Source organism: Cnephaeus nilssonii (genome assembly GCF_951640355.1).
Source record: "Cnephaeus nilssonii genome assembly, chromosome: 5".
Classification (NCBI taxonomy): domain Eukaryota; kingdom Metazoa; phylum Chordata; class Mammalia; order Chiroptera; family Vespertilionidae; genus Cnephaeus; species Cnephaeus nilssonii.
The window spans coordinates 25349282-25419752 of NC_137076.1; the positions used below are offsets into that span (position 1 = coordinate 25349282).

General features: G+C 48.5%; 2 protein-coding genes across 7 annotated transcripts in view; both read right to left on the minus strand.

The window, feature by feature from the left end:
• Positions 1 to 6134: 6134 nt before the first annotated feature.
• ILF3 (interleukin enhancer binding factor 3) lies at positions 6135 to 39597 on the minus strand. 3 transcript variants are annotated; one of them, XM_079771248.1, is made up of 21 exons: positions 39410 to 39597; positions 23243 to 23362; positions 22348 to 22444; positions 21256 to 21485; positions 20922 to 21099; positions 17971 to 18118; positions 16544 to 16635; positions 16063 to 16158; positions 15308 to 15419; positions 14788 to 14885; positions 14104 to 14215; positions 13891 to 14001; positions 13361 to 13560; positions 12824 to 12991; positions 12235 to 12360; positions 11952 to 12128; positions 11698 to 11851; positions 11501 to 11554; positions 7839 to 8198; positions 7059 to 7187; positions 6135 to 6666 (listed from the first exon to the last, which is right to left on the minus strand). In XM_079771248.1, exons 3-21 carry the CDS (start codon positions 22348 to 22350, stop codon positions 6530 to 6532), a joined length of 2685 nt encoding a protein of 894 aa, XP_079627374.1. In that variant the 5' UTR covers positions 22351 to 22444; positions 23243 to 23362; positions 39410 to 39597; the 3' UTR covers positions 6135 to 6529. The 3 variants fall into 3 exon arrangements, with proteins under 3 accessions (XP_079627374.1, XP_079627373.1, XP_079627375.1); XM_079771247.1 differs by lacking the exon at positions 23243 to 23362; XM_079771249.1 differs by lacking the exons at positions 6135 to 6666; positions 7059 to 7187; positions 7839 to 8198; positions 23243 to 23362 and adding an exon at positions 8205 to 11076.
• A 14488-nt stretch (positions 39598 to 54085) lies between these two features.
• SLC44A2 (solute carrier family 44 member 2 (CTL2 blood group)) overlaps positions 54086 to 70471 on the minus strand; it is a 26686-nt gene continuing 10300 nt past the window's right edge. Inside the window, exons 1-22 of one of the 4 annotated variants that reach the window (XM_079771429.1) lie at positions 67437 to 67631; positions 66938 to 66986; positions 64024 to 64097; positions 63812 to 63896; positions 63126 to 63210; positions 62831 to 62941; positions 62699 to 62759; positions 62486 to 62609; positions 62286 to 62369; positions 62080 to 62192; positions 60473 to 60604; positions 60277 to 60376; positions 60107 to 60199; positions 59846 to 59933; positions 59024 to 59286; positions 58844 to 58938; positions 58256 to 58359; positions 58079 to 58152; positions 57920 to 57990; positions 57676 to 57764; positions 56177 to 56261; positions 54086 to 55388 (exon numbers count right to left, since the gene is read on the minus strand). In XM_079771429.1, coding sequence (XP_079627555.1) covers positions 55282 to 55388; positions 56177 to 56261; positions 57676 to 57764; positions 57920 to 57990; positions 58079 to 58152; positions 58256 to 58359; positions 58844 to 58938; positions 59024 to 59286; positions 59846 to 59933; positions 60107 to 60199; positions 60277 to 60376; positions 60473 to 60604; positions 62080 to 62192; positions 62286 to 62369; positions 62486 to 62609; positions 62699 to 62759; positions 62831 to 62941; positions 63126 to 63210; positions 63812 to 63896; positions 64024 to 64097; positions 66938 to 66986; positions 67437 to 67473 — 2124 coding nt within the window. In that variant the 5' untranslated portion in view covers positions 67474 to 67631 and the 3' untranslated portion in view covers positions 54086 to 55281. The other 3 variants (XM_079771427.1, XM_079771430.1, XM_079771428.1) reach the window with 3 other exon arrangements.

A 70471-nucleotide genomic window follows, 5' to 3' on the forward strand; every position in this document is an offset into this window, starting at 1 on the left:
TTCATTATTTTCCATAAATGAGTGAGAGCATGCGATATTTATCTTTCTCTGCCTGGCTTATTTCACTTAGCATAATGCTCTCCAGCTCCATCCATGTTGTTGCAAATGGTAATAACTTCTTTTTTACTGCAGCGTAGTATTCCATTGTGTAGATGTACCAGTTTTTTAATCCACTCATCTGCTGATGGGCACTTAGGCTGTTTCCAAATCTTAGCAATGGTGAATTGTGTTGCTATGAACATAGGGGTGTGTATATCCTTTCTGATTCGTGTTTCTAGTTTCTTGGGACATATTCCTAGAAGTGGGATCATATTTTTATATATTTACCTTAACTAGAATTGAACCCAGGATGCTTTAACCAGTAAGCAAACCAGCTATGGCAATAAAAAATAATTTAAAAATATCTTAAGATAAAAAATAGGATGGTCAGGATCAGACTCACTGAAATGGTGACATTTGAGATAAGGCCTGGACATGAGAAAGGATCCATGATGGGAACTGAGAGCATTTCATGCAGTGGAAATAATGAGAACAAAGTTCCCGAGGTGGGAACGTGCCTGGATTGCTTGTGGCGCATCGGGTAGGTCAGTGTGGCTGGAGGGAATGAGGGAAGGAGAAGATGAGGAGCTGGAGGTCAAAAGAGAGGTCCCCCAAGTCCTCTAGTTGTGTTGAGAACTTCGGCTTTCATCTGAGCTAGATGGGTGGGATATGGAGCGAGGCGATCTCTTTCTATCACCAAGAGGTAAAGTAGGGTGTGGAAGTGGGGTGTAACCGAGGTTCAGTGGCATTGAGGTTTCTGTGCCATTCAGTAGGGAGGGCTAGGGGCGCCATGAGGTCTCCCCTTGAGGAAGTGCTGGGAAGGAGACTTCAGCACGCTGGACAGCGCCTGATCCTTGCCTGGAGATCAGGGAAGCGGCCTAGATGGAGGTGGAGCGTGCGAAGGCGCCCTATTAGAAGCTACACTCATGGCCCTTTTGGAAGCTGCAGCTCGTCCATATAGCTGCTGCGGTCAAAAGGAGTCCAGAGTGAGTTTTCCTTGGTCGCTGTTCTGTTCCGTAACTGATTTGCAACATTTCAGGAAAACAGTTCAAAAAAACAGAAGCGGCGCGCTGTGAGCACCAGATGGGAACGTGGCAGGGGCGGGGCCTATGAAAGGTCCTATTAGAATTGCTTGTGATGACATAAAGCGAAGGGGCGTCACTGGGCAGGGCCTGTGAAAGGATTCGATTGGGACTGGGGCTGTTGATAGGGTATGGAAGGGGCGGGTGGCGTGTACCAGGCGGGTCTAGGGGTGGTTTTGAAAGGGCTGTTTGCAGAAGTGGGGCTATGGCCGGTTTCTGCGCCCAAGTGGAGGCCTGCGCATCATCACAGATGCATAACCAGATTCAGGGGCGCTCAGATCCCTCAATTTCTTACAAGAGCCCCTCAAATTGGGTACTAGGTGGTTGGCCTTAAGAAGCCTGTACTTTGATGTCTCAGGACTCATAAGTGCAGGAGTTGGATTTCTGGGCAAGGAATGGGGAATCCCTGAACTCTGAAGTGGTTTTTTCAGATACCTCTAACATTGAAATAGGGGTCCCAGGTTTATCCATCCGGGGCACAACTGTTATTTTTGCCCCTCCCCTTCCCCAAGCCCAGCTGCCAAGAGGCTGAATTTAGGTGTCAGCTTCTTGGGAGACAATGGGAAAACCATGGACAGGACTTGGAACCTTTGGGTAATGACCTCATGGCCACTCCCTAGCCCCGTGGTCGGCAAACTGCGGCTCGCGAGGCACATGCAGCTCTTTGGCCCCTGGAGTGTGGCTCTTCCACAAAATACTACGGCCTGGGCGAGTCTATTTTGAAGAAGTGGCGTTAGAAGTTTAAAAAATTTGGCTCTCAAAAGAAATTTCAATTGTTGTACTGTTGATATTTGGCTCTGTTGACTGAGTTTGCTGACCACTGTCCTAGCCATTCCTGCTTGTGTCCTCCCCCCCCCCCCCCTTCCACACACACAGTGAGGGGAAGAACTGTGAGCCTGGGCTCCTCCCTTCCTTATATCCTGAGGCAAGGCAATGCCCCTTGCTAGGCCAGTCTGCTGGTCTGGGACATTGTTTTAACCTATCTTGGGTCTGTGAGCTTTCTTTACCAAGTCCAGTGGACTCTGCCAACTAAATCCCCCTGAACCTCACAGCTTGGAATTTCCAGAACTCAAGCCTCATTCCTGGTCTGTTGCCCTCATTCTCACCTCTCCCACACACGTATTCTCTGCCCAAGTCAAAAGGACTGTTCTGAAGCTTGACTTAACCTGGGGTCTTCCCAGGTCAGAATCCTTCCATAGCTCCCAATTATTGTCAGGATAAAGGTTAGAATTCCTCTGGCTGGCTGTCACGGCATTGCACTGGGTGCCCCTCGCTGACCCAGCAACATTTCTCTTTGCAATCAAAAAGCTTCACCCACCCGAGTTCAGCTCCTTTAAGTCTATTCCCACCCCCAACTGAAATTTTGTTGCCTCTGCATGGCATACTTTTCTCTTTCCCTCCCCAACACCCCCCTGGTCTCAGTTCTAGCATCCCGTCTCACTTGAAACACAAAACGCCTTTCCTGACCCTTCCTGCCCATAGGGAACAGGGTCCTCTTGGTGCCTAGAAGCACCATGAGGGCTGGGACCAACTCTGCTCCCAAAGTTCCAGCATCCAGTGCAGGAGTGACACATAAACCAACATCTAATAAATACATGTTGAGTGAATCACAATGAACACAGAAGTTTCCATTTATTCCAAAATGGGTTAGAATGAGCATCTGGGCCAAAAAGGCTTGCAGTAAAGGGCACAGTCAGCATGGGGCTCACATCCGGAGACTGAATCTCAGCTGACAGCCCAGCTGCACAGGGCCAGGCCTCAGGGGCAGAGCGGATAGCTGGTAACTTTCAGGTCAGACTGGAACCTAGCCCAGACGGACATGAGGCCCAGTGACTGCCAATCTAGAGGTGGAAACCCTGGATCTGGATCCTATTACTGCTCAGAGGTCCCCTTTAGTCCTAAGTCACCAGTCCCCACCAATCCCCATGCTATCAGTCCCAATTTCTGGAAAGGCCCTGCCCCTCCCTCAGAAGACACGTTGACCCACCATGCCCGTGTCCAGCTTTCCCACCAGTGGTTTGGTCTCCTTTCCTGAGCCCTCTGGAGTGTTGTGTCCAGTCCCAGAGCACTGACAACCGCCCCCAGCCCCGGCCTATTCACCAAGCACCCTATCTGATCAACTTGCTGAGTTAGCATGTGGGCCGCTGGTCCTTCCTGCTCATGTTCCTGGTCATCTTTGCTGGTGACTGAAAGATGCATGACACTCCTCCAGCTGTACATGGATCTAAGCATCTCCACCACAGGCCAGCTCTGTTGCCCACTATGGCCCTGGCCGATGAGTTGAAGCAGCTCAGTGAGGCCCTTCTCTAGGCTGGCTTCCTGGGCAACAGGCTTGGGAAGGCCTTCATCAGCTTTGAGTGGGTGATGCAACAGCAACAGGGCCTTCATGCTCAAGGTGGGTTACATCTTCCTGAGCCCAGCCTCCTGGAGTAGCAGGTCCTGAGGGCTGGGATATTGCAGTTGGCCTCATGCATCACCAGGCCATCAGTACCAATGAGGTCCCCAAGTAGTATTAAAGTGCCAAGGGATCTGGGCTCATGAGCTGTCCCCTCAGGACAGATACACACTGTGCTGCAAAGATGCTGCTGCCTCAGTGTTGTCCAGACCTGACCATGGTGATCCTGGCTGTGGCTGAAACTCCCAGGGTTGTGCCAGCAGCCCAGTGGGTGAAACCTTCACCTCACCCTATAGTGGGCTGACCAGTGTCTCCCAAAAGGTACGTCCACGTCCTAACCGCTGATGCCTGTGAATGTGACCGTACTTATAGGGTCTCTGTAGATAGAAATAAGGATCTTGAAATGAACTCATCCTGGATTAGAGTGGGCACTAATTCCAATGATTTGTGTCTTTGTTTTTGTAAGAGGAAGATTTGAGGCAGACTCATATTCATACATTGGAATATGGTAGTGGTCTCTGCTTGGGACACTGATGTGAGGAGACCTGTGTCAACAAGAAAGGTCCAGCCCTAACCAGTCTGGCTCAGTGGATAGAGCAGGCGTCCTCAAACTACAGCCCGCGGACCACATGCGGGTGTTTTTGCCGTTTTGTTTTTTTACTTCAAAATAAGATATGTGCAGTGTGCATAGGAATTTGTTCATAGTTTTTTTTAAACTATAGCCCGACCCTCCAACGGTCTGAGGGACAGTGAACTGGCCCCCCGTTTAAAAAGTTTGAGGACCCCTGGGATAGAGCGTCGGCCTTCCAACTCAAGGGTCCCAGGTTCGACTGCAGTCAGGGGCATGTACCTTGGTTGCGGGCACATCCCCGGTAGGGGGCGTGCAGGAGGCAGCTGGTCGATGTTTCTCTCTCATCGATGTTTCTTTTTTTCAAAAAATATATTTTATTGATTTTTTTACAGAGAGGAAGGGAGAGGGATAGAGAGTTAGAAACATCAGTGAGAGAGAACCATCGATCAGCTGCCTCCTGCACACCCCCTACTGGGGATGTGCCCGCAACCAAGGTACATGCCCTTGACTGGAATCGAACCTGGGACCCTTGAGTCTGCAGGCCAACGTTCTATCCACTGAGCCAAACTAGTTAGGGCTCATCGATGTTCCTAACTCTCTATCCCTCTCCCTTCCTCTCTGTAAAAAATCAATAAAATATATTTTAAAAAAAAGAAAAAGAAAGGTCCAGAGTTTGAAGGCATTTGGCAGGTGATTTCTGAGTGATGCAGGCTCTATCCAAAGCCCGTATCCTGTCATCACAAACACAGGGTCCCAATGATGTCGCATGGGTCTTTTTCCCAGCCCCTGCACATGTCTGGGAGAGGAGTTGGGGTGAATACCCACCCTCAGGTCTGTCTCCTCTCCACTCGTACACATACTTGAGGGATCCCAAGGCACTTCAGGCTGACCACAATGTTCACACTGTTGGCCACCTCTTGACTGGACTTCACAGGGCCCCTCTCCCTGACCTGGACCACTTGGTATCTAGGACCGCCTCTGCTGCAGCAGAGAGCAAACGTTTTCCAATGTTTTCTTTTTCAGTGCAGAATATCTTTTTCACCTCTCCAAGAAAACAAGTCTTCATCCTTTGAAGGCACACTGGAGTTTCTGCCTCGGCTGAGTGAACCTGCATCAAGAATGATTCACACTTCTCCCAGTACCCATGATTAACAAGCCCGGGAGGACAAAGAGCTTAGGCCGTGAACAGTGCCTGGGTCTGAGAGGGTGAAGAGGCAGCAGGTCGACAGGAGTCCCTGCAGAGGGCAGTCCAGGCCTTGTCTGCCCACAGGGCTCTTCTTGGGGGAGGGTTCCTCCACCTCCACACTGCTGATGTGTAAGTGTAGGATGTTCTGCAGCATTGGCTTCTATCCACTATGCGACAATGTCTCCCAAGCACTACAAAATTGCCTGGGATTGAGAAACAGTGCTACAGAGAAGCCCACTGCAAAGAAGCCCACCTGTGCACTGTGAAATTCTCGGTAGAGGTGCCACAGAGTGCCACCCCAACACAGATGATCCCATCTGGGGGTGCCTCAGCCAGATTTCAACCAGGCTTTTTCAAATTAGGTTCTATGTACCAAACTTAATCCATGGTGACTTCAAATTGCACTTACACTACACCTAGAATTAATGGAGCATAAAACAAAGCATGCTGAATTGTGGGAGCATGGGCCACTAGGCTGCTATGCAGACACTAGGGGCTGTGGAGCTCGCTGGGACATAGGGGCTACAAGATTCCAGGTAACTGGCTGCTGGCCCTGACCAACTCAGTCAAGATGTCTATAAGCCTGGAGGTAGCCACTATACCCTCTGGTGACAGGGACCATCCTGCCACATGTGCCCCACTTTCCAGTGCTGGAAACAGAGTGGAGGAACCTGTCCATCGCACTCCTGGAGGGTCAGACATCCAGGCCTATGACGGCACAGTTTTTTTCTTTTTTTTATTTGTCTACATTCAGCTGAATTCAAATGTACTGCCTGAATGATCCAGACATACAAAAACCCCACTCTTTCCCACTGTTTTTTAAAATAAAATCTTCACTTATAAAACTGAAACACTAAAGCATTAAAATACAGAAAGCTCGTTTAACTCACTTCACAAAAGCATTAACAGATGAGGTATCCCTTCTGTAACTATTTCAAGACAAACTGAGTTAACACTAACACCAATTGTAAATAGACAGAGGGATACTGAACTGTAAGAACTCAGAAAACTCTACTCGGACAAAGTTGTAATGGCAACTAACAAACCACTGAAGACGTGGAGTCCCAAACACGGCTAAATATGGGTCACAGAACGGGTCACAGAGTGACCAGCTGCACCTCACAACACAGCAACGTGGACAGGGTAGGGCAAGAGGACCCAGAGGGGCCGCAGACATGTTAACTGTGATGCATAAAACTGAATCTTACAACGAGGAGGGGTAAGTGCAGAAGGTACAAATCTTCACCCTCAGGGCTTTATCTGTACTGGTAGTTCATGCTGTGGTCTGCGTTCCTGCCGTAGCCTCCCTGTGATGACTGGTAAGAGCTGGGAGGGCCGCTGTAATTCTGGCTGGACCCCGGGGAGTTGTAGTTCGATTGTGATGAGTAGCCTCCTGAGGGAAAAAGGGGGTGGGGATCAGCCCAGTCACAGAGGTGTCAGCAGTGGAAGCTCTAACTGGGGCTAAGCACCAGGCTCTTATTTGGCTCTCAGTATTGCCAGCATTTCTTCATGTAGGTGGCAAAATTTAGGGTATGGCAATTTCTGGATCTCTGGTTCTAAAAGCCAAGAAACCAAAAGCATGCCTATGTCGGTGCTTGCATAGGGCCCCATATACCCCGTCTCCCGCTTTCTGTTCCTGCCATTCAGAGAAGCCAAGAGGCAGCTGTCACTGTGGCTATCTGCCCAAACCAGGCCACACCCATCCTCACAGCCTCTGCCTGTGTGGCTCTGGGGACCCCCGGGACCACCCCCCCCATGCTGTACCATCTGCTGCTCCAGGCCCACCTTGTTTGCCTTGGTACGAGGAGCCGCCCCCAGAACCTCCTCCGTAGCCCCCATGTGACCCTGGGTTGTAGGACGACCCGCCCGAACCGTAGCTGTTCCCGCCGCTTCGGCCTCCGCTACCACTGTAGTCTGGGGGAAGAGAAGACAGTGTGGTTAAAGGGCGTTGTGCTGCAGCCCTGGATGCGGCAGACTTTTGGCCAAGACCCTGGACCCTTACAAATTTCCCTGTCTTGACTGCTTAAATTTGGAACAGGTCAGTCTCACCACAAACTGCTTGGGGCTATCTGGAATCCATGCCCTGAATTGTCCTGATCACTACATTCTGAAGCCAAGTTCCATCCTACTTTCCCACCTGCTCCTCCAACCTAAGCTTCCCAGCAGTCCAGGAATTGCAGAGCTAGGCCAAGTCCCGGCCCTGCTACTGGGTGTCCCATCATAAACCACAGTATTCCTACCCTTCCCCCGTGGGGCCATTGACACAGTGCAGCCCACCAGTTCTGTGCATGAGGTGGAGGGAGAGATGGAGCACAGAATAACTCACGCTCTTATAGGGGCTGGATGCAACTTTTCTCCACAGGTCACCTCGAAGTGGCTAGCCCAGACCCAGACTCCACCCTTGTGCCCCAGTCTCAACCCACAGCCGCAGGGGCTTTAGCCTGGGGGCCTCTGCCTCCAAGTTTGCCCCAATGCCCACCCTGAGGCCAATGCCTCCAACTTCTTTCAGTCCCCAGCCAGAGGTGGGACAGTATTGAGTTTCTGGGGGACTGGATGCCAACTCACTGAATTTGCTCTCGTAGCTGTAGTCGGAGCCGCCCCCGCCCCCGGGGGAGCTGTAGGAGTTGGAGTAGTAGTTGCCTTGGCCGTGACTATAGCCTTTCTGCTTGCCCTGCGGGGGGCCATAGTTGCTGTACTGGCTCTGGTTGTAGGACTGCTGCTGGCCTGGGTGGGGCTGGTAGCCTGAGCCGTAGGAGGGTTTCTGCTGGCCCCCATGTGGCTGTTTCTTCCCAGCATGTTTCGGGGGCACTGGGGAGCTGTAGTTGTCACCTTGGTAGTAGGAGCCGTAGCCGGAGGAGCCACCACCGCCCCCGCCGCCGCCACTGCCAGCATTCCCAGAATGCCCTCCATTGCTGTAGAACTGACCTAAACAGGAAGGCATCCAGTCAGGTGGAGGCTCAGGTAAATAGAGTGGGAACAGAGGAGTAGGGAGGGAAGGTCGAAGCTGTGGGTCCTGAAGGCTGACCCAGAAGCCTGCTGCTCAGGTGGGGGCAGAGTGAGAGGCAGGAGAGCAAGGAGCAGCAGCTCCAGTCCCTAAAGCAGCCTGGTCTGGGCTGGCCCAGCCTTCAGCTCCACTCACCCATTAGCTGATGACAATGGATCTTTGCCAAGCAGCGGCACGGCAGCACGCTGAGAGCAGCTTTTGCAGCGGATGTCAACGTTACAATGAGATGGGCTCCGAGTGCAGGATGACATTCACAACTAGCTGACTGCTACCCAGATGTCCCCAACGATGACAGGAAAAGCAAAGCCCAGAGAAGCAACCAGCCCTCCCCTGCTGTGCTGGGAAGAGGCTTGGCAGTCACAGGCTTGGGTGACCCTAAGAAATGCTCTTTAACGAGGTCCCTGACATTGGTGTCATTCTTAGAAGACCAACTGGTCTTGACCTGGTTCGAGAACCAGGAATGGACACTTAAGCCAAATGTCTGGGACTCCTCCCTGATGGGATTTATGCAAACACATGCCTTAAGGAGCAATTCCACAGCCTCCTGGGGAAAGAAGACTAAGGCTGGAATCAGAAGATCCAAATGGTCCCCCAGAGGGCACCTCATTGTTCCCAGCACAGCTGCTGGGCTCAGGCAGGACTGAGCAGCAGGACTGACAAGCGTGCAGCAAGCCGCCACATTCTCAGGCTCAAGGGCGGAGAATGTCATAGAGCTCCCCCACTTCTGGTCATTAGGTAAGGACCCCTCAGAACACTGTTTGTCAAGATATTGCTCCCAAAAGACACTCAAATGGACGGTGGGAGATGGGTCAGCTAAGGCGTGGGGAACGGAGAAGATGGGTCCTATGGACTGCTGTCCATCCGGGCTGGGCAGTGTCCAGTGCTCCCGCAGGGACAGTGGAGCTCCTGGGTTCCTAGAGCAGGTAGGCCTGGGCATGCCTTTGCTGGTTAGCTGTGCCTCTGTCCACAGATGGTTGAGGCTGGTGCTTGGTCAGCCTGGCTATGCCCAGTGTAGGTAGGAGAGGGAGGGGACACTGCCACGCAACCTGTCCTGTTCCATGTGAGGGTCCCTCGTCTTTTGGGTGTATTTGGGAGTCCTCACCAGCCTTCCACCCACTGAAGATGTGCACCCCACAGTGGTGTGCCTTGGGTTGTTTGAACAATAATTTGGATAGAACTGATCTCTGCCATGGGTTTCTTTTCGTCAGGCAAGCAGTCTCCATCCTATACCAACATCCCCATCACAAAGCCAAGGACAAGGATGTGTCCCACAATGAAAGAGAGAAAACACAAGGAGGACAGGACAGGAGGGCCTCTTCAAGTCCCCTCTTAGAACTCTGCCACATAGGCCTACACTGAGTGCCTGCCTCCTCACCCCTCCACAAGCACGGGAATGAATGAAGACGCCAAGTAGTTAGGACTTGTTACTTTAACATGTATTGATTAAAAAAAAAATAAAGGAGAGGGGAAGTTTTCAACGTCATTCAGGATAACTATTTCCTGGTATAAAAAGACATTATTCTCAAACAATAACTTTCTAAAAAAAAATACATCATGCAAAGTTTTAAAAAGTTTCACTGAATGTTTCAAACCTCTGGGAACAAATTATGCAGTAACCGTTTTGACCAGTTTTTGCCTGAATAAACGCAAAATCTTGCAAGTCAACACAGAGGCAGGCTTTGCTGCAAAAAGAACTGCTGACCAGAGATAAAACCAGATTTGTTTCCAGGGACTCCCACCAGGAAAGGGGGGCCTCTGTGTGCCTCTCCACAGGGAGAAGCCACAACCTCAAGCCTGTACCTTAAGGTAAGAAGGGCGGAAGCTTCCAGGGCTTCTGTCGCAGCTGTGCGCCCAGCAGCACAGGCCCTACTGAGGTAAGATTTTCACCGGAGAATTGAGCTACATATTAGGCTCTTTCCGCTTGATTATTTTTTTAAAACTCAATTTAAGAAAATTCTAGAATTCCATTCATTTGCAACTGTAATCAGGACTTGCAAAATTCTGCATTATTGACCCCTTAAGCCTGTCTATTTCTTGCACTAAATGATGGAAGCACAGTTTTGATACCTTTGAGAGTTCACCTCTAGCTAAACCAGCCACAGAATGTCGCATCCCCAATCACCCACCAGAGCATTTACAAGAGGCAGGAAAGGTTAACTTTGCACAATATACAATTCCCCAATGTTCCCGTTCCCATTGTTTTACATGCTTATAAAAAAAAAAAAAAAAAAGAAAGAAAAAGAAAAAAAAAAGTCGGTTGCTCTGGATTCAGATGTGGTGAAATAGTTTTCAGCACTATCAAAGGCATCAACCAGATTTGGGAATTTGTTAAAAGGTTAAAAATTCATACAAAACCTGCTGTAAATTAAGACAAAGGTAGATTAATATGCATCATTATCTGTCTCTTAAATAAAGTAATGCTTTCCATAAAAAGCAAAGGTGGGCTTTTGCCTTGATGCTGACCAACGCTGGCTCTAGAATTCTGTGCAATTCTGCACAAAAAATGCATTCTCTGAAAATTGTTTTCCACTTATTGTGAACTTCAATATGACCAAGTTCAAAGGCAAATCACGATAAAAACTGCCATTGTCTTAAATTCTGCAGGCTAAGAGTTTCAGACAAGCTGCGGTGACAAGCCACGGTTGAGAAACCCAGTGAAGCACAGGGGCACAGCACGGACACTTTAGGTTTTGGAGTTCGAGAAAATTGGAGTAAAAAGTTGATTTTGTGTGCAATACTTTTAGATGCTCTAGGAAGACCCAAAATCATGATAGCCGTAGCAGTCTGTGAAAAAGTCACCTACAAAAGGGGGAGACAGAGCAGAGAAAAAAAATTAGAATTCTTTTGAAAAATGGCACAGAGCGCCACATTTGAAATTCATGTTTTAGATTTCTCTGCTCCTGTAACCCCCCAATGAAGGCTCCTTCTCAAGACAAGAGCTGTGCATTGTCAGGAAAAGTATATTCACAGGACTGGTGCTTCGTTCACATGGCTTAAAGCAGAGAAATTTAAAATTTTTTACTTTTAAGGTACTTTCAAGTCACACAGTGTGTTAACATTTACAGAGTAAATCACACTTTTGCAGGATGGGGAGGGTGGGGGCCTTGAGGACCACCTGATCTAATCACTGAGGATGGGTGTGGGCCACCCTGACCTAACTCAGGCATGGGAGCTACACTGCAGCTTCTTCCCAAACTCAGACCAAGAGAAATAACACACTTACTGTAGCCAGCTGTTGCTGAGTTGCCTCCATACCCATAGCTGCCATACCCAGCGCCTAGAAAGGAACCGACAGGGTTATCAGGGCTGGAGGCAGGTCTCCTCTACATCTGCCTCTCCTAGCATCGCAGCTCAACCCTAGGGGCCCCACACACCCCAGAGAGCAAGACAGACCCATGGGTCTAGGACAAGGTTCCTCACCAGCATTCATGTAGTTTCCATGGTTGGCGCCACCAAATCCTCTTCCTCTACCTCGACCACGGATGCTCCCTCCTCTTCCCCGCCCTCGAAGGTTTGGGGGCGGGGGCACTTCGTTGTGCATGGGGCCTCCCATGCCAAAACCAGGGTTATGTGGCTGGACAGGAAAGAACAGACAAGTTAAATTTGCCTCCCTTTCAGATAACAGAAGAAAGAATTCATGCCTAGCTTAAGCGATTGCAGGGGCAGCCAGTTACCTTAGCAGCAAATTTCAGTCCACCTCTGACAGGCACAGGTGCTCTCTTCTTCTTATTGGCTTCCAGGGAGAGAGGGGCATCAGGAAATAGCTTTTCTAACGCAGCAAGGGCAGCATGTGCTTTTGCCACCTTTTTGTTTGAGCCAGCACCTTGAAACTTCTGTCCATCTACCTCGACCTGGAAGAACAGACACGTGTCAGGGGTGAACCAAAGGCTCCCACTGGGTCAAAGGGACTCTCCAAAGACTCCAGGCCTCCACAGGAACCACTGCAGGATCACTCACCTCCATGACAAAGCGCTTGTCATGGCTGCCACCAGTCTCTGAGATGAGCTCATATTTGAGGCCACGCCTCTTCTCATTAAGTTCCATGACGGGGTTCTTGCCATGCTTGGTCAGGATCGGCCCCTGCTGTTTAATGTTCTCAGGGAAAACAGAAAAAGGGGGAAAACAAAAAACAAAAAAACAAACCCAACACACTCAGCCAAGGGCTGTCCAACACGTGGTGGACAGCCACTACCGCATCACAGCCCCCCACTCCATGTACCCTGCTGTCCCACACCACCCTCGCCTCTGAAAACCATCTGCCAGCCTCCCAGCAATAGGATGACCTCCACCTGCACCCTCTTCTTCTGGGAAATGGCCTATCATTGACTGAGGGTAACCCCTGTACATCCCTGAGTGCTAGGTCAACATCAGCAAAGCCTTCTGGGTAGTAGCTCAAAGGCTCATATCCAGTTCCCACTATAGGTTCCTAGACTGGAAGGTGACTCCTTTGGGAGGAAATGATGAGGACCAGCAACCGTCCAGGTTCACAGGACACAAGGCTGCCTGCACTACCCTGTTGGGCTATCCAGTGCCCACCATGGCTCACCTCGGTAGTGGGATCCGCAGTAAAGGCAGCAGTGGGGGTCGAAGCGGCTTCTACCACGGGTGGAGGTGCCATGACAGCTGGCTTGGCCTCAGTTTCCTCAGCCGAATCCTCCCCCTTACTGGAGTCTCTGCCTTCAGCACCAGTAGGCAAGCCCATGTCCTGTAACACCTGGGAGGGAGATCCGCAAGACCCCTGTGAGGGATGGGGCTCAGCATTGGGGCACTCTGAATCAGAAGTTCCTAGGGTGGCACCCAGCAATTTTCAGAGTGTTGTTTCCTTTTGCTCCCCACATGCCCAACTATGTGTGGACACGTTCTGCCTGTCAGCCATGCTGACAAAGGCATTCTTGCCACATGTGACTTGACAAACATTAGAAAAATCTAACCATTTCATTGTTTGTATACCCTCCCTAAGCCTCATAGTGTTTGCGCTAGGACTTAAATGGGAGACGACAACTCTGAAAAACCCTAGATGAATAAAGTGCTTTTGCTGTCTGAAGGAAAAGCATGGGTTGGATAATGCCACCAGCTACCGTACCTTAACAGCCACATGCAGCTTGGCAGTCTTTTTGGATGGTCCGGAGGCCTCAAATGAGCTGCCATCTACTTCCACAGACATGGTGAAGATGGGGGCATGGACCGGCCCCGCCTGGGAAACCAGTTTATACTGCAGCCCGGGCTTCAGCTGGTTCAGCCTCATCAGGGCATTCATAGCCTGGGGAGGCTCTGCCTTCTCCTCTAGAGAAAGACCACCAACATCACTCTGAAACATCAGTAAGTTCTGAACCGGGGAGGGAATCACTTCTGATATGGCCTTTCGTTAACGGGATATGATGGATTGGGCAGCTGCAAGGCCTTGTCTATGCTGCTCCCAGATACATGCCACCGCTGGGGTCACCAGTAGGGGCACATCCCCCCCACTTGCGTTCTGTACCCATATGATATACTTAACCATTTTAAAGATGACTTAAATATGTCTGAAAAATTTCAGGTGTCTCCCTACATTGTGGTTAACCTTAAATGGAGACAGATGGAAGATAAAAAAGGCCGAGGAACAGATGCCTGTACCTTTCTTCTGAATCTTCTTCTTCTTTTTGCTGGGAGACTTTTCCTCTCCATCCTCCTCCATTGGGCGTTTCATTGGCGTAATGGCGTAGGTGGTACTGGGGGGGATTTGAACTGAAAGAAGAGATCAGGACAGAAGCAGCTAAGAGTCTAGTCTGGTGCTCTGTGAGGGGCTCACAAGGTCGCTGCCCAACCTGGAACCCTTGGCAGACTTACCCGTGTAGTCCACTGGGTTTTCATTCTTTGGTTTCTTGGGCATCTTAGAAGGCAGAGGGTCCATACCCAGGACTTTATGCAGCTGGCCAAATGCAGCAAGTCGCAGAGCATGCTGGAAAAGGGGAAGTGGAACAGGAACCTGACTCAGCCGTCCTGTGTGCCTGGCCAAGGTGTGTATGCTTGCTAATGCCTTCTGGAAGGGGCAGGAGCTGAGGGGTTGCTAATGGTCTCCCCTACAATAGCAAGGGGTCCCCCAACAGCCAGGAGAGGGCCTGACTGCCAGGACCCAGCCTTGCTGTGGGGGAAGGCCAGCCTGTGACCACCCGCCTCAAGAGGAATACAGGAGACCCCAATCTGGGGACTGGTTGCCACACGGAGCCACGTGATGGGCCTGCAAGGGAAGGAACCCTGGAAAAGTCTAAATAGCAAATACATCTCCCCACTGAACTCAGTGTCTGAAAACAACACTTGAGCAGGCTGAGGAGCAGGCTACAACCACGCGTGGCGCCAGGGGAAAGAAGCAGCCCAGATTGGGGCGTCCTGTATCAGGCACAATCCCTTCGCCTTCAGTCCCAACCTGAGCCTACTGTCCAGTGGCGACCCTGAGAATACCCAGTAATGGAACTAGAAGCCAGTGATTACAGACTGGGTAAGGGCTCACGGTGGCAATGGCGATGACTATACCTGCGCACTCTGTGTGATATCTTCCCGTTGCTGTCTGTCTAGATGCCCAATAGCATCAGTGGCTTCTTTTTCACAAGGGTCATAAATGCCAGAACCATCTGAAGGCAGGAAACAAGGAAGATATGCAGAGGATTATCGTTTAGTGTCTCGGAAGAGTTGTACTGGCTGAGGGAACCAGATGCGTTACCCCCCGCGCCCCATCCACACCCAGCTCTGGAAAACACGCTGAGCTCGGTGACCCACTCAGCATCCAGCCCATGAGAGAAATAATCCACATGTGTCTCAGAGCAAGGAGCTCACATGGGAGTGGGTCACCAGTGCCCCGGATCCGCCCTGAGTCACAGCTGCGGAGCCGGCACAGGGCTGGATATGATGGTGCAAGAGGGTAGTCACATGCGTTAGCCCTATGGGGACATGGAGCTGCTGCTGCCCTAACCCGGTCAGGGGACCCGCCAGGAAGTGGCCTCAGGGCCTTGATCCCTGTCCTTTTCCTGTAACTTGCAAAGCACAAGGCCCCAACCTGGCATCACGATGCCTGACGCCAGGCACTCCAGCACTCTCCGCAGGGCTTCGCCAGCACCCATGGGTCTGTTGGCTGTGCCGATGGACTTTTCACAGAGAAGCTCAAGGGGCTGAAAGGCAAGAGGGATAGTTAGCCCATGTCTGGGTGGGGTTGGGGGGAGGGGGTTGGCCAATGCTGAGGAGCTGTCACTGTGGATGTGTGAGGAGGGGTTGGCATGGAAAGTCATAGCCATTCAAGTTCACGTCAGGGCTAAGCCAATATAGGACACGTAGAGCAGGGCTCAGCAACTTTTCCTTAAAGGGCCAGACATTCAATCTTTTCAGCCACATTGGCCAGGAGGCCAAGTTAAAGCTATTTTGTAGGTACTTATATTCAAAATTACAAAACATCCTTAAGGATGTGCTGTAAAACAGGCAGCTGGCCAGAATTGGCCTGTAGGCCTATTTGCTAACTGCTGGCCAAGAGTAGCCACAAAGGCTTCATCATGGAGCTGAGCATGTCACAGTATGTGATAGCCCCCTCTCTAGGCTGAGCTGTGTACCTGGTCAACAGCGATGGGGGTCCTGGTCTTACTTTCACCTTCCACCCAGGATGTGGCATACAGTAGTTGCTCAATAAGCAGCTAGGATGGGGACACATCAGCCACACCCCAAAGGGCCACTCTAGCCCAGATACCAGAAGATATTCCTGGGCTATGGAAGAAGGTCCCTGGTACACAATCCCCAGGTGGCCATAGCTAGAAGGTGCCTTACCCATCCTCTTAGAGGACCCCAGGTGGGCACTCGGGTGCACAGGTCCCTCAGGACCCGGATGACAATAACACAAGACTTCAGCCCATTGGCTCTGGCCTAGAGGAACAAAGCACAGGATCTTTACACCAAGGCACCTCCAGAACACAAGGCAAACATGAACAACACAAGTCTCAGGGTGCTACTTTGTCCAGGGTAAAGGATAAACATCCACAACCATCAAGTGTGTGGTTGGCAGTAATGCCACTGTATGGACAATAATGTTACTCTTGGCACAAAGCAGCAGCAACCCACCTACTCAGTCACAAGCCTCCTTGGGGGATGGTCAATTGGTTTATGCGTGCTGCATTAGCAACTGCATGCCTGCAGGTGCTAAACTCTGCACGGCATTGGTCAACATTACTGAAACTTTACAGTGCAAGTTAGCCACGTTAAAACTTGGGAATTCTCTACCAAAAGACAAATAGAAGAACAAAATGCAAACCTGGAACCACTTGGCGTGTCGGAGGGACGCCAAGGCAGCAAGGCATTTCTGCCTATCCAGGACGTCCGGGGGGTCGTTGACTGATAGCGTTTCTATTCATGGATGGAATAAGAAGACAAGGCACAGTTTGACCAAGGGGTTTCTGTCAGGTGGAAAGGGGATGTGGCAGCTTCCTAAAGAGTAGTGGAGGTTCCCAGAATCTCAAGTCATCTCTACCCTGGACCAGGGAAGGAGAAGCCAGAGTATGTCAACTCTGCCTAGAGAGGAACTTGCAAAAATTGGAGGCCCCTCCAAAAACAAAAACAAAAAATGAAAATACAAGTGGGAAGTTACTCTACAAGGAATAATCCCCTAGGGGAGGGAATAGATAGGTGGATCCTATCTTCCAATAGACTGTTACCATGCTTCCTCCCCATTATCTCCCAATAAATTAGCTGTATTATAATTTTCAATAGAAAAAAAAACCCTACAAAAAACAAAAACAAAACAGTGATAGAGGGAGTCAAAATGAACTCCCTCACTGCTTCCCACAACAGCCATCCCAAGGCATCTGCAGCAAAGGGGACCACCTCCACCCACCAGGCAGGACTGCCCTAGCCCCAGCCCTTGACAGAGAGAGTCCTGTTGGTCAAAGGTCCAGCTTCCCTAAACTGATAAACTAAAAGGGCTTTGGTCGTTGGATTCAGGTTATCAGAACCAAAGGAATCAAAGAACAGCAACAAGGGTGCTAAATGTGAGCCCATGCTGCAGCAAAACTGGTGTGTTTGTAGTTTCTGCCCTGTGTGTATCAGGGATTTGGATAAGGCCTGTTCCCTTTATTTGTGGTGTGATGTTTGTGATAAAAAACATTCACACAAGAGGAAAGCCCTGGGAGGACTCTGAGTTGTGAAAGCATTATTAGTGTCTGAGCTTTTATTTTTTGAAAAACCACACAACTGTTTAACTTTGTATCGGCTCTTTGCATTTCAATTACTGAGCTGATCAAAGCAGCCAATGGAAGGAAGACAAATGAAGAAGCCCTCAGTTCTGCTGCACCACAAGCTGCTAGTACAACTCCATCGTGATGTTTATGCAGAAGCCATCTGGTTGTCTTCCATAATAAAAAACTGTAACATCACCCTGGACATACTTTTTCAAGGCCATAGAAGAGAATGGCTCAACAGAAAAACCAACTGTAACACTGATGACAGCATTCAAGGATTAAGACAAACCAAAATGGTGCAATCCTCTGAAAAGTGCTACTCACTTTTAGTGCAACTGTTTGATCAAACTCCCCAGTACCAAACAGGAGATGTGATCTCAGAGTAAAAGTGGGCAAAGCTACACCAGTATCCTTTTATCAACGCAGTCTAAAACTGAATAGCACATTTGAGTAGTGAGGGAACACCAAGTTTCCAAAGTCCTGCTGGCCTTCTCAGCCTCCCTACCTCCAGCTAATACTTTCTCCATTTCTTCTCTGACAACGGGGGATGTCAGGTGGATAGTCAGGGACAATGGAGGCTCTTTTGTGTTTTTTATCACTATCGCAGCATCATCGACAGATTGGAGTATTTCGTACTTATCTTCTGTAACAGCCTAAAAAAAGAAAATGCAATTTTCAAAATACTTTCTCCTCAAGGGAATCAACACTTCTAGTTAGCCCCACTGGTTATTGCAGAAGACAGGCCAACATCTTGGGGTATGATGAACAGCAGACCCTTCATCTAGGGGGTCAGGACCTCCCTCTAATTGGCAAGGTCTATGGCTATTTTCTGGTACTTCATAGACAAAGAAGTGATTTTCACAGGAAGCTTAATAATGCAAGAGTTTAGGGTCTGGGAGGAGACGAGAGCGTGAATCCTCATTTGTCATTTGCTAGATGCATGACTTTGGACAAATCACTTAATCTAATTATGACTTATTTCTAGCCCTGGCAGGTGTGGTTCTGTTGACTGGGCATTGTCCTGTGCACTGAAAGGTTGATGAGTCGATTCTTGGGTCAGGGCACATTGATGTTTTTCTTTCTCTAAAAAATCAATTAAAAAGTCTTTAAAAAACTCCCAAAACACTGTGGTTTCTAATTTGTAAAATGGGCTTAATGACATGACCTACACCACAAGGCTGCAGGAGGCTTAAACTGGACTCTGCATGGAAAGCTCAGCACACAGCACAAAGTGAGCATCTAGGCGCCACTATTCACACACCAGGATGAGCAGCCACCAGTGTGTGGAGTGAAAACAATGTGCAGTGTAATAGTTTTTCATGTGGTGCATATTAAAGCACGTCCTCACTGCAAATGCATGTGTCTATAAGGATGGTCACAACGGTCTGACTTCTGTTTTTTTTAATACCAGTTTACATGCCTTGATGAAGGAAAGTCAAGCTTTTATAATTTTTTACAAGTATCAAATGTAGGGAAGACAACTGTACTTCCAAAAATCTAAACTGGGGTTTTTGCTCCTCTGCAAGTACTGGCCTTCAGGCCAGATCATTCTGAGAGTGGGGCTGTCCTGTGCACTATAAGGTGATGAGCAGCATACCTCCACCCTCTACCCAATAGATGTCAGTAGCACTCTACTCTTCACACTGTGACAACCAAAACTGTCCCCAGAAGCTGCCAGATATCTCCTGGGTGCGTGCGTGCGTGCAAATTTGCCCCAGTCAAAAACAAACAACAACAAAAACCCATTCATCTAGAGATGAGACAGAAGGAGGAGCACATATGTGAAGTATGAAAGTGATTCCACCCAAGGTTTCTGGCTTTGAAGATGAAGGAAGCCTCAGTCATAGAATACAGCAGTGGCCTCTATGTGCTGGGAATGACCCTCAGCTGACACAGCCAGCAAGAAGGCAGGAAACTTAGTCCTGCCACCACAGGAACCGAATTATGTCAACAACCTGAATGAGCAGGATACAGTTTCTCCTCTACAGCCTGATTTTGGCCCACAGAGACCTATACAGGACTTATGACCTCCAGAACTGATAGTAAATCTGTGTTGTTTTAAACAAAAAAACAAAACAAAAAAGCCACAACCTACCAATCTAAATAGATAAAAATGTAGTTTATTTGCATCTTTCTCTAAAGACCCACTCTTTATATATTAAAAAAAAATAAAATTATTCTTCTGCTCAGTTGGTTGAGCATTGTCCCATGCACTGAAGGTAATGCTGGTTCACATGCCTGGGTTCACATCAATGTTTCCCTTTCACATTGATATCTGTCTCTGTCTCTCTCTCCCTTTCTCTAAAAAAAAATCAGTAAGAAGTTTTTAAAAAAGTCCTTCCTTTAGAAACATTTTCATCAGCTTAATTTTCTTCAATTAATATGCTTTTAATAGACAAGGATAAAGTTAACTTAAAATTACTACTAAAACAGAAAAGCTAGGGTTTCATCTTAAATAGCACCCCAGAATTACCTACTGCACTGCATTCGCTCCACATTTCAATTCTGCCCTTTGTCCTGAATTCCAAATTGTCAGTCACATGAGAAAGAATGCAACCAACTGATGTTCCCTCTCACATCAATGCGCACCCCCACCCCTAAAATCAATAAGCATATCCTAGAGTAAGGACTTAAAAAAACAAAAAACAAAAACTGAATGGTATTTCTAAGGAATGAGTTTTACTTTTGTTTTTGCTAATCCTGTCATTAAATCCAGGAGGCAGCCGGTTGCAGTGATGTGTGGAAGTTCTGAAGCCCCAGAAATCAGCAGCTAGGGGTGCCGGTGTCCGTTATTCTTCCCAAATACCTTGTTGATAAAGCCCTATCTACAAGGAGCATTGTGAAGATGAATGACACATGTAAAATGTATGTCTGGCCCTGGCGGAGTGGCTTGGTTGGTTGGTGTGTTACCTTCTATACCAAATGATTGTGGGTTTGTTTCCTAATCATTCGTAAGTTGTGGGTTCCATCCCCTGTAGGGACAAATTTGGGAAGCAACCAATTGATGTCTCTATCCCTTCTCCTCTCTAAAATTCAAAAACATACCTTGGGGTGAGGATTAAGAAAAAAATAGGATCTGGTTTTTAAAAGGGTTTTGATGATGTCCAGGTTTAGATCAGAGGGAAAGAGTTAATTATACTATCTATTCATCCATCCCCTCAACCACCCATCCAATGGAGTCTGGATGTGAAATTCAAGCCTACTGAAGCCCTAGAACAGCGCAGCCTAGTATATGGTAGGTACTGGGTCCTTCCTCGAAGCCAGTGTCTGGGCACCACTGCAGTCACCCAGCCATTGTCCTCAGATCCTAAGTGGCTCTGCAGCACCCTGTCCATTACCTACTGAGAAGGTGTGAGTACAGCAGGTATAAGGGTGGGTTTAGAGTATGTCTTTTGGCACATGTCACAGTTGGGTATCTCTTCCTCTGCCCCACCCAGTGGAGGTGGTCAAACTCACAGCGAGCTGGATGGCCAGGTTGTCAGCCACTTTGTCCAGGAGGGCAGTTGTGGGTTTCTCCTTACACAGCAGCACCAGCTCCAAGTCCAAGTCCCCCTTGAGCAGGAGGCCCTTTGCCACAAGGCCAACGCGCATTACACCCCGCAGGGTTCTGGTCATATGCTCCGTCTTTTGCTCCCTGAAGGACAGATCAACACATGCTATGTGAGGGATTCAGTCTGGCCAGAACCCAGAAAAGCTGGAGTTTCTTCAGAAAGGAAATGCTCAGCTCTAGACTAGTCAGTCTCCCTAGAAAGAAGAAAAACAAAAAACCACAACAAAACCTCAAACTTACCCGGCCCCTTCTTTGTTCTCATCCTCCGGGGGCGCGTCCAAGTTCTCGGACTCAGCATGTTCACTGCTGCCTTTCTCCTGCTCATCAATCCAATCAGACACAGCTTTGAGAGCCCGCTCTGTGTGGGACACCATGTTCTGGACTGCCTCCAGTTCCTCTTGAGTTGGATAAACAGAAGAATGCTTTGCCATCACATGGCGATCATCATTCACAAAAATTCGCAACGGACGCTGGAAATGTGAAAATTCAGTTAAAAACAACGTGAAGAGACCAAGCAACCCACTGCTTATCTTTCAGACTACATAACTCAAAATGATGCTTTATCATTTGTGTGAAAATAAGAGTATAGTAGTCCCCCCTTATCCGCGGAGGATACATTCCAAGACCCCCAGTGATGTATGAAACTATGGATAGTACTAAACCCTCTATATACTGTTTTTTCCCTATGCATACATACCTATGATAAAGTGTAATTTATAAATTTGGCACAATAAGAGATTAACAACGAATAAAATAATATATTACAATAAAGGTTATGTAAATGTGGTATTTCTCTCTTTCTGAAAATATCTCATTGTACTGTACTCACCCTTCCTCGTTTTCTTGTGAGGTGATGATGACACAATGCCTACGTGATGAGATGAAGTGAGGTGAATTTGAATCATTTCTGGAATTTTCCATATAATATATTTGGACTGCGGTTGACAAGGGGTAACTCAAACCGCGGAAAGCAAAGCCGTGGATGGGGGGGGACTACTGTATAGGGGTGGACAAAAGTAGGTTTATAGTTGTAATACAATAATTATTAAATAATAATACAAGGATAAACTGTGTTTCACATAAAACTGTAAACCCATTTTTGCCCAGCCCTGCATATGAACACTCGGAAAAGGACAACTAAACTTAACAGTTGTTCTTTCTCTAGACAGTGGGGGAAGGGGTCACTTACATTTCTATATTATTTGAATTGTTACACTATGTAGAAGAATTCAAGTTAAATGAAAAATAGAATCAAATATATTGAGGCAATACTACAAACATCTGTACATGTATGAAGAAATAGTACCTATGATTAAAGAAAAAGTTTCTTACCATTTTTACTTCTTTTTCTGTAGTGTCTGGAAATCAAATTTTGCTTATATTTTCAAACTGTGACAGATTTCCTTGGTGTTATCAATACTTCAGCTATCTATAAAATCAGAAAATCTTTTTAGTTTCAAATTTCATAGATGAATGAATTTTAGAGCAGGACAGCAGCGCTGACTCATTTAGAAGCCCCATTAACACAGCAGGACACATTTATTTCCAAGTAACCACCATTAAGCTAAGGTACAAACAACTAATTAATTACAAAGTTCCCTAAAAATTAAAAGAGCTGATTTCTAGAAGCAAAATCTCACTTCAGGCCCACACTCAGATGATTTTTACTTCTTCTATCTTCTTTCATCCTTTCTTATATAAAGTATGCCAATTTTTACAAATATAAAGGAAAAGAGGGATTCTGGTCCTTAAGGGTAATGGAGATGGAAGAAGCAAGAGTCAGGGAGGGCTCTAAAAGGATCCTATAAACTGGAAAGGCAAGAACCTTCTGAAACATCAGGTAGATGTGACCACTGCACCACAAAGACACACCTATGGGTTCATCCTTGGAGAGGCTGAGACAACTGAAACGCACAACAGAAGTCTTCAGGACAAACAGCTATAATTATAATTTTGACTACAAACTACTCAACCCCCACTCTGTGTAAACACTCTGGTCCACACAGAAATCTCCCAAATGAGTAAACAACAAAAAACCCGTCAGCACAACATGGAACAGATAAGTATACCCATTGCATACAACCACCCTAACATCTAGCTCTGTCAATCTAAGCCAGTCACTAGCCAGGGCAGCAGGCTCATCCTCATTCTGGAAAGGCACTCACTTTTAGGATAAATGTCGACATGATTGGCCAAAACAAGAATTTCCACAATGTTTTAGGAGTACCTGGTAACAGAGTTGAAAATGTAAAGGTTCCACGCCTTGGCTATTGTGGCTCAGTTGGAGCGTTGTCCAGTACACCAAAGGATTTGGGTTTCAGGTTCAATTCCTGGTCAGGACACACACCTAGATTGCAGGGTATGGAAGGCAACCTACTGATGTTTCTCCCTCTCCCTTTCTAAAATCAATTTTTTAAAAAGGGAGGATACAAACCAAACTTTATACTATTTAAAGAAAAAAAATATTTTAAATCATTTTAAATTCAATTTATTTATTTGTAGGTTTTTTTAGTTTTGTTTTGTTAATCCTCACCTGAGGATATTTTTTCATTGATTATTAGAGAGAGCAGAAGGGAGAGGGAGACACACAGAGAGAGAAACATTGATGTGAGAGAGACACACTGATTGGTTGCCTCCTGCACATGGCCCAACCAGGGCCAGGGATCGAGCCTGCAACCAAGGTGTACATGCCCTTGCCTGGAACTGAACCCAGGACCCTTCAGTCCCAGGGCCGACACTCTATCCACTGAGCCAAACCAGCTAGGGCTAGAGAAGAAAAATGTAAGGTTCCAAATAACTTGAAAATCTAAGGATGAAATGGGAGGCCAAATGCCCCTGCAGCAAATGCCAGGCAAGGTAACAGGTGGGGTTCACAGGCTTCATGATAAGGCACAAGTAGGAAAGGGAGGAGTGAATGACCATTCCCTGGACTCAGCTTCTGGCTCTGGTGGGCCCTTGATGAGCCACTCGGTCATTACCAAGTGGGAGCTTCTGCACAGACTTGGGCCTGAAACCCTGCTTGCCCAGCTACTACCAGTGTGGTCTTGAAATTTCTTTGGAGCTTCCTTCTATACCTGCAAACAGGAAGCAGCCCCTCTCCCTCTGCAGGAGAATTGTGAAGTGAGTATGTCAACCTAAGGAAAGCGTGAAGCTAGATCTATACCAGCAGGCTGCTGTGGAAGTCTAGTGCTGAGTGATATGCATGCAAAATTGCATCCTGTAGTAATAATGAATTATCATTATTCAGTTAGGGACAAATGATATTGTGGTTGTGTTTGAAAAGAATGTCTTTACCTATTAGATACACATTTAAGAAAATTTTATGGTTGAAAGTACATGCCTGATATTTGCTCTTAAATACTCCAGTGAGTCAGAGAAGGATAAAAGAAGATTGCAAAATGTTGACAACTGTTGATGCTAGGGGATGCGTATATTGGAATTCATTTGTGCATGTTTAAAATTTTCCATGTTTTTTTTTTTAAATGCCTAAGCAGTCTTACAAAAGTGCAGCCATGGAAGGTAATCTAAAAATCAAACCAAAGCTCAGAAAACCAATTCTAAACTACCAAGAAGCAGACCATGAGAAATCACAGCTTACCTAACGGTGAGGACCCGTGGTAAAAAACCACCACTCCTAGCCATTACTATGCTGTAACTTCATCAATCTGATAAAGAAGGCTGGTGTTTAAAAGCATATTTGTTCAGCCCTAACCGGGTTGGCTCAGTGGATAGAGCGTTGGCCTGCAGACTGAAAGGTCCCAGGTTTGATTCCGGTCAAGGGCATGTTCCTCGGTTGCGGGCACGTTCCTCGGTTGCGGGCACATCCCCAGTAGGGGATGTGAAGGAGGTAGCTGATCTAGGTTTCTAACTCTCTATCCCTCTCCCTTCCTCTCTGTAAAAAAAAATCAATAAAAATATATTTAAAAAATATAAAAGCATATTTGTTCAACATGTATTCAGTGTGCACCTTCTCCATGCCAGGCCCACAGGCTAGCTGCTGGGACAGTGTTGGACACGGCCTGCAAGTCCCATTCCCTTCGACTTGGCCAGCTAGCAAAAATAAGTTTTCAAAAAATAAAGAAGTTGTCTAACCAAGGTTCCAGATGGCTGAACTTTTTAACCAAGGCTTTTGTAGGATTGATATTGTCTAAAACCTACTAACTCCTGGGATAAGTGGCTGATTCAGCACCTGATACAGGAACTGTACCTGGGTGGGCCTGGGTCAAGCTGCAATGTCAGAAAATGTTCAAGAGACTGATGCAGTCTTGTCCAAAGAACAAGGAGCTGACTTGTGAGGGCTCTGACTGGCTACATTTGGGGCAACTGAGTATCAATAAATAAACAGTTTCCTATATGAAGTTCTAGAACAGGTAATACTAATAAATGAGAAAAAATTCCGAACAGCTATTGCTTCTGGGGAATGGTGGCAAGGAACACCTGGAAAGGGGCCCAAGGGCACTTTCTGGGTGTTGGTCATGGTCTACATCTTGGTAGGGGTTGAGTGTATGCAGCGGTCAGAACTCACTGAATAGTATATTCAAGACCTGTGGCCCGGCCGGCGTGGCTCAGTTGTTGAGCATCAACCTATGAACCAGGAGGTCAGGGTTTGATTCCCGGTCAGGGCACATGCCTGGGTTGTGGGCTCAATCCCCAGTGTGGGGCATGCAGGAGGTAGCTGATCAATGATTCTCTCTCATCACTGATGTTTCTCTCTCTCTCCCCCTCTCCCTTCCTCTCTGATATCAATACACACACACACACACACACACACACACACACTATAGGCCCAGTGCACGAATTCGTGCACATTGGGATCCAGCTGGCTCAGCCCCAATTGGCGGATTGGGTCTGGGCCTGTCAGGAGGAGATGCAGGAGGCTGGCAGGTCAATCAGGGCTGGGCCAGCTGGGGGGAGGGGCTTCAGGCAATTGGCCAGTGGGCCTGCCCCCCAAATGGGATGGGGCGGCCGATTGGTGGTCAGTGGCTGAGGGAGGTTGGCTATCCAGCCCCATCCGATTGGTGTGGGGGAGGCCGATCAGGGGCGGAGCTGGCTGGGGGGAGGGGGTGCGGGCCTATGGGGTGGTGGGGGCTGATCGGAGTTGGGGCTGGCCGTGGGGAGGGACTGTAGGTAGTGGGCAGCTGGTCCTGCTCCCGGATGGGGTGGTGAGGGCTGATGGGGGCGGAGCTGGCTGGGGGGGAGGGGCCGTGGGCTGATGGGGGGGGGGTGTCCTTTGGGGGCAGGGCCTGTTGGAGCAAGGGGCCGCAGATGGTTGGCCAGCCACCTCACCCTTGATCGGGGTGGGAGAAGCCCATAAGGGGCAAGGCTGGCTGAGGGAAGGGGCCGAGGGAGGTTGGCTGGCCAGCCCCACCCCCCAACATATATATATATGTATATGTATATATATGTATATATATATGTATATGTGTATATATATGTATATATATACGTATATATATACATACATACATACATACATACATATATATATATATATATATATATAGTGCATTACTTCAAAAGAAAAAAAGAACTGTACATAAATACTGGACTCTGGTTATTACAAGGGAAGCCCTGGCTGGTTTGGTTCAGTGGACAGAGTGTCAGCTTGCAGACTGAAGGGTCCCAGGTTCAATTCCAGTCAAGGGCAAATGCGTGGGTTGAGGGCTCGATCCCCAGGGTGGGGTGTGCACGAGGTAGCAGATCAGTGATTCTCTCTCATCATTGATGTTTCCACCTCTCTCTCTCTCTTCCTCTCTAAAATCAATAAAAATATATTTTAAAAAATAATAATAAAAAAATAAAAACTGGAGTCAACACTTCTTTGCGGGGGGGGGGGGGGGGGGGAGGGAACTGGACTGGCCTTGCTTGTCTTAGTGTGAGCCCAAATCTGTCACCCAATCTAGCCGCTCAGAAGCCAGTTGTTCTGGTCTTGAATTCCAGGTAATCCATCTCATTAATGGACACAGGAACAGGAGTCTTCTGGATGAGCAGAAACCTTTAAAAAAATCGTAGACCCCTACCAATCTAACTTTAAACAAAAGCTGTTAAAGGCTGCACAAAGCTGTTCCTGCAACCTCATTTATGATTCAAACCTGGGCAAAAGTGACGCCTAATTGTTACCAGCCCAGACTCTCTGAAAAAGAAACCAAAGGAAGGAAAGAGTGGAGTGAAGAATCAGGATCTTTTTTTTTTTTTTCTTTTTAGAGAGAAACAGGGAGGGCAGGAGGGAGAGAGAGAGAAACATTGGGTTGCTTCTGCAGGCATCCCAACTGGGGATCAAACATGAAACTTGGGTATGTGCCCTGATCAGGAACTGAACCCACCACCTTTTGGTGTATGGGACGATGCTCCAACCAACTGAGCCAGACCAGCTAGAGCAAGAATCAGGATTTTAAGCCTGACCTCTGTGTAGTTTGGGATGTTTTAACACAATAAAACCAGGTTTCTTTCTTTTGTTCTTGAAACCAGACCACCTATGGCATGCAGTTACACAAGTTTACACCACAAATCATTATGCTTACAATGTGATGATCATCTTTCTGACCTCTCACTAATTAGAATATTATGTTCATGGCACTTGCTGTTGGAAAAGAAACATGCCCAAGTTAGCATGTGTGAATCAATGAATGTTTTTTTTGTTGTTAATCCTTACCTGAGGATATCTTTTCCATCTATATCTAGAAAGAATGGAAGGTGGGGGGAAGGGAAGACATGTATTTGAGAGACACACATCAGTTGGTTGCCTCCAGCACAAGCCCAGAGCAGGGCTGGGGATGGAACCTGCAACCCAGGCAAACCCACCCCCAACCAGGAATCAAACCTACCATCCTTACGTGCGTGAGATGATGCTCTAACCACTGAACACACTGGCCAGGGAAGATAAACAAATCCAATATAATAACAAAGTAACATGCAAATTGACCCTCACTCCATCACAAGATGGCTGCGCCCACAGCTGAGGCAGGGTTCCTGTAACACAAAATGGCTGCAGCCATAGGGGAGGCGGGTTTCCCATAACAAGCTGTAACGAGTGGGGCCAGGGTGGGGGACCTCAGGCTGCGCCCCCTATCTGGCGGGGCTTGATGGGGATGGGGCTGGCCGGGTCTGGGTCTCGTGCGATTTCAAGGTGCATTCAGGTGGGCAGGGACTTGACTCTGGGTCCTGTGGCATGCCCCAGACTCTGACAGGAGGAAGATTTTCATATACATTTTACTAATTTTGTTTCATCTTTGACACTTCTATTATAGAGAAAGGGCAAATAGCAATATTAAAATATTTCCTCTAATTAATTCCCTTTTAATGTGCACGAATTTCATGCACTGGGCCACCAGTGTTTGTATAATAAGCAGGTGTGGTGGCAACAGCCTAACAGGTATGGCCCCATCATTCTTCCAAGGTGGACCCAGAACCCCACCTCCACAGTTATTTCACAAAACCTAGCAGGTATCCTAAGGACTCTGGGAAATTGTCCTGAATTAGATGCTGGTCCTAGAGACTGAATTAGATTCTGAAATGTACAAGGACCCAAGCAAGCTCCTGGTTGCCTGACCTCTGGAGCTATCCTATCCTGGAGTGTCAAGTTAAATAATACAGAAGTGCTGTCCTTTAGTAACTCCTTAAAACGTTTAGTATCACATCAAGGACACAGAAAATCATTTTACTTGGGGTGGTGAACACACAATATAATATATAGATGATGTATTATATAACTGTTACATCTGAAACCTATGATTTTATTAACCAATGTCACCCCAATAAATAAATAATTTAAACAAAACAAACCAAAAGATGCCAATCTAAAATGTGGCCATGCCTGACCACTGTGGCTCAGCGGTTGAGCATCAACCTATGAACCAGGAGGTTATGGTTCAATTCCTGGTCAGGGCACATGCCTGGGTTTCAGACACAATCCCCAGTAGGAAGCATGCAAGAGGCAGTCTATCAATGATTCTCTCAGTATTGATGTTTTTACCTCCCTCTCCCTCTCCCTTCCTTTCTCTGAGAAATCAATAAACACATATTTAAAATAAATAAGTAAACAAACAAACACAAAAAAATGTGGCATGGCCCTAACCGGTTTGGCTCGGTGGCTAGAGCATTGGCCTGCGGACTGAAGGGTCCTGGGTTCGATTCCGGTCAAGGGCATGTACCTTGGTTGCGGGCACATCCCCAGTAGGGAGAGTGCAGGAGGCAGCTGATCGATGTTTCTCTCTCATCGATGTTTCTAACTCTCTATCTCTCTCCCTTCCTCTCTGTAAAAAAATCAATAAAATATACTAAAAAAAAAAATAATGTGGCATGGACACCACTCTGAGAAATTAAATCCAACAAAAGTGTGAAGTCTAGTGCAATCAGTAGAGTTCTGTCTGCAACAGTGTTTTTATTGGTCCATAGAAAGGTATAAAGTTAGGAATAAAGATTTTCAATGTAAAGGGCCATCCTTTAAGCTTAACTTTCTTCCTATATTTTCAGTGCTAAAATATCTTTTTTCTTATGAAAAGATGGAGATGATGTTAAAAGGCTTTTTTCTAGGAAAAACAAAAAGTTGGCCTGCCCTAGTCAATTTGGGTCAGTGATAAAAGCATTGGCCCGTGGAATAAAGGGTCTTTCTTGGGTTGGATTCGTTAAGGGCACGTACCTCAGTTGCAGGCTGGATCCCCAGCTCTGGTCAGGGCACATGCAGGAGGCAGCCCACTGATGTGTTTCTCTCACATGTATGTTTCTTTACTCTCTGTCTCTCCCCCTCCCTTCCAGTCTTAAAAAAAAATCAATGGAAAAGTATTCTCAGGTGAGGATTAACAACAAAAAAGTGGGCAAATACAAGTTGTTTTTTCCTCAAAATATTTCTAGAAATCCCAACTGGTCTGTGAGAAGCAGGACCCCAGGCCCTCTGACACTGGAGAGCCCACAGGTCTTAGAAACAGAAACCCTAGGTTTGTATCCACCTCAGTTCTCCAACCTGGCAGTTGTGGGACCTCCAGAAAATCACTTGTCTCAGAGTTGCAAAGAGTAGGAATTAAAGGTGACAATATGGGAAAATTCCTTTGCAACCATAAAGCCACAAATACAATGTATTATGAGAGTAAGTTTAACTATTCTTGGATGACCCAAGGGAAATGTAAAATCACAGCATAAAGCTTAACATGACACCAAGTGAGAATTATCAAACCCTCTTTCCAACACATTCAAAGAGTGGGGGGGGGACCGATGCAACTTGCCCACCTATCCCACGGGGAAGCCATAAGAGGATTTTTTAAAAATGTAGCATACATTTTATTTATTTTTTTTAAATATACTTTATTGATTTTTAACAGAGAGGAAGGGAGAAGGGATAGAGAGCTAGAAACATCAATGAGAGAGAAACATCGACCAGCCGCCTCCCGCACACCCCCCACCGGGGATGTGCCCGCAACCAACGCACATGCCCTTGACCAGAATTGAACCCGGGACCCCTCAGTCCGCAGACCGACGCTCTATCCACTGAGCCAAACCGGTTTCGGCAAAATGTAGCATACATTTTTTTTTTAAATATATCTTATTGATTTTCTACAGAGAGGAAGGGAGAGGGATAGAAAGCTAGAAACATCGATGAGAGAGAAACATCGACCAGCTGCCTCCTGCACACCCCCTACCGGGGATGTGCCCGCAACAAAGGTATATGCCCTTGACCGGAATCGAACCTGGGACCTTTCAGTCCGCAGGCCGACGCTCTATCCACTGAGCCAAACCTGTTTTGGCTAGCATACATTTTAATTTCTTCTCCCAAAAGTTTTTTTCCCACTAGTAAAGGAAAAAAAAAAAAAAAAAAAAAGTGCCTGTCTGATGGTGTGGCTCAGTGGTTGAGCGTCCACACGTGAAGCAAGAGGTCACTGGTTCGATTCTCATGGTCAAGGCACATGCCCAGACTGCAGCTCGATTTGGGAGTGGGGGTGAAGGGGTGGCGGTGACACGTGCAGGAGGAGGCAGCCAATCAATGATTCTCTCCCATCACTGATGTTTCTCTCTTTCCCTTCCTCTCTCTGAAATCAGTAAAAACACATTTAAATAAAATAAGAAAAAATTTAAAGACTGCTTCACAAAGGACATTAACACTCAAATGTCAATTATTTTAGTAGGTACGGGGGTCCATTCATTTTTAATGAAAACTGTTTTCAGAAAACTGTAACTTCACCTGAAATTGTAAAAAGTAACAGAGATTAAGTGTACTCTGTACCCACTTTCCTCCAATTGTAACGTTTTGCAAACTATATAGTACAAGATCATAACCACAATACCCATACTGAAATAGTCAGATACAGACCATTGCTGTCACAAGGATCCCTCCCGTTGCCCTGTACAGTCACATTCACCTTCCAATTGCCCCCATGCCTAACCCCTAACAACTAATTCATTTACCATTTCTGTAATTTTATCATTCCAAGAATGTTTTATATAAACAAAATTATAGAGCTGTAAACTTTCAGGATTGGCTTGTTTCATGCAGCACAACTGCCTCAAGATTCATGCAAGTTGTGTATGTATCAACAGTTGGCTCTTTTTTATTGCTAAGTAGTATTCCTTGGTATGGATATACCTTGGTTTGTTTAACCATTTAGCAGCTGAAGGACATCTGTGGGGTTTCCAGTTCTTGGCTATCACAAATAAAGCTAAGAACATTTGTGTATTCATTTTTGTGTGAACATGTATATTCATTTCTTTGGGGATAAATGCACAAGAGTCAAATTGCTGGGTCATGTGGTAGTTGCCTGCCAATTTTATGAAAAACTACCCAAGTGTTTTTCAGAGCTGAAGCCTCACACTTTAAAAAACAAACTTGAGCCCAGCCAGTGTGGCTCAATGGTTGAGCGTTGACCCAGAAATCAGGAGGTCAGGGCACATGCCTGGTTTGCAGGCTCCATTCCCAGTAGGGGGAGTGCAGGAGGCAGCCCATTGATGATTCTCTCTCATCATTGATGTTTCTATATCTTTTCTCCCTTCTTCTCTCTGAAATCAATAAATATACTTAAAACAAAAAACAAACTCAAGTAACTTCACCAAAATTGACTCAATTCACCTTTTCTACACTCCTGTCACATCTGCTCTGTGAAGCTGTAGTCACTGGTGAGCTCTCACTAGGCAGCCCATATTTACCGGGCAACTATTTTCCCCTTCTCTGCAAGCATTCTGCACACATCACCCATAGGACAAATATTTATTAGGTACTACTATGAGCCACGTGGCTGGGCCAATTATTTTCATACGAGTATCCTCGTTGCACATTGAAATTAAATTAGAAGGTGGCCAGCGGGGCAGGACTGAGCGAGACGGGCCAGACACGCCCTGGAGCCAACCTCCCGTTGTCCCTCCCTGGCCTGCTACACCTGGGGTGGCGCTGTGGCTCAAAAGGTGTCTTTGGAGTGAGCGGGGTCCCTCAGGCAGATGGGGTCCCTTGGCCTGGCCTGCAGGGACAGGGCTGAAACTGGCAGTCCGACATCCCTCAAGGGGCCCCAGAGTGTGAGAGGGCACTCTGCAAAGATGCTGTGGAACAGGTTGTGGAACGCAAACGTTAAGTGTGCAGTAAACCAGATTTGGGCCAACAGTGCCCCAGCAACAACATAACCCACGCCTGAAGGTGCAATTGTGTGGCCCAGTTAGGAATTGGGCTCCCTCCTCTCTGGTTTTGGGGTGTGTCACCTGAGAACCGCTGCCAAGTCACCGCAGCTCCTGCATTGAGCATCTGCCCCCTGGTGGTCAGTGCATGTCATAGCAACCAGTAGGGCAGAGGGAGGGAGGGACACTTAGCCTATTAGCCTTATATATATTACTAGTGGCCCGGTGTACGAAATTCGTGCATGGGGGTGGGGGTAGGGAGTGTCCCTCAGCCTGGCCTGCACCCTCTCCAATCTGGGACCCCTTGGGGGATGTCCGACTGCCGGTTTAGGCCCAATACCTGTGGGATCGGGCCTAAACCAGCAATCTGGGGCTGCTGGCTCCTAACTGCTCACCTGCCGGCCTGCTCGCCCCCAACTGTCCCCTCCTGCCAGCCTGCTCACCCCCAACTACCCCCCACACACACACACACACCAGCCTGATTGCCCCTAACTGCCTCTGCCCTGCCACCATGGTTTTGTCCGGAAGGTCTCCCGGTCTAATTAGCATATTACCTTTTTTTAGTATAGATAGACTGTTGGTGTTTTAATTTTTTTTTTTTACATTTTACTGGTAATTTATGAATGCAAGGGACTGTCAACCTACAAATCACTACATGTACTATTGAGAAGCTAACTTACAAAGTTCCATTTTTTAAACACACACATATTCTTCTCAGGTTAGTTAAAAGGCAAGCAGTAGGAAAACAAGTGGCCTGGAAGGTTATCCCAATATGACCTCATCCTTGGACTGAACCACAGTCCTACTGAAAAGAAGGCTGGCCCTGATGGTGTGGCTCAGCTGGTTCAATGTCATCCCATGCATCGAAAGGTTGCCGGTTTCATTCTGGCTTGATCCCTGGTAGGAGCGTGCAGGAGACAGCTGATCTATGTTTCACACTCACATCAGTGTTTCTCTCCTCCCCCCACCTCTAAAAATCAATTTTAACCTTTTGCACTCGAATGTCGAGTGTGACTCGACACGGTTAGCATCGGTAGCAGCTCTTTTTATACTCTTTGAATGTATCAATAATTTGAAATATTAAAAAATCCAAATAAATAAGTTTGTATGAAAAGAAACTCGTTTTTTATTCTACTGCCGCGCTTTGTAAAATCTGGGGTATTTAAAAAATTAAATCCCAAGTAGAATAAAGGAATCGCGAAAAAAGCAAGCGAGTGCAAAGGGTTAAAAGTCTTTTAAAAAGCCCTGGTTTGGCTTAGTGGATAGAGCATCAGCCTATGGACTGAAGGGTCACAGGTTCGATTCCAGTCAAGGATATGTACCTTGGTTGCAGGCACATCCCCAGTAGGAGGTGTGCAGGAGGCAGCTAATTGATGTGTCTCTCTCATCGATGTGTCCAACTCTCTATAAAAAATCAATAAAATATATATACTTTTAAAAATCATCATGGACCACCCTGGCCAGTGTGGCTAAGTTGGCTGAGTGTCATCCTGTGCACCAAAAGATCGCTGGCTCCGTGCCCAGTTGGGGTGCATAGAGGAGTCAACCGATTAATGTTTCTCTCTCTCTTCTTCCTCTCTCTAAAGTCAATAAAAACATAGTTAAATTAAAAAAAAAACTACCATGGAGCCCTGACTGGTTTGGCTCAGTGGATAGAGCGTTGGCCTGCAGACTGAAGGGTCCCAGGTTCGATTCCAGTCGAGGGCATCTACCTTGGTTGCGGGCACATCCCCAGTAGGAGGTGTGCAGGAGGCAGCTGATCGATATTTCTCTCATCGATGTTTCTAACTCTCTATCCCTCTCCCTTCCTCTCTGTAAAAAATCAATAAAATATATATATTAAAAAAAAACTATCAGGGATCTCAAACTGCCAATAGCACCACTTTTCACTAATCACCTAAGAGTATAAAAATAATATGGAGCCAATTTACATATTCTAATAAAATGATGCACGTTAAACTTTTTTTTTTAATTCTCACACGAGGACATATTTATGATGTTTTTTAAAAATATATTTTTCATTGGTTTCAGAAAGGAAGAGAGAGAGGGATAGAAACATCAATGATGAGAGAGAATCTGGAACCGAACCCTGACCTCCTGGATCATGGATTGACACTCAATCACTGAGCCACACGGGCTGGGTGAGAATATATTTTTACTGATTTTAGAGGGAGAGGATGGGGGTGGAGGGAGAGAGTGAAGGAAAGAGATGAACGGAGAAACATGGATCAGTTGCCTCCAGTAGGCACCCCAACTGGTGATCGAACCTGAAACTTCGGTATATGCACTGAGCAAGAATTGAACTGATGATGACTCTTCAGTGCACCAGAAGCTCCAACCAACTGAGCCAGACCGGCCAGGGAATACATTCAACTTTTGACTAAATAATCCTTGGTGATAGTATATGGCTCCCACAAAAAAAGGCCCGTAATAAACTCATTTTCCTGTTAAAACTGGTGGCTACATTTTCAATTTCTTCATTATATGGACATTCAATGAGAAAAGGAAAAAATTTCAACTGGACACTGCTTTCTTACCCTTTGCACTCGGATGTCGAGTGTGACTCGACACGGTTAGCAGTAGAATAAAGGAATCGAAAAAAGCAAGCGAGTGCAAAGGGTTAAAACACCTGAAAAAAAGCAAGCATTGAAAATGTCTGGCAGTGGTCAAGTGACTCAGTAGATTGGAGTGAGGTCCTATACATCAAAAGGTTGGGTTTGATTCCCAATCAGAGCACATACCTAGGTTTCAGGTTCTATGGGGTGAGTTTGGGAAGCAACCAATAAAAAATGTCTGAACTTCCAATTGCTATCACCTAAAAAGTGCTGTCTTGGGAAAACTTCACAGGGGTATAACAGAGCATAAACATGGTGAGAAGCAAGTTATAAAAATCAGCACACTGACAAGGCTCCCTAACAAATGCCTGCCCACACAGCTAACACTTCAAAGAGGCAGCACCAACCTACCCTAACAAAGCAGAGAGGAAAGCTAGTTGTTTCAGGTGAAACTGTCAAATGCTGCAGCAGAAAACTGAAGTCAACTTCATCCCTTCAGGACCCGGACACACTTCACTGACAACCTTTGTGTAGACTCTTGTCAATCCACCATTTGCCTCTAATTCCAAACCCTTCCCCTGGAAACAAAAGTAAGATCTTCCTTTCCCAGGACTCTGCTAAAATAAAAAGCACCCAATTCAGAAAGCCTAGAAAAATCTTCATTCCTGAGAAAGTTTAAAGCATTTATCTATATAAAAAAGCCTAAGCTGCCGTTACAGCGCAATGACCGGTCACTATGATGCGTACTGACCACCAGGGGAAGCGGCTGCTCAGCCAGAAGCCAGGCTCACCGCTGGCTGACGAGCGCCTCTCCTGCCTCTGCGGCAGGGCTAAGGAGCAGTGAGTAGCCTGCTGCTAAGGAGCAGCAAGCTGAGCATAAGGAGCGAGGGATCCCAGATTGCGAGGGCGCAGGCCAGGCTGAGGGACCTCCCCCACCCAAGTGCATGAATTTCGTACACCGGGCCTCTAGTGATTTGGATAACATGTCCACTTGCCTGGCCAGTGCTGCTCAGTGGTTGAGTGTCAACCTATGAACCAAGAGGTCATAGGTTTTATTCTCGGTCAGGGCACACGCCCAGGTTGTGGGCTCAATCCCCAATGTGGGGCATGCAGGAGGCAGCCAATCAATGATTCTCTCTCAACATTGATGTTCTTCTCCCTTTATCTCTGAAATCAATAAAAAATATAAATAAGTAAAATGTCACCACTTTTTGGGCCATATATGCTAATACCAGATGGTGACATTTATACATCTTTCAAAACTGTACCAGGTTGCCCTGGCTGGAGTGGCTCAGTTGGTTGGGCATCCTACCATTCACCGAAAGGTTTCGGGTTCAGTTCCTAGTTGTGGTTGTGCAGGAGGCAGCCAATGGATGTTTTACTCACACATTGATGTTTCTCTCTTTCTCTCTCTCTCAAAAACAATTAAAAAATCTTTTTTAAAAAACTGCACAGCCCTTGCTGGTTGCTCAGTGGTTAGAGCATCAGCTTGAGGACTGAAAGGTTGCAGATTCCATTCTGGTCAAGGGCAGGTACCTCATTCCAGGCTTGATCTTGATTGGTTAGGGCAGTGGTCAGCAAACTCATTAGTCAACAGAGCCAAATATCAACAGTACAACGATTGAAATTTCTTTTGAGAGCCAAATTTTTTAAACTTCTTCTAACGCCACTTCTTCAAAATAGACTCGCCCAGGCCGTGGTCTTTTGTGGAAGAGCCACACTCAAGGGGCCAAAGAGCCGCATGGGGCTCGCGAGCCGCAGTTTGCCGACCACGTGGTTAGGGCATGTGCAGTCTCTCTCACACTGATGCTATTCTCTCTGTCTCCCCCCCATCCTTCCATTCTAACCTCTGACCTGTAAAAGGTGAAATCAGAAAGAATAGGGAAGGTGGTGAGAGAGGTTAAGGGGCAGATGTCCAGCCTAAAGAAAACATCTAAAGCCTTTTTCAGAAGTGACAACATTTCTAATCCCTACATCTTGCTGAATGAAGCCTAAAGACAAACAAGAGCTGGCTGGTGTGGCTCAGTGGTTGAGCATCAACCTATGAACCAGGAGGTCATGGGTTCGATTCCTAGTCAGGGCACATGCCTGGGTTGTGGGCTCAATCCCCAGTGTGGGGCATGCAGGAGGTAGCCGATCAATGATTCGCTCATCACTGATGTTCCTATCTCTCTCTCCCTCTCCTTCCTCACTCTGAAATCAATAAAAACATTTTAAAAATAATAAAGACAGACAAGATACTGTTTACCCAAAGAGAAGTGGCTTATAGACTCATAGAAAAAGACTCTTTCCTCATCATGGACTCCACCTGTGCCTACCTGAAGAACTTAACCAGGGGAGCACAAAAACAAGCACCATCCATGTGTCATCAGAATATTAGCAGCTGCTCTTGCCAATGTGGACTTTTTTATAGCAAGCATTTTTTAATTTAGATATTAGAGATTCCTCACTCCAAGGAATAAAATTACCAAGTATACTAGAAGTAACTAAACAAATTTTTGCCTATAGGCACTAAACGAGTTCAAATAAAGAAAAACAAACAAAACTGCCAACCATTAGGCACCATTCCACTTCAGAAAGACAATTCGAAGGCTTGCCCAAGTTCCTAGAGGGTAGGGAAGACTGATAAATCAAATGTCCAGTGCTGGCAAGGCCAAACCTGGCAGTAACTGCCCGCCTCCATTTGCAACAGATTCCATTTGCAAACCACAGGGACAAGAATTACAGCTCAGGGGCAAAGACCCCAGGACTACATAACAGCACCTGTCAGTGCCCTACATGCTTCCCCCCCCCAACCCCCCCGCCACTTTCCAGCTGTGAATAAGCCTTCATTCACACACTTCATTCACAGCATGAGCGGCTGCTGTCACTACATCCCACAGGACCACACACAAAGCATCACATACAGAGTGGCAGCACTGTGAGTAACCCGTGGAAACTCCCAATCACAGACACCTGGGGAGAGCCTAAAGTCCTCAACAATTTGAGCTCTACCTTCGGATGGCACCTGTATTTCCCCGTGGACCACTCACTGTAAAGACGGAAGAATCCCAAGCACCAGAAACACAGGTTCACAATCTGAAATACCTGAATCCAGAAAAGGGAGGCTTATCACAGAAACTCTTGGTTCCTTGCTGATCCATCACGTTCCCTAAACAGAAGCCCAAGCAACTTTCAATCAAATTTGAAATTACTTAGAAGAGATGGCTTACTCTTCCAAGTTTAGGCACTGAGCTCGTGAAAACTATGCTGATCACAATCCACTCCAAATAATTCATCCAGGCAAAGCATTAACCCGGGCAGAACATCAAGAACAACCCTAAGAATCTCAAGTCATTTTACTACTTGAGGAAATAATATAGAAAAGAGTTTTTATTAGCACTCATGCTTGGGTCCCAAGCTTGCAGATTACAGTGCACCCAAACATCGCACCAGATCACTATTTTGGGGGAGGATGCAAGCCCTAAACAATCTGAAAGAAAAAAAAAATTCAACATCAATGAAACACCTGGACTAAAGAAATGGAAATCTTAAAGCCTTCCCCAAGGTTTGTATGCTGATCTGTGGGAGGCCTGGCTGACCAGGGATTTGGGAACCCCATGATCCCACAAAGACCTCCTCTGTAATCCGCGCATGGAAGAGGTTCCGGGGAGGGGGTCCACCTCTCCGCGCCATTTAAGGACAAAGAAGACCACGTTTCCCGCCTCTGGAGCCTAGGACCCTCCTGGAATCCGAGGCGGGAGTGGGACAAAGAGGAGGAGAGGAGGAGATGAGGATGGGGGTGAGAAGAGGCGCTCCTTCCCCGCAGACCCGGATGCTCTAGGCCGGAGGGGGGGTGTGTGTTTCCAGCACGTGCGCGCACGCGGAGCGCCGCAACAGACAAAAGCCCGGGCCGGGGGAGGCTGAGGCCAGGAGCCCGGTGCGCGCGCACCCCCCACGCGAGGCGCTGCCGCCAAACGAGGGGCCGCGAGGGGGGAGGACGGGTGCGCGCGCACGGAGCCCTCGCCGCCGACGTCGCCATTTTGTTTCCTCGGCACAATGGGGGAGAGTAACGGCCAAACGCGGGAGCACGGCTGGCACAGAAGAATGAGCTAGGCGCCGGGACAGGGGACCGGGCGGAAGCGGGAAGCAAGGGGCGCCTCTGGCCTTGTCACCGCGACTCTCCAGCCCGGCCCGCGCTAAGTGGGAGGACGGGCGGGGGGAGGGGCAGAGGCGGGAGCGGGCCTGACCGCCGCCACATTGGAGCTTACCTTGTCAGCGTCCCTTCCCCGACCGCAACCGCCGCCGACCGCCTGCCACAACCCGCCGGGATCTCCCCCGCAAAAGCCACGCGGTGCGCACCGGGCTGCTGAGTCCAACTGCAATGGCGAGAAGAGGAGGAGGAGCCGGGGGCGAGCGGGCGGGCGGGCGCGCGCCAGGGAGGTGCGGAGCCACGTGACCACCCGGAGCCCCGCCCCCTCGTCGCCGCGTTGCGTTCGACGCAGGCCCAGCTTAAGAGAATGGGAGGGACGAAAAGAGAAGGAGGTGGGTTCTGGTCACGTGATGAGGGCGTAGACGTTGCGAGCTGGTCACGTGGCGTCGGAACGTTCCCCTCCCCTTTCCACGCCTTTGCTTGGTCATGTGACAGTGGCAAAATCGGAGTCCTCCTTGGCCACGTGATGAGGACTTTTCGCTTTCCCTTTGTTGTATTGGTCGGCCTACATCATGTGACGACGTCAGCGCTCTTTTATTGACGGTTTTGAGCCGCTTTTTCACGTAATTCTGGGCGAGAAGCAGGTGGGGCTTCGAGTTTACGCTCATGCGCGGCCACCATCTTAAACCCGTCGCCATGTGTACGTTGGCGGAAACGCCTCTGGGAATTTGGCCCGTTAACGTCCTCATAATAACTGGGTCTCTGTGGAGGAGGTGTTTCCTCGAAAGGAGGCCTGCCCGCCGAGCTTCCAACCTACTCCCCGCTTCTCTGCAAGAAGCGGAGAAGACCCGAGGTGCGTGTGTGAGACGGCAGTGTCCCGAGCTGCCGAAGTGCCGAGCTGAGCTGGTCGGATCTTTCCGCCTCTCTTGCACAGATGGAGACACTGAGGCAATGCAAAAAAAAGACCTGACTTGAGGATTCACGGCCCGTTCACGGGAGAACCGGTGCTGCGACTCAGACGCTGGGCCACCAGTTTAGGTCTCATAAATAAAGTTCCTGGGGACCGAGCACCTTTTCTTTACAAGCCTGTCGGGGAAGCCTCCCGAGCGCCGTGTAAGATCCCTGATGTACAATCTGTATCTAAACTAAGCTCTCCTCCCCTCCAGTGTAAGGGTCAGCCTGGCGCTCGACAGGCACCGTTGTTAGGTGAGGCTGGGTCCAGAATAATGAGTTGTTGAAAAGGTTTTCTTCCTGAAAGAGATGAGAAGTTAAAAGACTTATAGCCTAGTAGCGGGTCTTCCTTGCAAAAAAACGTAGGGACGGCACAGCTAGTTTGTAAATTATGCAATGTCCAGTGCCTGCCCTAGGTTTGAGGCCCCCGGTGAAACCAAGGACTGATCGATCCCTCGTTTCCTTTTCTACAAAATAGTAATAATAAAAAAGCACTTGGCGAATTTTAGTGCAGGGCAAATGCCCCAAAATTATAGCTATTATTAAAAAGGTCAGGTGGCCCTGACCTGGTTACTCAGTTGCTTGAAACTTCCTCCCATACACCAAAAGGTAGCAGGTTAGGTTCTCGTCAAGGCACATACCTAGGTTTATAGTTTAATCCATGATTGGGGTGCCTTTGGGAGGCAAGTCATCTAAGTTTCTCATATCCATGCTTCTGCCCACCACCCCACTCCCACCTCCCTCTCTTTGAAAGCAAAAAAATATATATATATTCTCAGGCGCTCTCCCTCTGGGAGCATGCCTTGCCGTTCCCCTTCCTTTTCCCTTCCCTCTCCTCCCTGCCCCAGGCATGTTACCATTAGCTTCCAAGCTCCAAGGGCTCTTCCTTTAACCTCTATAACTTGTTTCCTAAGCCCATTTCTTCTAGGAATTACTTATTCTACCTATGTGATTTACCAAATAAATGTTCCCTTATAGTTTGAGTCTTGGCTCCGAATTCTTTCCTAGCCAGAACCCAAGTATTATTTTAGAAAATAAAAATTAAAAAACATATCCTTGGCTGAGGTGTGTGTTTTTTTAATGGTGTAAAGATATGATTACAGAAATGGGTGCATGCTGTACCTACTTTTTAAAAAATAGGTTTTTTATTGATTTTAGAGGGAGAAGGATAGAGAGATAGAAACATCAATGATGAGAATCATCAATCTGCTACCTCCTGCACACCCCCCACTGGGAATTGAACCCTGCAACCTGGGCATGTGCCCTGACCAGGAATCGAACTGGTGACCTCTTGGTTCATGAGTTGAAGCTCAATCACTGGGCTATACTGGCAGGGCCTTACTGCTTTTTTAAACAGAATTTTGAACTGATAATCTATTCACATGATATAAAATGTCAAATGTGCAAGAGGATGTGAGAGGAAAGAGTCTATCTTCCTCCCCCAGATACCCTCCTCCTTAGCAGCTGTTGTAAAGTTTTTTGTGTCTCTCTACACAGATATTTTACTCCCAACAATGCTTAATTGTATTTCTGTTGCTGTTTTTCACATAAATAATAGACATTCCGCATCTTCCTCCCCCCAACTTGAAAACCTTTCTTTCTTAAAAAAAAAAAAGATAATTTATTTTAGAGAGAGAGAAACATCAATTTATTGTTCTACTTATTTATAAATTTATTGGTTTATTCTTGTATGTGCTTGAACTGCAAACTAACCAACTGAGCTACCCAGCCAGGGCTGAAGATCTTTCATAAACAAATAGAGTTTGAGATTAACGAAAAGTTTGGTAAAATTGATGGCACCTGTATTCAAATGATTAAGTTTAGAATTTTCCAGGTCATGATGAAGGTGATAACTGGCTTTTAACACTAACTGGCTTTAACTCTAAAGTTTAGAGATCAGATCAGCAATGTCTCTTGACACAAACTGGCTCAGAAGCAGGGCAATTTGGCTAAGCTAACAGCGCTACCAAGTGGTAGAACAAGGAAGGTTTCTAGTTTTCTGACTCCCAAGTCTGCAGACCAATGATTTTTCATCTGGTGTGCCACAAGAATTTTTTTTTATTCAGAGAGGAATGGAGAGGGAGAGAGATAGGAACATCAATGATGAGAGAGAATCCTCGATCGGCTGCCTCCTGCACACACACACCCCCCCCCCCCCCCCACTGGGGATCGAGCCCACAACCTGGGCATGTGCCCTTGACCAGAACCAAACCTGGGACCCTTCAGTCCGCAGGCTGACACTCCATCCACTGAGCCAAACCAGCTAGGGCATGCCACAAGAATTTTTAAAACATGCAATACCTGACTGTTCAGTCAGGGGCACCTGCCTTTTCCCCTTAGAATTAGATTGACAAATTAAAAAAAATGACAACAGCCCTGAGTGGTGTGGCTCAGTTGGAGAATCTTCCCATAGTACACAGAAGGGTGGAGGGTTCAATTCCTGGTCAGGGCATGTACCCAGGCTTTGAATTCAATCCTGGTCGGGGTTCATGCAGGAGGCAACCAATCAATGTTTCTCTCTCAAATCATAAAAAAATAAAAGGACAATAGCCATCCAGTGTGAATGAATCAAAATTATACCTATGTTTTTGTTCGATGGGCAGAAAATGTATTTTTTGGTATGCTGCAGAATTTCGGTAATTAATTTATGTGTGCCATGAGATAAAAAAGGTTGAAAATCGCTGCTGTAGACCTTTCTTGGGAGGCGCCCAAGGTTACATTTTTTAAAGAACTTGCTTTTGAGGATCTTATTCCTCTAAGGCAGCCCCTATCAAAGGGGCCCCACGCAAAGGGGCAGGTAGGATCCTGATTTCCAACAGCCACCTCTATGGAGGATTCCTGGACAGCTTTGGCGAGTTTTTCAACCTCAAAGGGTTGCTGGAGCAGCCAGTCTGGAGTGGATGCTGAAGAAACAGTTAATGATTGTGTTTATTACCTACTAGATTTGTGCCCATTCAACCTGGTGTCATGTCGTGTTTTGTTTTACTAGAGCCTTTAATTTTTAAATGTTTTTATTGATTTTCAGGGAGAGGGATAGACAGAAACATTGGTGAGAGAGAAACATCATGGATTAGCTGCCTCCTGCATAACTCCTCCTGGGGATCGATCCCACAACCTGGGGATGTGCCCTGACTGGGAATGGAACCATGATCTCTCGGTTCCTGGGTTGATGCTCAACCACTGAGCCACAGCAGCCAGGCCAACCTGGTGTTTTTAATTGAGAAGATCCACTGGGCTGCAGTGAAAGTGTAGAGGAAACTAAAACGCCCTTAAAAGTGTAGTTTATCTGGGCCCACACCTTCCCCGCCCACCAGGAGCTGCTGCATGAGAGGTGTTCAGCCCAACCTCTGACATGCTACATCTGTCATGCTCCTTGTCCGTGGTCTCTGCTTGGTTACCATACAAGATGGAGACCCCAGAAGCCATCTTCCTTCTCTCACCCCTGTATTTCCACCCCAACCCAGCCTCCTACCTTTGCCTTTCCATTACAACATAGTTAACAATTTCTGTATGCACAACCATTCTCTTACTTCCTTGCCTTAACTGATACCCCCTGTCATCTGGCTACACCCCATTCTCCCCATTGCACCCTCCCCTCATTGGCTGAAGATTAAGGTCTGTCCCCATCCTCTTGTGCATCCTCTTGCACTTCCTCTAAACAGGTTCTGCCATCCTCAGGGCTTTTTAAAAAAAACACACTGAGCCCGGCTGGTGTTGCTCAGTGGTTGAGCATCCACCCTGGTACCAAGAGGTCTCCGGTTCAATTCCCGGTCAGGGCACATGCCCAGGTTTCGGGCTCAATCCCCAGTGTGGGGTGTGCAGGAGGCAGCTGATGGATGGGTCTCTCTCCTCATGGATGTTTCTATCTCCCTCTCCTTCTCCCTTCCCTTCTGTAATCAATAAAAATACGTGTTTTTTTTAAAAATAAAAAAATACACTGAGTGGCCAGATTATTATGATCTCTGAACGCATAATAATCTGGCCACTCAGTGTAGACTGACCACAGAGTTGTGATTTTAAAATAAGGTTTTTCCATGTATAAGAACTGCATTGTGGGTAGTTAGAAGCAGAGGACTTACTAGCCAGAGGTTGGGGGCCACTATCTCCTGGTCCCTTGACATATCAAGATTTGCAAGCTTTCCCTTATACATAAGTACACAGAGTGGCCAGATTATTACGCGTTCAGAGATCATAGTAATCTGGCCACTCCGTATATATTTTTATTGATTTCAGAGAGGGAGACAGAGAAACATCAATGGTGAAGGAGAATCATTGATTGGCTGTCTCCTGCATGCCCCCTACAAGGGATTAAGCCCACAACCTGGGCATGTGCCCTGATTGGGAATCGAATCATGACCTCCTGGTTCATAGGTCGAAGCTCAACCATTGAGCCACATTGGTCAGGCCATCCTCAGGACTTTAATATCATCATGAACATCATCCACCTGTCTTCCTCATCTTGTGAGAATAAACAAGTCATCTTCTCTGTCAAAGAACAGTTTAGACAGCCGCCATTTTGGACTGTGTGACTTGGCAGCCACCATGTTGGCCGCATGGCTTGCAGCTCCCCTGGGGACTGCCATCTTGAAACGGCAAAGGACAGCCTCTCCCTTTGAATTAGTAAATCGGGAGAGACGGTGCGCCTGAGCTCCAATCAAGAGTGATGGACAGGTCATGGGCAACAGGGATTATAGAGCCGAGCAGACCCCCTGCTCGGTGTGCGCGTGCTTCCAGGCCATGTGCGTGCGCACCCTTCTCCACAGAAGTAAAGATGTTTGCCTTGCTGCCTGGCTCCCGAGTATGTTTTGTGTCCTACCAGGACCCCTGCATTTGGGGGCTCGCCTTTTTAAAAAATATTTATTTTTATTGATTTCAGTGAGGAAGGGAGAGGGAGAGAGAGATAGAAACATCAATGAGAGAGAATCACTGATAGGCTGCCTCCTGCACGCGCTCCCCCCGCCACTGGGAATCAAGCCTGCAACCCAAGCATGTGCCCTTGGCTGAATCGAACCTGGAACCTTTCAGTCTGCAGTCTGATGCTCTAGCCACTGAGCCAAACCAGCTAGGGCTCGCCTTATTTCTTACAATCTTCATAGATTTCTCCTGCCAACTCCCCTGATTATACCCAAGAACTCTCCTTGAAAGCTTTTTGAACCATGCCAGCTGCCTTCCCACTGTCTCAGAGTGGACATGCGTTAACCACAGTGCTATGGGGAATCATCCCTCTGCCTAGCTCAATCTGTAGTTCACTGTCAGATTCCTATTGCTTGACTCCAAAATTAGGCCCGTGAGCCCAGCTGGTGTGGCTCAGTGGTTGAGCATTGACCCAGGAACCAAGAGGTCACTGGTTTGATGCCCAAGTTGCGGGCTCAATCCCCAGTAGGGAGTGTGCAGGAGGCTGCCAATTGATGTTTCTCTCTCATCAATATTTCTATCTCTCCCTCTCCCTTTCCCTCTCTCTCTCTCTCTCTCTCTCTCTCTCTCTCTCTCTCAAAAGTAATAAAAAAAAACCAAAACACATTTTAAAAAAACACACAAAAAACTAGGCCTATGACCTAGCCACAGTAATTAGTTTAGTAGTAAGTGACAAAATTGGCCAGCCGGAGCCAGTGGTCACCAGGTCTTGAGACTTTGGAGCAATAGAAGCCTTCATTTCTCTGATGTTGAAGCCAAGGAAATATAAGTGTGGTTAAGGGATTGGGAGTGTCCCTTCATGAAAGAACTTGGCAGAGAATGAAACCAATCCAGAAGAAAGCTGAGCCAAAAGATGGAGCTGGAAAACAGTATTGTGTTTCCTCAAAAAATTAAACCTAGAATTTCCACACGGTCTAGCAATTGAGAGCAGGGGCTGGAAGAGATATTTGCACACCCATGTTCAAAGTAGTATTCACCATAGCCCAAAATGGAAGCGATCCAAGTGTCCACCAGTGGATGAATGAATACAGTAGAGTATTATTTAGCCTTAAAGAGGAAGGAAATAGGACGGGTTTACAGGGCACCGGAAGGCGGAGCCGGCCCCGAGCTGCCTCTCCGGCCCCAGCCCGCCCGGCCCCGGCCTGGCGTGACGCCCGCAGCTCCCGCCCGCACTCGGCACCCGCCTCGCACTCGGTAGTCACCGGCCCGCCGGCTAAGGCCGCGGCGGGGGGCGCCCGGCTTCTGCGCGCCTCCTTCACGGCCCTGGGCGGCGCGGCCCGGCGGGGGCGGCCTCCGGGGAGCCGGGCCCGGGCGGCGGCGCGGGGAGGCGGCCGCTGAGCCTGCGGGCCCCAGCGCGTGGCAGCTCCGAAGATAAAATAACAGCCCACGTTTTTGAAACCGCGACGGTGAAATAGCAACAACCAAAGGAAAAACCGGTGACTCTCCGCTAGATGTTGTGATTGAAAATAATCTACTAGCAGCTACCGATGGTTTTGGTGCGTGTGCGGAGCCTGGCCGGCTCTGCCTGCCGCCTCGGCTCCGAAAAGCACATCCAGGGAAACGAAGCCATCACCGAGGGGAATGACACGCAGATCCCCACTGGGCTGCCAAACCCGCTTGACAAAGTCTATGGACAAAGGACTGTTCAAGCACCGGACGCCATGTCCGATGCCAGACAATCCATCGATATGGGCGAGAACTCCTAAGATAGAATAAATGGGAATATTTTCACAAGATGTTACCTATTTTTATAATTATTATTTCTTAATTAAACGAGAGCATGGATGAATGGGTTTACTATGATGACCCGCTTTACTACTTGAACTCACCTTGCATAACTACTGAATTTTGTAGTCTGAAAGGATGCAATCTTTATTTTGTTTAAACTATAAAAAGCAAATCAAATGTTAGAAAACATATAAAATGCTACATATTTTACCTTGTTTGTTTAGCAACTTTAGCATAATATTTTCATATAAATTCTATGCCTATTTGCTTATAAAGTCGGTTTAAAAAGGTACTATCTCTGTGAGATGTGGGTGAAGGCAGAGATCCAAGATCGCTTGTCTAGGGCCAGACGGTGAATTAGAAAATCTGTACCAGAACCCGCATCTTGTCACTACAAATGTAATGTTTAGATCGAAACTGGAGAAATTATGAATATCTTATTTATAGTAGTAATTAGTGTGAATGTGAATGAAAAAAAAACTTGCTTCGTGCACTGATTAATTTCAAAGACAGTTATAACCTTATAAATAAATACTTCAAAAATTTTTTTAAAAAGGAAGGAAATTCTGATACATGCTCCAACATGGATGAACCTTGAAGGCAGTATGCTAAGTGAAATAAGCCAGTCACAAAAGGACAACTACTGTATGATTACACTTATAGGAGGTCCCTAGCAGAGTCAAATTCACAGAGACAGAAAGAATGATGGAGAATGATGGGTGCCAGGGGGAGGGGGAATGAGGAGTTGTTTAATGGGACATAGTTTTATTCGGGGGAGATTAAAAGAGTCCTGGAACTGGATGGTGGTGATGATTGCACAGCAATGTGAATGTACTTAATGCCACTGAACTGTACACTCAAAAAGCAGTTAAGGTGAGCCCAGCCAGTGAGGCTCAGTGGTTGAGCCTCAACTCATGAACCAGGAGGTCATGGTCCGATTCCCGGTCAGAGCACATGCCCTGTTTTCAGGCTTGATCCCCAGTAGGGGGTGGGCAGGAGGCAGCCCATCAATGATTCTCATTGATGTTTCTATCTCTCCCTTCTCCCTCTAAAAAATCAATAAAAACATTTTTTTTAAAAAAATGGTTAAGATGAAAAAGAAAAAAGAAAGAAAGAAAAAATCATTACGGTGCATTTATGTGTATTTTATAACAATTTTTCAAATTAAAATAAAAAATGCAGTGAAAGTGTAACTAAGTTGTGGCCACAACGTTGGAGCTATAGGATGTTGAGAGTTGTGGGGGAAAATTCACATATAGTCAGACATAGTGATGCTATCATTGTGCCTGTGTGGGGCCTAAACCACCTTATGGTCATCATCTTCACCTGCCAGGGTTCTCACTGTTGCCCTAGTTCTTGCTCTCTCATCCCACAGAGCAGCTCTGTGTGCCTTTGCCTGCTGGTCCTCCTCATTCTGAGACCTGAGACTTGCCTTTGGGGAGCAACCTCGCCTCCACTTTGTCCTGCCTCCCTGCCTTCGCCCTGGGTCTGGCCCATCGGAAGCCCATGGCTCCCCTGGTCCAATGACTGGTTTGGAGATGACATTTTGCTGAAACGGGCCAAAGGAGAGGCCGCTCTAGAATTTGCCTCCGATCAACTTGAAAGTTCTCTCTGCTGGTGCCACTGGCCTGGGAGGATGTAAGCCCATGATACACAGCTTGATGTGTCCTTTAACACCTTACTCCAATTGTTCACTCAAGCACCCTCTCACCTCAGGGCCTTTGTCCTGGCTGTTTCCTCCTTCGGAAGCACTCTTCCCTCCATACACAGAGCTCCCTCCTGCTCTCAGCGCTCAGCTCTCCTGCCCTGATCATCTTTTCTTAAAGGGCACTATCCAATTACCGTGCTGTATTTTTCTTCAAAGTGTTTATCATCACCTATTGCATATTTAGTTACTGTCTCCCTTGTTAGATGGTAAACTCTGAGACCAGGCAACAAGGTCCTTGTTCACTCCTGTATATCTACTATGTGAAGTGTCTGGCTTAGAGCGCTCGAAACAGCAGGGGAGGGAATGCCTGGGTCTCCCCCCACACCTGTGCCCCACTATGCCCAAGTCAGTCCAGCCTCACAGACAGATGAGCCAAAGGGAACTCCCCACATCCCTTAATCTACTTTTTTCTTTTATTATACATTTGTGTGTTTTTAAAATATATTTTTATTGATTTTAGAGAGGAAGAGAGAGAGATAGAAACATCAATGATGAGAGAGAATCATTGATCGGCTGCCTCCTGCAAGCCCCCCACTGGGGATCAAGCCCACAACCTGGGCACATACCCTTGATCGGAATCGAACCTGGGACCTTTCATTTCGCAGGTCGACGCTCTATCCACTGAGCCAAACCGGCTAGGGCCCTTAATCCATTTTTTAAAAAATTAAGGTATAATATCCACAATCATAAGTGTACAGCTTGGCATATATTTTTAGAGTATACATCTGTGTAAGCACCACCCCAATCAAAATAAGGAACATTGTCACCACCCCAGGAAGTTCCTTCCTAGCCAATCCCCAGCCCTTTTCTTACATGACCAGGATTAGCTTTACCTGTTCTAGAATGTTACAGAATTGGAAACATACAGCATGGCCTTTTTTGTCTGTTAGTTTTCTGGGCCACTTTGAGTATTTGGCCAGCCTGTAACTGGTTAGCACACCTCTGCCTGCACGCCTCCTTTTGACTCCCCTCCCTCTGGCCTCATCCTGGATCACTCTGGATCTGTACCTCTCAGAGTTGCAAACCACAGAAATGAATGCTGGCCAATCCAAGAGGAAAAGATCTCGAGTAAAGTCTGTTGGTAACTCACAGACCATCCAGGAGGGCAGCTGTTGGGTGACACAGTGAAGAAACCATCACGTGGCCTTGCCCTCATGGAGCTGACCTGGGGGCGGGAGAGGGGGGTGGGGGGGCGCAGGCAATACACAAGTAGTAAAGTACATTGGCAATACACAAGTAGTAAAGTACATTGTATGTCCCCTGGTGGCAAGAGCCATGGACAAAAATAAGGGGGGGGGGGGGTGCTGGGCTGGGGTTGGTGCAATTTTAAGTCGGACAGCGCACAGGAAAATCCTTATGGGGAGCTGAGGGATAGAGGGCAAGCAGATTACTGGGAAAAGAGCCTCCCAGGCAGAGAAAACAGTGCAAAGTCCCAGCGGCTGACTGTGCTTATAGAAGCAGCAGCAAGGAGGATCAAGGGGCTGGAGTGGGGCAAGTGAGGAAGGAGGGGAGGAAAGGACATTCGGATGGTCCTTGTGGAGTCCTGTGACCCACATGCGGACAGTGGCTTTCACTGAGTGCACTGAAAGCTGTGGGAGGGTTTGGGGCCGTGAAGGGATAGGATCCGCCCTGCGTCCCTCCCTTGCACACACCTGCAAGTGTCTGCACGTCTCTGTCAACCCCAGCTAAATCCAACTCTCTGCCTGCACCTCTCACCTTGAAAGTTGAGGGGGGGAAAGAAAGACCCCCCCCCCCCCACACACACACACACAACCTCCCTAACATTCCTCGTTTATGTGGTGCTTTCCCATGCAACTGGATGATTTCTCATACTTTCTTCTCACAGCTTCCAACATCTCCCTACACTCCACACTCAGCTGATGGCCTTCCTTCCTATTTCCCAACAAAAACAGTCCCTGTGTCCATATTATTCTGCCACCGTAGCCAGGAGCACTAGTGCCCATATTCCCTACCTTCCACTTAGCCCCAGATGCCCCTCTCTGGTTCTCCCCTGCATCCACTTTTTCTTCTTCTTCTCTCCCCAGGGCGCAGACTTCACCTCTGTCTACACCAAGCATGTCAAACTCCAGGCCCACGGGCTGCATGTGGCCCACAACAAATATTTTTTCGGCCCAGCCAATATAACAGTATATAAGAAACATTTTAATAAAAAATTTGTAACTTAATTTTTACTATATCCTGTTATACATAATCCTATATAATAAGAGAGGAATATGCTAATTATGTGAGGTGTAACGACTGACCACGTAATGATGGATCACGGATCTGCAGGAGAGTGGGGCAGTGAACTACAAGCGGGCAGCTGGGGAGAGCTACAGGACGGGGCAGGGCAGCAAGCTCTGAGGAGGGGGCGGGGGAGCTACAGGAGGGCGGCAGTGACCTAAGGCGCAGGGATTCATGTGCAGGGCTACTAGTTATTAATAACGAACTACAACGTTTGCTAATGACTGATTACTATAATCATGTTGCATTCATTTCCCTTATGCACCTTACATGCAGATGCACTATTTCTCTCCACTAATACTAGCGGGGAATATTTTAGCAGCCAATTGCCACGTCATTAGTCTTGTACTGACTTGTTTGGTGTGTGCAACAGGAAATATTTCGCTTTCGGAGAACAAGAAAAATAGGTTTATTTTGTGTTATGTTTATTAACTTGTGCAGTTATTCAGTGTCTGGTAAGTTAATGTTCAAGCAAAAATATTAATTTTTATTAAAATGTTCTATTATTTTATGTTAACGATTACTCATTCACTTCAGCCCTTTGTATTCAGCATGTCTCTACCGAAATAAACCTACGTTTCTATGAAAATTGAAGCTTTTGTTTTTTTGCCACCCACAGAAACTTAAACCTTGTTTAGTTGGCCCGTGTTAGCCTTTGCGTTTGACATGCTTGGCCTACACTCACTTCCCAGGTGACCCTAGGAAGCCAGATGACCTGAAAGACCATTCCTGGTTGCATGCCTCCGGCCTTGGAACTCTCCCCTGAAGGTCGGGCACACACATCCAACCATCTGTCTGACAACTTCTCTTGGAAATGTTACGTTCAGCGGGTCCAAAATCAACCTCCCTGTACAGAACACAGAACACTGTGCTGCCCAGATCCCTTTGGATCTGTTTTATTGTTTCTTTGCATCATTGCCAGGGTTTTGTGTGCTTTTGTCTGATGGCCTGCACCTGCAACTCTCGGAGCACTACCCTGGGCTCTGGGCCGTTTGCTACACATTCAGAGAATCAGAAGTGCCCGGGAGCTTAAATGTTCCCCTTGGGTGACCCTCGGTCAAGGACTTACCAATGTAGGACAACGCGAAAATATAACATCCTCCAGAGCTCCCTGCAGGACCAGGCAGCGGGTGCCCTCTGCAGGATCTGCCTGAGCTTGCTCCCCAACAGCTCTGCTTACTCTTGTTCCTTTGACTCCTCTTTTTCTTTCACATTTCACACAGGATCAATCAGGTCAGCTCCATCTTCAAATGACATCCCAAACTGGCATGCTTTTCATCACCCTCATCAAGACTACCCGAGTCCAGCCCTCTATCAGTGTGTGACTGAACTAGTGCAATAGCCTCCTAATTGGTCTCAGTGCTTCTGTTTTCTATCAGACGGTCTTTGCACACAGCAGCCAGAGGGCTTTGAGCATGCATGAAAGACAGGGAACTTCGATGCTAATAGCAGTCACTAATACTGTGCACCTTCCCCTGGGGCAGGCACTATGCTAAGTAAGCTCTTTACCTTCATTCAGTTGTTCCATTGCCTGCATACCAAGTGCCTGCTGTGTACCAGGCACTCTCTCCTGCCCTGGGATGAGGTGGGAAAGAAGAGGCGCGACCTGGGTCCCCTTTGAGCTGACATTCTGGGTGGGAAGGCTGATACTTAGTAAGTAAAATCACAAATAAATAATTGCAGATTGTGACCAGTGCCAGGAAGAAAATAAAAAGTGCCGCGACCTGCATGGCTAGGGTTGAGGATCTGAAGGAGGGGCCGGCACACAAATGAAAATACTACACAAGAAATATGAATTTAGAAGGCATGGGGGGGGGGGGGCAGGTGGAGACCTCTCTCTTGGAGAGGCACACTGAAACCTGGCCTTGTCCGCTTTTTATTCAACTTTAGATACACATCTTGTCCTCAGTAAAGCACAGCAAACAGGTAGCTGACAGACTGTCTCTAAGGTCAATAAAGATCAGTAAGGTTCAGTAAACATTTACTTTGAGGCTATTAGGTCAGGAAATTGCTTCGAGCCACCACTATCTCAATAGAACAGCATTCCTCATTCCTTGGTGCACTCTCATGATAGTATCTGCAGTGGATGGCTTCCCGCAAAACAGGTTGATGTGGTTGTCACCAAGAAAGGCCAACTTTAGATGAGCAGGGAAGGCTTCCTGGAGGAGGTGATCCCTAAGCTGAAAATGGAAGGATGAGGAGCTAGCCATGCAAAAAACCAGGTGGAGAGCGTTTCAGGCATGAAGCCCTGAAGCCAGAGTAGCTGAATGAACCAGCAAGGGGAAGGTGATGGGGCAGATGGGGCAGGGCCTATGGGCTGCAGTGAGAACTTTGGCTTGTACTCTGAACTCATTCAGTTGTTCACAGGTCCCCTTTTGCACCTGTCGGGGGAACATGATGGCAGGAGCTAGGGACCAGGGTGAGGGACTGTATGGTCCAGGTGAGTGATAATGAGGGCTGAGGGCTGAAGATATGGGGAGAAGTGGGCAAGTTTAGGAAATATTTTGGAGGTGAGGCTAACAGGAGCTGTATGGTAAAGTAAAAAAAAACATACTTGAAGCTAGAGGTGAACAAGGAACCCAGAGAACATTAGTACAAGTTAGGGTCAAGGAGACCTGGCTGCTTTCCTGCTGGCTAGGCAACCTCTTTGCTTTCATAAACTTATTAATGGGAGAGCAATAGAAGCAAGGTATGGTATGCGGATAGGAAGTACTAAAAAAAATAGGTGGCTATTTAAGAAAAAATTTCAGGCAAGGGCATATGGGAGTAAGAAAGGCAGTTAACATGGTGGGGCACTTGGCTTAGAGGTGATTGTGACAGCTGGCAGCAGGGGGCAGCAGCGAGCTTCCAGGCAGCCTTGCAGGGTGCAGCTTTCCAGATCCAAATGAGCTAATCTGTGGCACCTGAGGTGCCTGGGCCAGGGGACAAAGCAGGCCTCAGGACATGTCCAGGCCATGTGACCGAAGCGGGGGAGGCGGGAAGTGGATATCAGGGCGGGGGCGGGAGGTGAATAGCCCGTGGCCGCCTTCTGGAGTCTGGGCACCAGAACCTAATAAGGGACATTTGTTCGGGAGAAACCTGAGCTGCTTGCTCGGTGGAATTCAGGCGGAGACGGGGGCCAGCAGACAGGGCTTCCTGGCTCCCTTTCCCTGGATATAGTCACCCCAGCTCAGAGAATTCCAGGGCTATAAAAGCTGGGGTTCTTCTTACCAGCCTCCCGCTGCCCCCACAAACACGCCAGGCTTGGGCTCTGTTACAATAGGCACTTTATTAGTGGTTGGAATGCAGTTACACGCAGGGATGTGTGGACAGAACAGGGAGGGAGGAGGGAGGACTGGCAACAGGCGCAGGCCCTGGAGACCCCAGGCGGGAATCTCTCCCTCTCGGGGACCCTGGGACTGTGCTGATGAACAAAGACATGAAGTCGGGGGCCTTAGGATATGGCGGAGAGAAAACCAGGAGACCAGGTCCTGAGTTCAACCAATTTGGCAAAAGGATCCTCAAGATGAGGTGACTGGGCAGGGAGGTCGGGTGTGCACGCAGCATTTGCCCTGCACCCCTCCCCCTGAAATTGTCCCTTGGGTGGATTCCGTTTCTTTTCTCTCTTACAAAGAGAGCTGTGTCAATCACTGGCAGAGGGAGGGAAGAAACTCAGCCCAGCTTCGCCAGCCAGCCAGCCAGCCAGCAGGTTTCCATCAGGCAGCTATTAGGGGTCTCCTCCTTCCTGCTCAAAGCAGCCTCCCAGAATAGTCTCACTCCCTCATCTCCCATCAACAACCAGGGTGCCCTGCTGCCCCCATGCCAGGAGACACACCCCTGGGCACGAGTACCACACCCCACTGCAGCCATACCAGATAACAGAAGGCACTCCTCAGTGGCCCCATTTCAGCTGTTGAGACAGAAAAAAACTAATAGACCCTTTAATGCACAGCCAGGTTAAAAAAAATAGTAAAGAAACACATGTGGCAGCCTGTGTGCCGATTGTTCAGCTCTGGAGAAGGGGCTCAGTCCCGGCTTGAGCAGATCCGTGTGAACGAGGGCCTTCAGGAGCTGGAGCTTACTGCGGCCGTGGCTCCCGCGGACACACACACCATCCCACCATAAGAGGGAACAGGAAGCTGGACGCAGCCCACAGAGGTTGGGCCCCATCGCAGGCCAGACAGACACATCAAGAGCCCTCACAGGACTCCTTCCCATTCCAGCCAGTGAGGGCTGGAGTGACTCGTTGCGCAGTCTTGGGGGGGCCGTCATGAAAAGCCCGACTGCCCCTTGGCATAGGGAGGAGATGCCACAAATCTTCCGGGTCCCTGGAAACTGGTGGTAACTGGATGATGGCGGGGTGGCAGTGACAGGACTTCCGGTCAGCCCAAGGGGCTGGGGGTTCTGACCCAGCTGCCTAGCACCCAGCGTGAGACCTTGCAGGGAGGTGGGGGAAGGTGGGGCCTTTAAGAATCTGCCAGCTTCTTGTTGGTCTTGTTCAAAAGCTTCTTGAGATTGGAAGACATGAAGTAAGGCCTCTCGGCCGAGCCATCATTCCTCTCGAGGTCCTCCACTGCAGAGAGAGACCCCAGAGCAGGTGGCATGAGGGGAGCTCACAGGCAGGGGCCTCTGGGGACAGGGCGGCGGGCAGGGGCCACAGATGCCTCAGAGGGTTAGGAAGCAAGACACACGGGGACCGGAGAGGGGCAGCTACGGTGGGCTCAGGAATGGGACACACACGTTCCCCACGCCCAGGCAAGGAAGCCCCGCATGCACCCCCGGTCTACAAGGCGGAAGCAAGGAGGCTGGCCTCCCTCCTTCTCTACTCCTCCTACTCCTCGACTTCTGCCTGCTTCCCCTCCTCCGCACTCCCCTTCAACAGGATGTCTCTCAGCTCAGGCGACATGAAGTAGGGTCGCTCCTGAGAGCCGTCATTCCTTTCCAGGTCCTCACCTGGGCTCCCCCCAGGAACCGGCAGGGGAAAATGGGGTGGTCAGGAAGGGGAGGGGAAAAGGGAGGCAGGGAAGAACAGGGAAGCCAGCAGGCATGGAAGAGAGGAAGAGAAAAGAGAAAACAAAAACAGACAGATTGAGAGACCAGAGTTAGTGGCAGCCACAGATTCCCCCCAAACAAAGCTGAAAACTCGGAAGCCAAGGGCCCAGGGCAGGGCGTTCCAGCTGCAGCAGCTCTGTGTGCAGGGAGGAAGCTGAGAGGGCATGCCAGGGCCCCAGTGAGGGACAGCCAGTCCCTGGGAAGCTGGGGGCATGTGGCAGGTGAATGTGTAGCCCCACGGGAAGAGGTTCTGCCCAGAGGGAGAAGGGAGTCAGGGCCCAGCAGGAGTCGGGCTGAGGGGTCACTCACAGAAGCAGAGGAACAATGTGTCCACACACATGCCGTAGACGCTGAAGAAGCCGTGGGCGATCAGGTAGGAGCCAATGATCACAGTCTGGGTGAGGGGACAGGAGCTGTTTCCATCCCAACTCCTGACCAGGGCAACTCCCACCCACCCTGTCCCTCCCAGGCAGGGATCGCGTCATTCCTATGCTGTAAGCCCGCCTTAGAATAAAAATAACCTAACCCCGCAACCCTGTGGGCAGAGCCCTGTCATCCACAGGACATTATTTCCTCTCTCTGACCACAGGGCCTTTGCACATGCTATTGCCCTGACTTAGTCTAGTTTATTATGCTTCCTCATTATTCTGCTTTAAGCTCAAACATCAAGTCCTCAGGTAACACCTCCTCCAAGGAGTTGCCTCTGACATCTAGACCCTGTTTTATGCTCTCCTAGTACTGAGCATCCCTCCTCTGAGATCTTCATCTAGCTGCAATTTTATGCATGTTTAGGGCAGTACAGGTTTAATGCCAACATCTCCACTAGACTGTGCCTGACCTGATTACTGTCACATCCCCAGCAATTTGGTGACTCACAAGGCCTTGGTAGGTACCTGATAAACATTTACTGACTGACATGAGTGGACCATAGAGAGATGAAATAACTTGCCCAAAGTTACACATCTTAGAACTAGCAAAGAGGACTAAAATAAAAACCTAGGTCATCGGGCTCCAAGGCCTGCACTTAGATTTTCTGATGACCTAACCCCTCCAGCACCTGTTACCTCCCTGCCCTTATCTCCTTCCACCTCCTCCCCTCTTCACTTCCTCCACACCAGTTACACTGGTTTCCTCACTGCTCTGGTATGGTCCCACCTTAGAGGCTCTGTCCTTGTTCCCTATGCCTGGTTGTTACCTGCGTGTCCTTCAGATTTTATTTACTTATTTATTTTAAATATATTTTTATTGATTTCTGAGAGGAAGGGAGAGATAGAAACATCAATGATGAGAATCACTGATTGGCCGACTCCTGCACGCCCCCTATTGGGGACTGAGCTTGCAACCCAGGCATGTGCCCTTGAAGACAATCGAACCTGGGACCCTTCAGTCCGAAAGCCAATGCTCTATCCACTGAGCCAAACCAGCTAGGCCTGTCCTTCAGATTTTAGATCTGACATCACTTCCACAGTGAAACTGCCTGGACTCCCAGACCTGAAAAAAGCTTCCACCACAGGCTCCAAAAGTTCCCTAGAATTATGCCCTGGGGCATGTACCAGTCTGCAATCTCATATCCACCCATATCATGATTGATTTACTGATTAATGTCTATTTGCCTCTAATCTGCAGTTCTCTAGAGAGACGCCCTTCCTCCCTCTGTGGCTGGTCCAAGGCAGGTGCTTAAAGTTTGTGGGAATAAATAACCAATCCCCTACGTCTGACCCCCACCCTATCTGTCCAGTCAAAGGCGGCCAGGTGAGCCCCAACTCCTCCTTCTCCCCCGACACCCACCCATCCCCAAAGTTCCATACCAGTATGGGGACCCAGTAATAATTGAGGGGCGGTGCTGTGTCTTGTATGATCCTAATACGGTGGGTGAAGAAGAAGAAAGCCAGGATCCCTGGACAGAGGGAGAAAACCAAGATAGTTGAGGGTTTTGGCTAAGGGAAGTAGCCCCCTGCCCAGAGAAGACCCAACCCACCACAGAAGAAGACATGGGGACCCCACAGCTCAAGAGGCTCCCACAGCCAGACAGGCTGGGTGAGCAGCACTCACCCACACTACCCACAATCAGAAGTTTGCCCAACAGGAAGAGGAAGTCAGTAACTTTGTCCAGGACAGCCACTCTGCAAGGGAGAGTGAGGAGCAGGCGTGAATGTGGGCTCAGGGACCAGGGGTGGAGGGAGGTAGTGAGAAGATGGTGTTTTCTCTGACCTGATGATGTTTCTCATCAGCAGGAAGAAGGCGTTCTTGGCTGAGGTGCAGAAGTTGGTACCATAGATGGCGATCTGGAGGGAGGAAGAAGGGAAGGATCAGGGCCCCTGGTGGGAATGAGGGCCCCTCCCTTCCAGGAGAAGCTGGTGGGTTGGTTATGGGGCCCAGGCCACTGACCATGATGTAGGCATTCCTATTGAGGAATCTGATGAACTTCTCCAGGCACCAGAAGCAGCATTTGAGACAGGTCATGAGGAACTTGGCAAACTTGTTGTCGGCAGCTGGGAGGAAATGGAGGGATGTGAAGGTGAGGGAACACCACCACCATCACCCCCCTGCATCCCCCCGCCCCCGACACACACCTCCTCATCACACACCCCTGCACAGTGCAGGACTCCCCGAGCCCACCTTCTCAAAGAGACAAGGAGAGAAGACGCCCCCCCGCCCCCCATCCAGGACCCTTGGAGGGCATGCCCCCAATGAGGGACCCAATCTTGAAGCTTTCAGCCCAGCCTCCAAGACAGGAGCCAATCACAACCCATACCACTGCTCTGGCCCCGCCTCCCACAGACGGGGAGGCTTCCATGGTACCACCCATCCCCTCCATGGCAGGAACCAATCACCCAAGTCTTTCAGCTCTACCTGCCCATAGTCAGAAACCAATCACTATCCCAACAAGCCTTGCCCTCAAGCAAGAACCAATTCGATCTCCCCCAGTTCTGCCTCCTCAGTGTAAGGCCAGAGCCCACAGCATTTGGGCCTCACCCTTCAGGCGCTGATCCAAGTACTCCAGCATCACTCGGATGATCTGCACGATGGCCAGAATGAGGGCACCAAAGGCCAGGGAGCCCGTGTGGTACCTGCAGGCCAAGGGCATGGTCAGCGGCTGGGCCAGGCCTCCTCTGCCCCATCTCACCCCCACCCCCAGCCCATCGGGGTTCCCACCTGAGTGCCCGGCTGAAGGAGGAGAAGAGCGGGAAGGCAGGCAGGTCATCTGGCTTGTGCAGGGCCCAGTAGTAGGAGGCAAAGGCCCCAGCTAGCGTGACCTGGCCCAGAGCCAGCACGAAGTTGGCCAGCCAGAAGAACATGAAGGCATTAAAGATCTGTAGGCCCAGCAGGGCCTGGTGGTAAGCTGACTCACCACCATAGAAGGCGAACTGGCAGTGGGCTCCAGGGCATAGGCGGGACTCGTTGGAGGAGGGGAAGGTCTGTGGGAGAGACGCAGAGCCCAGTCACAACATAGGGACCCAGGGTTCAGAGTGGGCTCTGGGCATCAGGTCTGGGTCAGCTATACCATAGGGTGGGGACAGGAGTCATGGGGATCAGAGTTAAGGGGTTGGGGGTTCAGGACTGGGACTTGTAAAAGGGGTTCTAGAAGCAAGACTAGGGATCATGTAACAAACTCAATGGGGTTCAGTGAGGTAGCAGAGGCTATCTAGGGGATCAGGGTGGGGTCATGTGTCAGTGGAGTGGCCACACGGACAGGACAGGAGTGGCAGAGGTCAGCATAAGGATCGCTAGGGTCAGGATAGGGGCTTGTGGAAGGCAAGGAAGGAGCTCTAGAAGCAAGAACTGGCCATCATTGGGTTAAGAGAGGGGTACGGGAGCCGCCAAGTTGGATCTCTTCCCCTCCATACCCCCATATCCAGCACAGGGCAGACGGCAGGCACCAATTGTTTGTTGAATGGTCCCAAAGTTGGGATGAGAGGTTTCAGATCCTCCGTGGGCTGCTGGGGAAATAGCCGCCCCCCACCTCTGGATACCCACCTCAGGGTTGCAGGTTTTCCCATTAACTGGGCAGGTGGCGATATCGCTGAAGATTTTATAAATAGCTTCGTTGGAAGTGGACAGGAAGCTGGGAGCTCATTAAGGAACCTAAGGTCTGAGATTAGGAACCCCAGGGGCTTGTGAGAAAAGGTCCCTTCCCCCACCAAGCTTTGGGCCTGCCCCCAAGCTGCAGGTCACTTCCAGGTAAGTTTGGTCTCTAGCCATCCCCGGGATCAGGAATCGGGGTCTGACAGCGGATACACGGCAGTGCTGGCCCAGTAGGCGATGCAAAGGCACAGCAGGAAGAAGGTGACCAGTGGGTACAGCAGGGAGCACATCACATATCCCACAGCCCTGGAGGGGAGCAGAGATAGGGGCATGAGGGACCGAGCAGCCCTGGGACCACCCAAGCCTGACACCGTCACACGCACCTGCTGGCTTCTTTGATGAGCGCAATGGCGATGAGAATTCTCTTCCGCAGAAAGATGAGCAGCAAGATGATAATAACCTCAAGTATGCTCAGAATGATCACTGTAGGGGGCAGAGGGTGGCCAAGTCTGCCAGCTGCCTAGGCTCCCACTCCCTCCCGTGCCTAACTGGGGGCAGGAATGGGGGGTTGGGACTCACTGAAAGCCATCCAGGTCTGCCTCAAGTGCAGGTACACGCGGAGATCTGTCTGAAAGCCGAGATCCACCAGGGAGATGTCGGAGCCGGCTTCACCACGCAGTCGGGCGTACTCCATGTAGCAGTGAAATATACCTGCACAGAGGAATCGCCATGCTACAGCACACCAACCGCTCCACCAACGGAGCAAAGCAGGTACCACCACCCCAGTTTAACAGAAGCAACAATGGAGGCTGAGAGGGGCTGCCAGTGCTTGCTCCTGTCTGAGCTCTTGCACTAGCTCTTCCCGCTTCTGATAGCTTCTCTCCCCAACAGGTCCTTCATATCCGCCTGTGCTGAAATGTCACCTTCTCATGAGACCTTCCAGAAACCTTTTCCCTTTTTAGAATCTTACCCTCTCACACTCCAACTTCGTATCCCCCTTCTCTGCTTTGATATCCTAGACTCGTCTAGAGGGTTTTCTGTGTTGTTTTTTTCTTGTCCATCTGCTCCATACCTCCAGGAATATAAGCTCCCCAGGAGCAAAGATTTGTCCTGTTTTATTCAATGCTATAATCCCAGCACCTAGAAAACTGCCTAGGCTACGATAGACACTCAGGACATGTTTAATGAATGAATGAATGAATGAATGAGTGAATAGGTGTCAGGATGCTGTATGCCTGAGGCTTTCCTGATTCCCTTGCAACTCTGTAACAATGATTCATGGGTAGTAAGGGAGGACATGGGTGTTAACGTCCAATGGGGTAGCATTAGGAATTTTCAGCATTCCTCTTAGCTCTTTGTAGAAGAAAATTGTAAAATACAGATAAAGTAAAAAAAAAAAAAAGTCTAGTTGCCTAAAATTCCAGCATCCAGATAGAAACTACTATTAACATGAATATTTTAATATCTGTGTCCTCAGATTGGGTTGTATATAAGGCCATCTTTCCAAATGGAAAGTTTAAATTAATAATCAGGCCCTGCCCAGTGTGGCTCAGTTGGTTGAGCGTCGTCCCATACGCCAAAGAGTTACCAGTTGATTCCTGGTCAGGGCACATGCCGTTTGTGGGTTCAGTCCCAGAACGTAAGGGAGGCAACCAATCCATGTTTCTCTCTCACATCAATGTTTCTCTCTCTAAAGTCAATAAAAACTTTTTTTTTAAAGCCTCTATAAAAAAAGAATAATCAGAATATAAAGCACTGTGTTTTGAGCTTGGCCTGCTGGTTCCTTAGGTCTCAGCTCCTTCCATCTCCTCCACATACTACCTTTTTCTCATTAAGCCTCCTAAGTAGTAAATATTAATTATCCCCATTTTATAGAAGAAGAAATTGAGGCACAGGGAGGTTGAGTCACTTGCCCGAGGTCACAGAGTGAGGAGTTGGCAAAACCGGCATTTGAACCCCCAGCTTTCTGGTGCCAGAGCATGTATCATTAGCCACTGTCCTAAGTAGTCTACTTGTAGCCTTATGGTGTCATAAGATACAGATCCCGGCCCCAGTTTGGAAGACTATGATTTAGCCCATGGGTGTAGGACAAGGTAGAGGACATCTGATGGCTTAGAAGATGCTTAATGGGCCAGTGCCAGGTCAAAGGGCATGAGCATTTTGCGGACTATGAGGGGGAGACGCACCGTAGCCCAGTACTAGAATCACCATGACGATCATCACCCAGACCATAATGCCAGCCAGGAAGCGGAGCAGCACGATGAACAGGAGGCTCATCACCATGGCGATGACCAGGCCTCTGAGGGATGAAATGGGGGCATGAGTGGTCCCCACCCTCTCATCAGCTTCAGGCTGCCCAGCCCAGGAAAGGCCACCGTTCCTCCCATCTTACATGACAATCCAGTACCAGGAGACAGTGTAATCTTCAAATATCCGCATGGCCAGCTGCCGAGCCTCCAGCACCGCATTGGCCTTCCTGGGGTAAGGCATACGCGGGTGGCGTCAGACCCCTCCCTGATTGGCCCAGCCCCATGGGATGCTCTGGCCCACCCAGGAAAGCGCAACGCCAGTGTGGTGGGCTGCAGTCCTCACTTGGCGCCGTCAATCAGCTCAGTGATGTTTTTCCGAACGCCGTCCCCATCCTCATAGGTCGTCGCGTTGCCCACCATGAGGACCCCCTTATGGGCGTGGATGGCTGGGAAGCATCGTTGGGCCACTACATGGAGCAGGGGACGGGACAGCAGTCAAGCTGAGCCCCTGACACCTCCCCACACCCCACCAGAGCTCACAGGACCCCGGACTCACACGGTGTGCTAGGAGTGAGGACAGGGGGGCAGTCACCATCCCGAAGCACCTCAGCCACACCCTGTGGAGAGAGGGGACAGTTAATCCCCCAGACCAGCACCCTCCACCTGGCCCTGCCCGGGCTCCCCTTACCTTGTTGTTCTGGAAGCCAGGCACGCAGAACTGCTTGTAGTACTCAAAGTCCGGGGAACTGCGAGCATTCAGATAGGTGAGGTATCGGTTGGGGCACTTCTCCACGCAGATCTTGGGGGAGCAGGAGGCAGGGTTGGGTGGGGTCAGACACCTGATCCCCACTCAGAATAGAAGTTCCACCTCCCATTCACCAGGGAAAAAGAAAAAGCTGGGTGAGAAGTCACCACTACAGGAGAAAAAGGACCTGGTGTTGGAAACGGGGGACAGAGAAGGGGATGGGGAGGGGACAAGTTACCTGGGGGGTGGGACACTGGAATTCCAGCAGGACGAGGGGGCTGGCACACTTCACAATGTTGAAATAAAACAGGTAGGGTTTGTTCCTGGGGTTGGGAAAGGGAGATGGAAACTGTCAAGACTTCTCAACCACCCTATATACTGGTAAAATGTCTTAATGAAAGCAACAACCATAACAATAACTGCAGCAGCAGCAACTTCATGTCAAGTACTTTCTAAGCCCTGAACACATATAGGCTCATCTAATCATCACAACAGCCTTATTAGAGTGGGACTGTTAGAATCCCCAGTTTGGAGATGAGGAAAATAAGGTTCAGAGAGGTTGAGACACGTGCCCTAGGTCACACAGCCAGGGAGTGACAGAACGCTCACTTTTACAGGTGAAGTAAAAGAACTCCCTCTTTTACCTCAGCTGTCATGACCGACCTCAGATCCCATAACGTCTCCTCTCTGTCTCTCCCCTAAAACGTGGGCCTCCAGAGGACAAGACTCTTAATGTCTCATTTAATGCTGTGTCCTCAAGGCCTAGTACAGTGGCTGGGGACGGTGGGAGTTTTATAAATGTTTGTTGACTGGACTAATGGATGGCTGCAAGTAGGAGAAGCCTAGAACCTTCTCCCCAGAGCTCATGAAGCCCGCCTGCCCACTCCTCCCCAGACCCACCAGGCAATAAGGAGCTAGACTTACGCATTTTTTGTGCCCTTTTGCCCACAGAACTCGCCGCGGCTATCAGTGGGGTAGATCACCTTTCGAGGGTCTCCATGGGTCCAAGCTGTGGAGGAATCCAGAGACACTGAGGCACTGCCTGCCCCTCCTCAGCATCAGTCCCACTCCTGACCCAGAGGCGGTGGCTTCCCTCTCACCCCAGAACCCTGAGTCCCGTTCCCTCCTCCACTCACCTATGATCCCTACAGCCACGTAGCCCACGATGGCCAGGAGGAGGAACACACAGCAAATGATGTCTGTGCAGCCCCTGGGAGCAAGAGACAGGGTCAGGGTGGGAGCCTCGGTGCCCTGAGGATCATAGACCCACGGTACCCGGTACACACACTCACACCCATGTGTGATTCGGACACATGTTCCTGACCTATGCAGATGCTATACCAAAGGGCACGTACACTTCAAATTTTAATACGTAATGGTACACTGTCCGCAAAGCAGGTTGCAGCAATGTGCAGCTCTCCTTCGATTGAGAGTGTCCATTTTCTCACATCGTTACCAGCATTACATGTTAATGGTTTTTTCTAATTTAAATTATTTTTATAAGGTTAAATATTATAGTAAAAAAAAAAAAATAGATGAGCCCTGGCCAGGTTCTGAACTACCTGGCCAGGGCTCATCTATTTTTTTTTTTTACTATAATATTTAACCTTATAAAAATAGAATGTCATCCCTATATGCCAAGGGTGTGGGTTCGACCCCTGGTCAGGGCACATACGGAATCAACCAATAAATACATAAATAAGTGGAACAATAAATTGATGTTTTTTTCTCTCTCTCTCCAAAATCAATAAATAAAAATTTAAAAAATATATGAACATGGTAAAAATTAAAACCACAAAATAGGAGACATAAAGAAATGTCTCCCCCTCACCCCCAGACACACATACCCCTGCCTGCCCATAAGTAACCTGTTAGTTAGTTCTTTGGGTTATTTATTAGGTATTAATGTTAAATTTTTTTTCTTTTTCTTTTTTTTTTTTTTTATTGATTTTTTTACAGAGAGGAGAGGAGAGGAATAGAGAGCTAGAAACATCGACGAGAGAGAAACATCGACCAGCTGCCTCCTGCACACCCCCTACTGGGGATGTGCCCGCAACCAATGTACATGCCCTTGACCGGAATCGAACCTGGGACCCCTCAGTCCACAGACCGATGCTCTATCCACTTAGCCAAACCGGTTTCGGCAAATTTTTTTTTCTTAAGTGTGATGATATATCTCCTGTGTCTTGCTATTTTTGCTTAATATATTGAGGGATCCATATCCTCACTTAGGACTCTTGTGTACATTTTGTTGTTGTTGTTATGTTAATCCTCACCAAGGATATTTTTTCCATTGATCTTTTTTTTTTTTTTTTACTATTCCTCACTTTGACTCACTGGGAAATGCCCACTATATCTTCAAAACCAAGGCCAGTTAGCTTTACCACCTCAGGCATGGATGTCCATCACCCTCCATCCTTCCTGCATACACACCTTATTCATACCTTTATTATTGCATACTCCACAACGTCAATTATTGCGGTTAGTACCTTGCCTGGCAGAATCAATATGAATTCAAATTGAATTTATGAATTAACCAATAAATGAATGAATAAATAAAGCATTATGAAGACCATTACATTAATTAAACCAGGAGACCATGAGACTGAGGTAGCTCGAATACCTTAGCGATTTAGGCAGCAATCCAAAAAATCAAAGCCTATGAGTGCCTCACGTTTACAAAATCAAAACGCAAAGGTTGTAAGCCATAGCCCATCCATAATTTTCTTAGTTGGTTTCCACCTTCTCTATAAAACTATCTTCCTGAGCTCCCTCAGTGGAACATGCCTAACCACCTCCGATTTGGTGCAGCCTGATTTGAATTTGTTTTTGCTAAAATAAACTCTTAAAATGTTTAATATGCCTCAGCTCCTCTATTAACAAGACAGTGAACAGAGTCTTCTTGTATCTACTCTTTTGAATAGATTCCTGTTTGCTTGGGGATCACAGGGCGGTTGCTGGAATATAAAAACCTAAGTGGAGACACGGAAAAACAGCGACGATGTCATAATTAGTAGAAGGCACTTTGGTGTCTAAAACACGGTCAGACAAATACTAAAAATCCCAGCTATTTAGATCATGAGATCAGATCAATGAAGGGAAAAAATGTTCTTGGTGATTGTTATGCTCAGATTTTCCAAGATAGTTCCGAAGACCTCAGAAAAAGTGATTTTCAGATGGAAACCTAAAGGAATTACCAGATGAGAAGTGGTAGAGACGGTGTGGGTCCCTGCATAGGAGGGTGAATGTGGGTGTCCACTGATCTTTCATAGAGTGGAAGGGAGAGAGGGGGAAGATAGAGTCAGAGAGAGAGAGAGAGAGAGAGAGAGAGAGAGAGAGAGAGAGAGAGAGAGAGAAATTGATGTGAAATCAAACCTATGGTACAAGGGCCGATGCTCTAACCACGGAGCACACTAAACAAAGCAGGACTCGTACATTTTAACAGCTGTGTAATATTAACCTAAGGATCCACTGTAACTTAGCTAACTAGTTGCAAAGGATGGACATTCAGATGGTTAGATTTTGCCATTTTTTAAAAGACAGCTATTTCATACATTTTGGTCCATGTGTGCAAGGTTTATTAAAACTTTTTTTCCCCCTCGAATTTTAATCTTTGGGACAAAAACATGCACACTTAAAATGTTCCCGTTTCCTTATTCCCTTGAAAAAACTGCAACAATTACTTTCAATGCGGAACATGTGTGTTAATCTACTTAATCTTTGCAAATCTGTGATAGGAAATTCTATTTGGTTCTTGTTTTAAATTAGATTCCTTTACTTTCCACTGAGTTTGAAACATTTTTCCATAACTTCATCGTCTACAGTATTTCTTGTTCCACTCTTTTGCCTGAGTTTCTTTTTTTTTTTTTTTAATTCATTTGTAAGGACTCTTTATATTAAGGAAATTAATCCTTTCATCGTCAAGTTGGAAAACATTTGTCACCAGTTTGTTGGAGAACAGATCGGGGAGTGTGAAGAAACAGGGGTGGGACAGTATTAGCAGACACCCCCTTCCCACCCCCCACCCCCCCAGGAACCCAGAGCCCTTACCGATTGTAAATGGGTCCTTTGAAGGTGGGGTCGTACTTCTGTGGAGTTCCTGAAAATCAGCAAGGCAGAGCTGGGTGGGCCGAGAAGGCGCTGGGAGACCACCCTCCCTCAGACGCTCCCAGGGGATCTTGGGTCCCAGGAATCCATCTCAGAGACCCTGCGGATCTCCCGCCTCGCCCCGCCTCCGGGGGAGGACAGGTCATTGGATTTACCAGCTGGAGGCCACCCCCTGGGGAGGGGGCTGGAAAGGGGGCCACCAGGGCGCTAGGTGGAGAGGGGAGGGTCCCCGGGGGAACCCCACAGGAGTACTGGGGAGAGGGCTTCAAGGACGGGCCCTTCGGGTGAGGGGATTTGGAGGGAACTCTGAGCGGCTCTCGGGGAAGACTGGGGTGAGGGGTGCTGGCAGGTGACTGCGGGGGAGCGGGCGCTCCAGGCAGAGATCGGCATTCCCTCGCCCCCTCCCAGGGGCCAGCCCGGGTGCAGGGCGGGGGCTGCCTACCGTGCTTCCCGTAGTAATGCTGCCGGTCGCCCCCCATCCCTGCGGCGCCCGCCCGTCCCGCGCCCCCTCGGCCCTGGGGTCTGGCCCGTTGGGTGTCCCGAGGGAGGGACGGTCGGACCGACTGGCGGCGGCTCCTCCCAGCAAGGAGCCGGGCGGGGCGGCCCAAACCAGTCTGACCGGCCCCAGCGGAGCGGCTGCCAGGGGACTGACCCGAGGAGGGCGGGGGAGGCGGGGCGGGGCGGCAGCTGCTCCCGCCACTCACCAGCCGCCGGATTTAGCCCTCCCCGCCCCCGCCCGCCCCCATCCGGAGAACCCCTGGGCTTCACCCCCACCCCACCCCACCCCACCCCTTCCCCAGGCCACACCGCCTAACACACCTCTCAACCCCAAAAGGGCACCCAATAGGCCCCCATTCTCTAGGTATGGAAACTGAGGCACGAGGAGGGCGACTTCTAGCCGGACACCCGCCACAAAACCGGCCGAGGGCTGGCCCCAAACACCCAATTGTAAAGTATTTGAGCTGAAAATTCTCAAACCAAGGGGGCGTATTTTATTTTGAGCTGCATTTAAAAAAAAAAATTAAATGGCAACAGTTAAAACGTTGGGAGAGTCCATATAAAAATCCACATGGCCAATTTCTTGAAAACTGGCGAATTGGGGCCCGCAGCCCCCATGCCACATTCCTGCCTGGCACCGCCCCCAGATGGTCCCTGTATGGCTCCCAAAGCTACACACTTGAGCCATCATCCCTGCACACTCTCACAATTGTGAATCCAGGAGCCACTGTTTTGTGGAACAGGAATTTATTGAGCCCCCACGGGAGCAGGCTCTGGGCTGGACACCAGTTTCGGTGTGTCTTGTGGAGCCAACATCCTACTGGGTGGCCCTGGATTAAAATATGCCCCCCCCCCTCACACCCACACACACACACACAGAGCCAGAGAACACTTAGGCCAGCGCCTTGCCTTCCCTGAGCCTCGGTTTCCTCAACTGTGAAATGGGACTAAAGCAAAAAACCAAAACTAGTCAAAGACCAGGCATAGGATGCCAGGAGGTATACAGTTGGCCTGGGGTTTACAGTTGGAATGGATGTACTGTACTGTTAGGGGAGGGGTGTACGACCAATGTGGGGACGGGGATACTGCATGGGGCACAGTCAGAGTGGCATTTACCATCAATGTGGAATCAATCATACAGCTCACATGGAGGGAGACTGTTACTACAGGGGTGTTTAATCAGTGTGGGGTATACAGTAAGGGTGGAGGGATACAGCTAGTGGGAGGTATACAATCAGCAGAGGGTGCAAAGTCAGCTGGCTGTCCTCCCCACACCAACCACCCACCCCCATGTAAACCGTATACTCCCTCAATGTCACTGCATCTCCCAACCGTCATTGGGGCCAGTTGCATACGTTACAGCATCGTTAACTATATACAGCTGGCATGAGGGTACAGTCGGCAGGAATACATATTCAGTGTGGGGCATACAGTTAACATGGGGTTATACAGTGTGGTCACATACAGTTGGTGCTCATTAATTACAGCTGCTGCTTCAGAGCCCCACCCCCGCCTGCCCCACTCTGATCACTAACTCAGCCTTCCTAGAGAAAGGCCGCCTCTTCCGAGTGGCCCACAGCTGTGGAGGCCCTACCTGACCCCTGGCCCACAGGCTTCAGCAAACAGGCGAGGCTCACGGCTACAAGCCGTGCCCTTGGATGACCAGGTCTCCTAAAGAAATCCTGTGGTTCCTGACGTCCCTGCCAGCTAGTCCCACCCCCATGCAGTCTGAGTGGTGCCCAGGCCGCAGCTTCTCTTCCCAGATACACCAGGTCTCTTGGGGTCACTCCTGTCAACGCAGGACTTCAACCAACTCCATCCTGATGATTCCCAAATGTCCATCCCTGGGAAGGCCTGGCCCCCAAGCCTCACGCCCCTGAGACACCTATCTCCCAGTGCCCCACATGGGGTTCTCATGGGCACCTCACACTCAGCACCGCCACATCCGATCCCCTCCCGATCGGCCCCCAACCGGCCTGGACTCAGAAATGGCAGCTCTCTTCCAGAGCACCCAGTCCAGAAACCTGGGATGTCTCTCTGCTTAACATCAGCTCGACCTTCAGAATCTACCCAGTATCCAAACATGTCTCACCCACTCCTTGGCCCGAACCCTTGTCACATGGTGGTCATCTTTTGCCTGGAACAGGGTAGGTGTCTCCACCCAGGTCTCCCAGCTCCCACTCTCACCCCCCACTGTGTTCCTCCCAACGCAGCCAGCGGAGTCTGTAAACACCCGAGTCAGGGCACATCCTTTCTCTGCCCAGAACCCTTCATGGCTCCCACCTCATTCAGAAGAGAAGCCCAACTATAGCCCACAAGGCCCTGTCCCCCCCTGCCCTCACCTCCTCCCTCTCTCCCTTTTGCTCATTCCATTCTCGCCTCACTGGCCTTCTGGTTACACCGAAAACTCACCAGGCCTGGTCTCAACTCAGGACCTTTGCACTTGTTCCCTCCACCTAGCAAGCTCTTCCCTGAGAGTCCACGTGGCTCCACCTCCTTCAGGCCTCTGCTCAAACAGCACCTCCTCTGAGCTTTCTCTGACCATCCTCTCTAGAACAGCACCCTTTCCCCTCCATTAAAATCACCTTATTTTATTTTGTTTCTTACCACCACCTGACATGTCACACATTTATGCATTGGTTGTTTGTTGTCTGCCCCCATGCCCCAAGGGTTTATATTTGTTTGTCTGTGGTGGTGTCCCCGGTGCCCAGCATAGTGCCTGGCATAGAACAGACGCTGAAGAAGTGTTTGCTGAATGAATAACCGCAATCTATAATCCGTGTATATACAGTTGACCCCTGAACATTGGGTTTGAACTGTGCAGATCCACTTACATGTGGATATTTTAAAGTAAATATGTACAGTACTGTAAATGTATTTTCTCTTCTTATGATTTTCTTTTTTTAAAAAAAGATTTTTAAATTGATTTTTAGAGAGAAAGGAAAGGGAGAGAAAGAGAGAGAGAGAAACATCAATGTG

What these genes read in the sequence shown, in the direction of transcription:
- ILF3 (XM_079771247.1), bottom strand. An exon ending in GACTGAAATTTGCTGCTAAG is followed by an intron (nt 11,852 to 11,951) that starts GTAACTGGCTGC and finishes TTTCCTGTCCAG; the next exon opens with CCACATAACCCTGGTTTTGG. An exon ending in TGGAAACTACATGAATGCTG is followed by an intron (nt 11,555 to 11,697) that starts GTGAGGAACCTT and finishes GTTCCTTTCTAG; the next exon opens with GCGCTGGGTATGGCAGCTAT.